The sequence below is a fragment of the Alosa sapidissima genome, chromosome 17 (assembly GCF_018492685.1).
Source record: "Alosa sapidissima isolate fAloSap1 chromosome 17, fAloSap1.pri, whole genome shotgun sequence".
NCBI lineage: Eukaryota > Metazoa > Chordata > Actinopteri > Clupeiformes > Clupeidae > Alosa > Alosa sapidissima.
The window spans coordinates 25,301,262-25,373,350 of record NC_055973.1 but is presented as its reverse complement, the minus strand read 5'-3'; positions in this window follow the sequence as shown (position 1 = coordinate 25,373,350).

Genomic DNA, 72,089 nt, shown 5'->3' with positions numbered 1-72,089 from the left:
ACACATGTCAAATATGGGCTTGGAGAGACATCATTCTACTGATGGATAAAATGCTGAGAGAGAGGGCAGACAGAGGGATGAAAAGAAACAGATAGACAGAGGAAGAGTAGCTTTGTGCTCTTCAGAGAGAGAAGGAAAATGAGCAAGAGAAATGAGACACAAGAGTTACCCAGGCAGGAGGCATGCTGGTGAAACAGGAGGAGTTACCCAGGCAAGAAGCATGCTGCTGAAACAGGAAGTAACTCATCAATATTTCGGAAGAGATGTATATAAGAGATGTACTCGTGGGACCATGAGATATCGCCGACTCTCTGGAGAGATCATAAGCGACCTCTGCCATCTGTGGTGCCCCAGTGTCTGAATACACCTTTGTTCTACTTGCCCTGTTCTATTGCCCTATGGATACACCTTTGTTCTACTTGACCTGTTCTATTGCCCTGTGTAAACACATTTTTTCTAGGCTACTTGCCATGTTCTATTGCCCTGTGTAAACACCTTTGTTCTAGGCTACTTGCCCTGTTCTATTGCCCTGTGAATACACCTTTGTTCTACTTGCCCTTTGAATTAAAATGACATTACGCTCAAGTGCCTTTTGGTGACATTGGTGTTTCTCCTGAGGTGTGTAACCAAACTATGCAGTGGACAGAAGATGTTTCATTTTAAGTCACAACTCACACATCTCTAGTAAGTAAATATGTAAGTAAGTCATTGTTTTGCAAAAAATCTAAAGACCTATGCCAATGTAACAGGGTAATACTTTGGAAGGGCCAAGGGGCCAATCACAGTAGCCTGACTACGCCACCCTGAGGCCTAGTGCATCAGGGAATCTTTAAGAGATTGTACCTCTAAACCGATACAGCTCTTTCAGGTTCGTAATTACACCATGGAGACATGATTCCAGGAAAACAAAGGATTTATTAATACACAAACGGGTGGGGATCTGAGGGTGGCAACTATGGACGTCCACACAAATATTTTACATGCAAGCATTAAGAAAAGCTCACCTATTACACAGCAAAGGCACACTGCAAAGTGATAAGCAATACACAAAACCACACCACACGTATGCTCAGAGTAGCCCCCCTCAGAGCCACCTCCCTACTAAATAAACATAAAAGTTACAAACAGAAGGACAAGACAGGCAACACAAAAACCAAACATAAAATAACCAAAGCAAAACCAAGACAAGACAAGACAGCAGCACGACCCATGTTCCCCATCAGCATGACTGTGCTGCCTAAAACAAAGAACACACCACAATATACATAACATAAAACCACAAATGTTTATGGGGAGACCGCATACCTGACGGTAGCAGACAGTGGCTACACCAGTGGAGTCTCCCTTGCTACTGGCTGTCCCTCTTAAGTAGCACTCCACTGGTGCCAGATTGATCAAATGCCTATGCCCCGCCCCCTTCATTAGTACTTGCAGGTGCTATGGGGAAATAGCAGGCAGAGAAGGTCTACCTGCTAGTGTACACCAACAAACAGATCAACAATGACAACAACTAAATACATGCTCTCTTCATCTATCTCTGGATCCATTTCTGTGAGAGTTGCTGTCAATAATTACAGTTAGGCAACTGCAAAATTAGAATGTGTCTCTCTCCCTGTGTGTGTGTGTGTGTGTGTGTGTGTGTGTGTGTGTGAATGTGTATTCTTTGAGTTTGTGTGTACCCATCAGCCACCAAACTGTCTTCCCAAACAAGCCTGCCGGTTGGTGTAGCCGTGTGGTGGAGAGTTCAGATATTCAGAGCCGCTCCCTCAATCTGGCCCAATGAACCAGCCGGTTGGCCTGCCAGCCACCTCTCTCTGGGTTGCATCAGAGGCTGTGCGGGTCATTGTGGCCGATCGCGGAGCCTGCCGGCGGTGTGTTGCATGTATATTTTATGGGGGTGAGTAACAGAGGCTGTATGGTAATCCAGGTCCTCTCTTCCTTGAGTCTGCTACTGGAAGGGTGCAGTCACTATGAGCTAATGAGGGTAGTGGATGTGGACCAGCCTGGGGGACTAGTGTGGGTATAAGGGCCTGGGGAGAATTGGATGGCCAGAGACAAGGGGCCCTTAACTGGACGAGCGGCCTGAGACCTGACCCCTTGGGAAAGAAAAACAAGACAGACACACTGTTTGTCTTAACAAACAGTGTGTCTGTCACAGCATTCTGTTTGTTTGTTTGTCTATGAATGTGAGACTGTATTTGTTGACGGCAACAAGTCCAGAAGCTCCACTTACTGTGACCTCCACGGATGAAAAGAAGCAGATGGGTGCAAGAAAAGCAAGGTGAATTTTAAAGCAAAATATATACAAATAAAAAGATTGATGAACAGAAGAAATATATATATATATATATATATATATATATATATATATATATATATATATATATACAACAATTGGGTTCTATGGAACTATTTATTTGTTTCTGATTGGCCGAGAGACGTTCCATGAGTTGGAATATCCCTGGACATTTCAACTCAGACTTTGCACAGCTAATAATAAATCACTCCGCGATACAATGCGAAGATTTGACACAATGTTCTCATCCCAGCCCTCCACTATTTTAAGCAATGGGTTACTCCTTAGCAAACCATAACGAAACAGTGCTTCACCACATCTGTGGATTAAGCCACACAGTCAACTCAATGTAAGTAAGATAAACGAGTTTGCTAATTGTTCTCAGCATTGCCAGGATTGTGTATAATATGATTGTCACTTGGAGGACGTTAGCATAGTTAGCTAACCGCTGCTAACTTGCTAGCATCGTCACGTCAGGCTGTGCACAGTAGTGTAACATTTATTCACCATAAAGTAATAAAGTTGAGTGGTTCTGCAATGTAGACTGTGTTTTTTTGCAGTACCATGTCCCTTACATGACATGGCCCAGTGTCCTTGTAACATGCATGCAGCAAACCTAGATATGAATGTGATTTCAGCCCGACTTTCAACATTTCTTTCAAGAAGACACGTAAACCACAAAGACCCGTAACAAGGGATCTGGAATGTTGGTTACCTAGCAACCAAGACTGTCTATTGAAAAGGGAACTATTTTTTGATGCGTAACAACGATGTCGAAATTAACATTTTTAAACAATAACGAGATGTTTTCAGATTATTTCGTTTGTGGTAGAATTGTTGTATAAAAGCAATATAGCACTCGTGATCGTGGGATTGGTCATGGATATTCCCACGGCTGTTGTTGCCTGCGCCGCTCGGCCTCTGGCCTCGTGGCTACGGTCGAACAACACCCGTGGGAATATCCATGACCAACCCCACTCTCACTCGTGCTATATTGCTTATTTATATATATATATATATATATATATATATATATATATATATATATAAAGATTGATGAAAAGAAGTCTCTTGATCAGTGGAGAGGAAGAGAGAGAGACTGGAGTATCAGCATAACCTTTTCAAATGTGGAAATGATACTTGCAGCAGTGTGTGTGTGTGTGTGTGTGTGTGTGTGTGGATGTGGGGTCTCATCTATTCAGCACAACAACAAACACCTCAGAGTACTACACAACAAACACCTCAGTACTATCCAGCGGGCTCTTAAAAGAACAATGACGAGAGAAAATGTTAGCGCAGATAATCTCGGCTGAAAAATCCACTGGAGACTTGGGGAAGAAGTGGGTTTGCTTTTGTATGAGGCTTGATTTTGTCCTGGCGGGAAAGTTGTGTGATTAGCACAATAAAGATGGCGGCGGCGCACAGATTAATTACGGAGGGGTGAAGATGCGGGCAACGCATCCTCTCTGAAATCACAGCATTAGAGAACTGAACAGGTCAAGCGCAAGCAAAATAACAAACAAACAAATAAAGAAACTAAATTAAGAAAATAAAGAAACTAAAACTAAGAAAATAAAGTCACTGATTTTTTACTCTTTTTCTTTGGTGAGCAGTGGTCAATGTGAAATTTATATTGGACATTTCTGAGCTATCTCTTACTTTATAATTAATTAATATAAGCATGTGATTAAAGCAGAGTAGGAAACCAAATAGACGTCCTCCAATCTCTCATTCCTAGCACACACACACACACACACACACACACACACACACTCACACGCACAAACACACTCACACACACAGAGACACGTGCAGACCACTCGTGGTGAGAATGTGAGTTGACAGCTCCTGTCAAGGATAATTAGCTTTCCCAAAGACTGCAGCAATGGCTCATGTAAGGACATACACACACAGACACATACACACACACACACACATACACAATCCAAACATATTAAGTCATAATTTCTTCACTGGTGCGATGGCATATCTGACAAGCTGCTTTCTTTCCATAATGAGAAAATGCCACTGTTATTGCTTCCTAATCAGCCTACATGCTTTCATATGTCAAGCATATAATTTCTATATGCTTGTTTTTTGTAAGCCTATTGAATACTTTATCAGTAGAACCAATGTTTTTGTGAGCTGGATGTAAGTGTTGTTCTAACTTGTCAGCTAAACTGAATACACCATCTTAGTAAAGCATTCTACAGGGAGTCGCTACTCTGGTGTGCATGCGCTTACAGCAAGGCTAGAACATCTGATTGATAGCCAGATCTTTGCCCTGATTGGTTACATGACTTCTTTTATCTCAAAGATGTGAGATTTTTTGTTTTTGTACCGCACTTGCAGATCCTGGACCTCACTCCAAAGGTGACAGTCAGCAGAACTTGTGGAATAAAAAATCTTACAACTTTCACAGTAAAGTATGTTGCAGTGCTGCCCAAAGGCCATTGGCTAAGCCCCTGCAAGCTCTAGGCAACCGTAACACCGGCGACAGTTGCCCAGTGACCTCGGCCCCCTGATGCCACTGGGTGGGTGTCATTGTAAGACAGATGGCATAGCTGGAGACCGAATGCCCGACTGACTGTGGGACTGGAGAAACATTCGGCCACCTGTGTCACCTCTAGCTCTTTTGGCCTGATATGCGATACCTGACCTGCTCCCAGGGGTCAGAGAACAGTCCAACTGGACTGGCATCACCCCACTCTGTGTGTTTGCCACCTGTGCCCAGCATGCCATGGAAACTCGTCTTTCTGAGACACTGTTGGGATCACTGAATATTATCTGTTTATAGAAAATCATGAGAGCATCAACAGCAACTTAAAGGCACCCTTAAGAAGATTTGCTCTCGGGTCCCCCTACAGTTGAGAAGCGCAATAATAAACAAACTAAATATGTGTCTTTTGTGACAAAGTATGCACATCACTCCGATATGATATAGAGGGAATGCACCGACAGCAGTCTGTTTAAAAAGATCTCTGAATTCCTGTACCATAGCAGATCTTTTGCCTTTCGATTTCAGATGGGGGCTAGCAGTTTCCTAACCGACAGTAGAAAGTTACTAGGTCGGTAATCGCTTACAGAGGGTCACTCAGACAATGGCAGAAGTGCCGTTAGTCATTAAGTTATGTGCCATTAAAATGATTTTGGAAAGGTCAAAAAACGATTAAGGATGCCTTTAACTTCAGTTGTAATCTTGACCTTATACTGTAGGTCAAGTATGGCTTCTATACATTTTTTGATTCTGATAAGAAGATAAGTTATGTTTACACTTGCCATGCGTACAAGGATCTGCACAGTGCAAGTCACTTTAGCATCATATCCATCTGCTTCAGCCAGCAACTTGTCTCCTGCAATATTGTGAAAATTATCTTGCTTTTAAAGATAAAATCAAATAAAAAAAAACTGACATGATATTGTTTGCTAGAAAACTCTTTTCTCTCTTGCTCTCTTTCTTTAACTCAACAAACTGTCTAAAAATGGACATTACGCAACAGCTAGCATATTTTAATAGGTCTTTCCCCGCTCCAAAACCCTGGCCCTTCTAAAGAGCCTCACAAGTGGCATTCAATGAACCTACTTTCCCACCTGCAGACTATTATGCCACTAACAACCTGACAGACATGTGCAGCAAACGCTCATGCTATTGTCCTAGAGTGTCCTAGAACATTGAAGATTGCATTCAGTATAATCCCAAATGCAATATAGTCATTAAATGATTATTTCTTTCATTGTATCTGTCCAAGTATCCAGGCGAATAGAAGCAGGGGCTGAACTCTTTAACCAGCCCAAGCCACAGCTCCACAGGGAGCTCACCAGCTCCAATCAGCCTCCAGTATAATATGCCTTTGAATGCCACTTGCCCTGAAGGTCATTCATCTTCCACTGCAAAGATGGAGAGGAGTCGGTGTACTGAGAGAGCACATTCATTCCTTCCTTCTCCTTTGAAGAATATATCCTACAGTCTGCTTTGGGCGTTGCATTATTCCTCAAACAGTATCTGTCCACTAGACCTCATCAGCCTCCGCTTGGAAAGAAAAACAAGAGCCCTCTACTCACTTTGCCCATCCGCGGTTGATGTATAAGTATTTCAAAACAATTTCACCTCGTTTCCAAAGCGCCATACCTCATTATCTGTCTGGGCCGAGCGCGGAGAAAAGCTTTGAGAGATTAGAGGAGACACTGGCAGCTCTGAGCAAATATTAATCTGGTCTCGGCGACCCGGCTCCATTCGCTTCCAGGCGCTGGGGGCTCTTTTCATTTTCTATTTATTTCAACACTGACTTTGGGCCAGAGCGCAGGTATTTCCTAAGCAATGAATCCTAATGTCACTCAGTAGGGGCTCCCGCTTCACACATCAAACATCTGTGTGCTTCTTTCTGATAGACCAACTGAGAAACAGAGAGAGAGAGAGAGACAGATACAAGAAAAGTGCAATGGTAAAATGGAGTGGAAAGGTGAGAAACAAAAACACCACAGACATGAGGACAAATTGAGAGAACGGTAGTGATAGGGGAGTGCTGTCAAAACCAGAATCGGCTGCATGTACAGTAATAGGTAGTAAGTGTGTGTGTGTGAGTGAGTGGGTGTATGTGAGTTTGTGTGTGTGTGTGTGTCAGTGCTAAAGAGAGTAAACCTGTCATGTGGGAGAATGTCAAATAGATGTGGGATCATGCATGACAGTATTGTAAAGTAAAATGCAGTTGTAATCTTTTATTGGCAGATAACACAGATCACTGTATTAAAGTATATTGCATAGAACATTTCACAATATGTGTGTATAGGTTTCAGTGTGTATACATACAGTATGTGTATGTGTTTGTGTGTGTGTAAAAGAGAGAGAGAGAGAGAGTTACTCATAATTGTCTTTGCCTATCTATACGTTCCTCACACAAATACACACCAGATCTCTCTCTCACACACACACATATGCCCACACATACCCAGACAAACACACATACCCACATACACTCACAAACACAGATGAGTTGGCCCACACAGAGCCAGCAGCAAGTCTGTGAGCAGGGGAAGGCAGCTGATGATGGAGTGATTGGCTAATGGGGCTGGCAGTGGCAGTCTCTCTCCCGCATCGTGCTTGCAGGCCAGACAACAGGCACTCACTATCTCTCTTTTTCTCTCTCTCTCTGACACGCTCTCCCTCTTTCTCTCTCTCTCTCCCACCATGCTGGGCATGGACATGCTCATCAGCCGTGACAGACTGCAGCCGTCTCCGCAAACGCAAACAACAACAGCGGCTGCCCAGCTGTTCTCTCTCGCTTGCTCTCACACACACACATATAACCAGACAGGTAGTATTGAACAGACATGGTGTCCCTTACCTCACATCCATCCTTTCCTCCCATGCTTCCCTTCCCCCATCTCTCACAGTTCTGTCTTCCCCCCCCTCTCTCACAGATCTGTGTCTTCCCTTCACCTCTCTCTCACAGATCTGTGTCTTCTGTTCACCCCTGTCTCACAGATCTGTCTTCCCTTCACCCCTCTCTCACAGTTATGCGTCTTCTATTTACCCCTCTCTCACAGTTCTGTCTTCTCTTCACCCCTCTCTCACAGATATGTGTATGTCTGCTAAGAAATGGGTGACAGTAATCACTACCAAAGGCGGCACACTATAGCTGATGAACAAAATATTATTAAGAACTTAAAGTGTTAAAAATGTGTTTACTGTAAATATGCTCTATGATGGCTCTGTTTATCAAAAACAAAGTGCCAAGGTTTACTGGCTTTTGCTGTTGACAGGTGCTTAAACTTTTTCTACTGCCAACTGCATAAAAACGCAGAAGTACAGTACACACAGTTATTAAATGAGATAACTTGGCAATTTGTCAGTATTTGTGTACATTCATCTGGCTTTCCTTTTTGATATAATAGCTGACGGGATTAGTAGTTCCTTCGATAGGAAATTACATTTTTTGTTGTTTTTCTGTTAGTTTTTGTTTTGCACAAAATTAAATGTTGCACAATCACGATTCACACCATATTGTAAGCTGGTGAGCCTAAGGCAAGGCCTAAAACACTTTATATGGATTTTTCCAGACATCAAATGGAGAAGTCAATGGGGAACTTACCTCCAGTGTCTGACCCCAAAGGGAGGTGGGTGGTGACTGTTGAGTTATATAAGGGACTGCTCATTGGTTAGGCTGGTTGACCTGCTCACTTCAGTAAATTTGGCCAAATGTCCCTCAATTTAAATTTTATGTCACCTAAATTCCTTAGCTTTTTTAGGCATTTGTTCCTGTTTGTTCTTCTTCCTACTCCCCCCTCCTCCTCAGCAAAACTATTCACAGTTCTCTAGTTCTTTCTCACAATTCTGCCAGATTATCCTCATCTTCATCACTAGTGTCTGAAGAGTGTTCATGCAGGGATCTCCTCTATCACGTTCATTCTCTCGCTTTTTTACTCATCCTTTGTTGCCATAAAATTAGCTAACTGTGATACCCTGAATGGCAATATATGGTTGTACTGTCATAATGTACATACCTGTACTTGATAACAACTGTTTTTGCAGTGTATATTAGCATATCTTCCTGTTTGAAACTACATTTTCAATATTACACAGAATACCCATTGACCAAATGTTATACCCTAATCTGGCAACGTATCTTGGGGGATACATACATTTCAAAGTTACTAAACTAACTCCACAAACACAGTAAGGCTTTTTCAATATAGACAATAGTAGACAATAGTCATAATCAGTTATATGGGTTAATATGATTAATTTATTGAAAATAACTATGATTTATATGTAATTACTCACCACTTGGTTAGCATGTGTGCTATCACTGGTGGCCATTTTGATTTCTGACCAAGTTAACTACATACTGTAATGACAAACAACCTGAGCTAGAGACTGATAACAGATAGGACTTTTGTTCAATCATAACTTGATTTGGAATTTGTTTTTAAAAAGTGCCCCACACAGGATGTTAAAAAAGTATGTACGTATCTCCTAGTGCACGTTGCCTGTTTAAAGGGGTGATAGAATGATGATATAGGGTATTTTGTGTTGGTCCTTAAGGTCTCTGAATAGGGTGTGTAACATTGGTTGGGCTGAAAATGGCATATGTGCTGTTCTATGTGCCCTAATGCAAACCTGGTTAAAAGCCCGAGAATGCACACAAACAAATGTTTTACAACTTGTACCCTTGTGCAATTTTTGTCAAGATGTCCAGTTAGAAGCTAGCTGAAAAGTTTGTAGCCAGTCGTGGGCAGTTCAGGCTATGCTGTAGTGAAAGGAGTGCTGCTTGCAAGGAAAGTAGCTGCTAGCTGCTACTTGTTTTAGTCAGTAAGTATATTCTCCTGCTGAATAGGTCATTTGATTAGGAGTTACATACATTATTGTAGTGGTAATATGCGATCTTACAACAGGACGTCCAGTTAGCTGGGCAGGACCTCTTGTGCAGTTCGTAGGCTATATGGCTGAAGTGAAAGGAGTAGCCTACTGCTCGCGTCAGTGAAAATATTACGTTTGTGTCAGTAGGTCTAATGTACTCGTGTAACAACTATCCTGCTGATTAAGTCATCTGATTATCGAGATTTTTAACTTTCATGTAGTAATGTATGATCTTACAACGGGATGTCCAGTTAGCTGGGCAGGAGCTCTGTGCAGTTTGTAGCCTATGGCTGAAGTGAAACAAGGTCAACGAAAATATTACTAGTGTCACAACCCGGTCCAGAAGCCTCGTTTCCTAGCCTGTGACTTGATATGCCTTTGCTGCTCAGGCCCGGGTTTTCCTTCTGCCTTGGCTTTTGGTTGACTGACAAGGGAGGCGTCCAATCACCTGTGTTTGCTCTGCTACACCTGCTGCCACTCTCCTCGTCAGCCATGGCTTTTAAGCCATGCCATATTGAACACTATTTGCCAGATGGTCACGTCTTTCAGTGTGGATTCTTGCGTTTTCTCATGTTCTTGCTGGATTTACTGTTTTTTGACCAAGGATTGTTTTTGGACTTTGATTTTGCCTGAACCTTTTTGGAAACCTTTGCTTGGACTTTGCTTGCTCTTTGTTACCGACCTCTGCCTTTTCTGACACGTGAGTCTTGCCTAGCCCCTTTGCTTAACTGCCTGCAGCCTACCTGTGTACCGAACTCTGCCTGTTTTTGCCACTCTGGAGATCTGCTTGAGCCCTGCCTGTACTGCTGCCTGTGCTTTTTTCGCCTACTAAGTTGACTCTGCCTACCAAGTGGTTTTGCCTGGCTGCCTATTTTTGTGTTCTTCAACATTAAAACCTAATTAACCTTTAATCAGCTTCTGAGTCTGCTTTTGGTTCCACAGTCCCTTACCTGGCCTCACCGGCCCTGACAGTACGATCTGGCCATCATGGAACCAGCAGAGATGGAACAGCTGAGGGTCGCTGTGGAGAAGCAAGGTGTGATGCTAGGCACTCATCAGCAGGAGCTCGTTCAGGTGAATCAGAACCTTGTGACATTCCTCGAGATATTCAACACCCTCTCTGGTCAAGTGCAGCAGCTGCTTAACCCTCCTCAGGCTCCAGTGCCACTTAGTCCTGCACCTCCAGCTCCTGGTCCACCTCTCTCTCCGTCCCCTTTCAGAGAACCAAGACTCCCTGCTGCCCAGCCATATGATGGAGATCCAGGTACCAGCCGTTCTTTCCTCTCACAATGTTCTCTCTCTCTTGAACTGCAGTCCCTAGCTTTTCCTACAGAACGCTCCCGTGTAGCTTACGTCATCACCCTCCTTACTGGAAAGGCTCGAGAGTGGGGGACAGCCCCATTGGGATTCCAATGCTCCATGCTGCTCCAGCAACAGGGACTTCACTGAGGAGATGAGAGTTTTTGACCACTCTTTTTCCGGAAGAGAAGCAGCGAGGGAGATCATGGGACTCCGACAAGGCTCACGGTCAGTTTATGATTATGCCATAGACTTCCACACGTTGGCAGCGTCGTGCGGGTGGAATGATCACGCCCTGTTGGATGCTTTTTTAAATTGCTTGTCTGATCCTGTCAAGGATGAACTGGTCTCAAGAGAATTGCCCTCAGATCTCTAGTCTAATGGATTTGGCTGGTCGAATCGATGCCCGCATCAGGCAGAGAGTGAGGGGAAAAGACTCCCGCTCTTCTCCGGTTTCAACCTCCTGCTTCTCCTTCACTCACTGCTCCACCTGTGGAGCCCATGCAGGTTGACCGTGCCCGGATTACAGCAGAGGAGCGTCAACGCCGGCGGGACATGAAGGCATGCTTCTACTGTGGAAAGGTGGGCCATTTTTGTCAGGCATGTCCTTTAAAAGTAAATGCCTACCAGTGAGAGTAGGGGGCCTGGCGGGCACAGTCCAGCATCACTCCCCTATTAAGCGCTCCTATCTTCCAGTCACGCTCATTCATGAGAATCAGTCCCATGTCCTTCACGCCCTCATTGACTCAGGTGCCGATAGGAATTTAATTTGTTCAGCTGCGGTCTACCGTTTTGGCATTCCTGTAGCTGCTCTTGATCAGCCCCTCACTGTCCAGGCCCTTGATGGTAGCTGTTTGAGTTCGATCACCCACAGAATAGTTCCTGTTTTGTTGAGAATTTCAGGAAACCATTCTGAAATAATATTTTTTCATGTTATTGAGGAACCCCATGTCTCTATTGTTCTTGGATTCCCCTGGCTGTCCTTGCATAATCCCCACATTAACTGGTCAGAACACCATCTTGGGATGGAGCCCCTTCTGTCTGTCCTCCTGCCTCAAGTCTGCTTTCGCTCCTGTCTCTCCTACCCCAGCTATTGAGGAGTTCCCTGACCTGTCAAAGGTTCCCCACAAGTACTTGGACCTCAAGCCTGTATTCAGTAAATCACAGGCAGTCTCCCTGCCCCCCCATAGGCCATATGACTGTGCTATTGAGCTCCTTCCAGGCACCTCTCCACCTAAGGGTAGACTCTACTCCCTTTCTCCCTCAGAAAGGGAGGCCATGAGCAAGTACATTTCAGAGTCACTGGCATCATTCGTTCTCTGTTCAGGACACACCCTCCTCAGGAATAATCCTTTCCATTGCCTGGTGGGAGCAGCCTTATTGGACGTTGAGACCCTGGTCCGGGAGGCTCAGGATCAGGAACCAGGACCAGGTAAAGGACCAGCTAACTGCCTGTTTGTACCTTTCTCTATTCGGTCTCAGGTGTTGGAATGGGGGCATAGCTCCAGAAATGCTTGCCATCCTGGGGCTTCTCGAACCCTGGCACTGGTCAGACAGTGCTTCTGGTGGCCGTCCATGAAGAGGGATGTCCAGAGTTTTGTGGCAGCCTGTGACGTCTGCACCAGGAACAAGACCGGTAACAGCCCTCCTGCTGGCCTCCTAAGGCCCCTTCCCATCCCTCACCGTCCCTGGTCACATATTGCCATTGACTTTGTAACAGGGCTCCCTAGTTCTCATGGTAATACATGCATCTTGACTGTGGTGGACCGCTTTTCTAAAGCAGCTCACTTTGTCCCTTTGCCTAAGCTACCCTCCACTAAGCAGACAGCTGAGTTGCTGGCCCTTCATGTGTTCCGTCTGCATGGCCTTCCTGTTGATATTGTATCTGATCGGGGCCCACAGTTCTCTGCTCAATTCTGGAAGGTGTTTTGCAAATTGATTGGTGCTTCTCCCAGCTTGTCTTCAGGTTTTCACCCCCAGACAAATGGACAGACCGAGCGTGCAAACCAGAAGCTGGAAGTAGCTCTCAGGTGCATGACCTCTCAGGACCCTGCCTCTTGGAGCAAGACTCTTCCCTGGGTGGAATATGCACACAACTCTTTGCCCACGTCTGCCACTGGTCTCTCCCCATTCCACTGCTGTTTGGGTTCTCAGCCTCCCCTGTTCCCCACCCAAGAGGAGGAAGTGGCAGTCCATTCAGCCCGGGCTTTTGTACGTCGATGCAAGAAGACTTGGTCTCGGGCCAAGACCCAGCTTTTGCGCTCAGTAGATGCCTTCAAGACACAGGCAGATGGGCATCGTTCAGCAGCCCCGGCGTACAGAGTGGGTCAGAGGGTAATGCTCTCCACTCGTGATCTGCCTCTCAAGTCCACCTGCCGCAAGCTGAATCCCAGGTTTATTGGACCATTTTCCATCTCAAAGGTAATCAGCCCCTGCTCTGTTCGACTTACCTTGCCTCTGACTATGCGGCGTATTAACCCAACATTCCATGTCTCCCAAGTAAAACCCCTTGTGTCAAGCCCCCTATCCCCACCCTCCAGATCTCCTCCTCCCAGGGTTGTTGATGGTGGTGAGGCCTTCTCGGTGAGAAGACTCCTGAAGGTACGTCGTCGAGGCAGGGGCTTCCAGTACATCGTTGACTGGGAGGGTTATGGTCCAGAGGAGCGCAGATGGGTTCCTGCCCGGTTCATCATAGACCGTACCCTGATCACAGAGCTCCACCAACAGCATCCAGAGGCCCTGACTGGGACACCTGGTGGCGTCCGTCGGAAGGGGGGGTACTGTCACAACCCGGTCCAGAAGCCTCGTTTCCTAGCCTGTGACTTGAGATTCCTTTGCTGCTCTGGTCCGGGTTTTCCTTCTGCCTTGGCTTTTGGTTGACTGACAAGGGAGGCGTCCAATCACCTGTGTTTGCTCTGTTACACCTGTTGCCACTCTCCTCGTCAGCCATGGCTTAAAGGGGTGGTTCAGGATTTTGGACATAAGACCTTATTTCCAAGTAAGCAAGTGTGATATTTATCAGTGGAGACCGTTTTCAGCACGTTTAATCCAGTCCTTCTAATTGCAGAGTTCGCAGGTGCTAGGCTAGCGCAAGTCAACAGTATGTGCTAGCCTGCCACTAAAGACAGTCTTACCCACTCCAAAGCACATAAAGGTAAGTTGTTTCCACTTCTGACGTCAAAAACTTATGTGGGTTATATTACAGCTTAGCAACCAAACTATCGTGTTACTCAGCTTCAGTTAGCTATCTTGCTGAGAACATAACCTGTCAGAGATCTCGACAAACATGCATAGTAAATGTAGGTTAACATGACAACACAGGTTTTATCCGAATGACACACAGGAAAATTAAATAGCCTTACCAATGAACTAAATCACACATTCTACTTGCTACTGTAGATACTAGGGGTGGGCGATATATATTGTCTGCGATAATATCGTGATTGTTGTTTTAACGATGTGCAATTTGACATTATCAAGTATTTAAATTACTTATGGGGAAAAAACACTCAATCACCCATTGAAGACTTATACATTCCCAGGAGGTGTATGCGAGAGAAGCCCCTGGCTGCAGCAGAGCAAGTGTCACGTGATCACTAGTGGGTCACAGCGTTGTCCCACGTACGCCTAATGTTTATTTTGTGCAGCGAGAGTAGCCTACTTAGGATTTTATGCGGCTACTTTTGTCAAGTATCTGTTAAAGTAGCACTGATGAGGCAGTCAAGTTTTTTCCTACACGGTATTATATGGAGAGAAAACATTAGCCTTTGAGTATTTTAATAGTCAGTTGTAAACAAAGAACTATTCTCAAGTAACTCTTGTAGCCTACATGGACTGAAGTTCGCTCTAAATATCTACGTTTACGGATTATGCTAACCGTTAGCATCTCTATGGGATTTCTCATATACATTAGCCATAAGCTAACACATTCGTTTATATTCTGTAACTTGGAATGCTAGCCTACATGAGTGCTCTTAAACAAAACATACCGTAGAAGGAAATAACTGATATGTACTCTGTTGGTCTGCTTAGTTTTACAGTGAATCCTATGTAAAGGTTTGAAAGGAACTTCAGCTTCAGACTTTCTCTTGGGAAACTGTTAGGCCTATTCATCTTCTCTAATGTAGCTGGCTAGACCATGTCATTGCCACACAACCAAGTGGGGGCAGAATTGGAAATGTGTCAGAGTGACAATGCATTGGTTTATTTGGTTAAAAAGTCACAGGTTAGGTTATTGGTTATTATTGTAATGATGCTATTCATAAATAATGAGCTGTAAAGTAACGCAGACTTTAACAAAAACAATTTCGACTAATTATCGTTATCGTCAAAATCACAAAAAATAGAGATATTATTTTTTGTCCACATCGCCCACCCCTACTAGATACACGTTAGCATAACTGCTTAGCGACAAAATAATACAGCATGCGATTGTGATGACCTTACGGTCGGGACAGCCCCTCGTTTCAGTAACAACAGCTTAGCAAATCCATCTTTAAACTGTCCAAGGTTTTGAAAACTGCCTTCGGTGAAATGTTTTGCAAATTAATAACGGAGTGTCGAACTTTGCAGGGATCTTCTGGTAGAAAAACATTATCCATGCCCCTCGAACTTTTGAATCCTTGGGAAGACTATGAAAAGTTTCAGCCTGGAACACTGCATTTACGACCGTGGCTCATTTTCGATATCCTTGAAGAACTGTCTGCTTTATAATTCCTGTGGATGTAAACGAGCAGGCAGCTAAACTAGTGTTTGTCTCATCTTCGCTCTCCATTCACGTTCCTGGGCTCAGAGCACCAGTGGGCTGGTCTGTATGTAAATTTTGAGGCGTGACAAATGTACAGGCCAGAGCCAAATAAGGTACCACCTGCGAGTTTGCGTAAACTCGTAGCTTCGTTTGGATTCGCCCGTTTTATGGCGGGAGTTTCGAATTGTGAGATTTGCATAGGAAGGAGGTGTCGATGGGGTTTTGAAGTTCTCTGTATCTCCATTTCACCCACTGAACTATCGCTATTCATCTATGACAAGGTTAACTCGGTTTTTGCATTCTATGACCCCTTTAAGGTGTCTGATCACAGCAGATGTGGGCCGTTTGTGTGTCTACAGTGAAAAAGAGTAAAAAAAAAAAAAAGAGGAGTTAAAGGTAAAGAGGGCTGAAGACGAGTCGAGATGAGCGTTTCAGCACTCCAGACGGTCACAGCTTCACACACACACACACACGAGCCGAGAGGAGATGGAGAGGAGCGTTTCAGTGCTCTAGACGGCCACAGCTGTTCCCACCCTCCGTTTGACCCCTCTTCCTCGAAAAGCCTTTCTGACCTTTCGTCTGGGAAAACTAGGGCACGACTAGGTAAGCATTCCCCTCGGACCGCAGAAACAAAGTAGCAAATATATAAATAACTTTGCAATAAAAGGGTGGATTTTTGTGGCCATGCAGGCATACAGGTATGTAGGTTCTGAATTTCACGATAACGATGAAATGTTTTATTAGTAACATGAACAACTACCAAGTTTTACTCATGACAATTATAGGAATATGTGCCAATGTCAACACTGTGTCTTGTGCTCAGGCAAACTTCAGGCCTTTGCGCAGTGCAAAAACAAATAACAGAGAGAGAAAAGTGAGCACTTTTCTCAGAAATGACTGGCGGTGTTATCAGTCTCCGCCATTAGACTTGCAAATATGTAGACTGAGCTGGGAGGGTGGTTGGTGTGTGTGTGCGTGTGTGTGTGCAGCAAAGCGAGCAGGCGCTCCACGAGTGGCCTCACCGGCAGGTCTTCGCTGAAGGACCCAGGCCGGTTTGAGCCTCAGTTCAGCCGAATAATTGGGCTCCGTTTTTCCGTGTCACCTCAAGCAAATTGCCAAGTAGAAAAGCAGCTGTGTTTTTCTTCTTTCTTGTTATTAATCTCTGGTCTAGGTAGAAATACGTCAGACTGGACTGTTTGAAAGACTAGTTTGTTTAGCTCTGCACACTTTTTTCATGTTTTAGCTCCCCACTTAACCTCCCTTTCCTGGCCAGCTCAGAGATTAATGGGAGGCCAATTAGATTGGCGAGAAGTCTGCACCACCACCTGATTGGACAATAATAAGGAAGGCAACTGGAGACTAGCCATCCTGGGGGAGCGGCCATGGGGCTGCTGAGAAACATAATGAAACAAAGGAAGAAAAAATATAATGGAGCAAAATCTGAAAGGAAGCAAATAATAAAAACACATTTCTTCCAGTCTCCTTTTTAATCACTCTCTCCCACACACACATATTCTCTCCCTCTCTCTCACACACACACACATATTCTCTCTGTCTCTCTCTCACGTATACACATGCACACACACATATTCTCTCTCTTCTCTCTCTCACGCACACACACACATTCTCTCTCTCTCTCACTCTCTTTCCTCTCAAAATTCAGAAGGGGCTGCAGGTGGACTCTCTCAGCTAAAACCTTAATTGGCCATTTAAAGCAATCAGAGCCTTGTTCCCTCATCTCCACCCTCTCCTCTCAGCTCCAGGCCCAGTATCACAACTACGCCAAGAAACGTGACGCGTAAATAGACCATTTGTTAGGGAGGAAATGTCTTGTTTCTCTTGGTGAAGTCAAGAATGGCAGCATTGGCAGAGAAAAGGCTGAGAGATGTACATTGAAGGTAAGCTCTTTTCCATTGTTGACAGTGTGCAAAAGAAATCTTCATGATGCTTGTCTGAGTTGTTGTTCTTTACCACATCACTGTAGCCTACAGCAGTGATTCTTAACTGGTGGGTCGGGACCCAAATGCGGGTCGGCTAACTTTTCTGGGTGGGTCACGGAGTTTGCAGTTAAAAAATGTTTTTATTCGTATGTCAGTCATTATCATGGACATAGACAATGTTTATGTGACAGGTCGTGTTAGACATCATTTTAGCGGTAAACACAAGTGTAAACTATATCCTGATTCCTGGGTTCGTCTACAAGTGGATTCCTCACTTTATAAAGACACAAGAAGGAAATGGATATGCTCAAGAACAGTTCTGTTTTAATTCCGACTCAGTTTACACGTGTCTTCTTCCACACAGCCTGCCACTCCCTAGTACCCTATCAAATGATGTAAACATTTAATCACAGCCATGAATTTCCCAATTTACTGTTTTCATTATTGTTTCCAAATTATTCCTTAACATATTAATTATTTAAAATATTCAGGAATTGTCAGTAATTACTCCAGCTTACACAAGTATGACCCTGAATATTTGAAGCAAGATATGTATTCACTAAGGACAAAATGGGGCAGAAACACCAGTGTGTGATGTGCAGTGAATTGCTGGCGCATGAGAGCATGAAACTATCACAACTAAAATGCCACATGTCAAATACAAACTTGTCAAGTACTTTGAAAGGTGACATCAGGAGTTGAAGACTTCACAAATGTAATGCCAAACATCGGCATGTTCCAAACAAGTAGGCCTAGACACGTGTCTTACCATGTAGCTCACCATATCCGTTGGCTTGAGCGCTAAACAAATATATGGGTCGCCACTTAATGAAATGGGAAATAAACACATGTGTGTTTGAATGCACGCACGCACGCACACACACACACATACACAGGTACACATGTACACACACACACACATGCTTTAACACACACACACAAACACACAGAGAGACACAGCTTTTCTTGAGCTTGTCTGAATGGAACTCTCTGTGGACCCATTAGGCAGCGTAGCTGCACACCAGTCCGTGGCAGAGTCAGGAATTTAGTCGCCCTGAATGGATTAACATTCCGATTCCTCCAAATGTCCCACAGGGCAAAGCGATGATGAGAGGATTTACAAGGACTAGGGCTGGGTAAAACTGTGAGGGGAAAGGTCTCCTAATTCTCCTCTCCTAATTTGGACTGTTCACTGCGCTGTTGAGGCTGTAAAAACAAGATGACGTTAGACTTTTGCTCAACTTTTGAGTTTTGGCATGTCGTGCTGACACGGTATGTCATGAAAAACACGAAAAAAAACACGAAACATGAAAACTTTAATGGGACGTGAGGAAACTATGACAACTGGCATCAGGCGCGCCTGCATGTGTATGTCCGTACGCACTGTGCGTACCATCAGGCTACTCAACAATGAGTGTGTGCATAATGTGTATTCACACCAAATTGGCTCACTACACCTTCCCAACTATGCACAGTATCCCATTAGCTGCATACCATCAGGCTATTTACAATTTTCTATTACGTAACAAAAGTAACGCGCACACATTTTGTTTGAGCAGGAGACAGAATACGCACGCAACTAGGCTACTTGTTTTTTTTTTTTTTTTTACTCGGCTATCTATATATGGTTATCGGCACACAATGTTGAGCTAATTCACTAACTCAATACTCATCATGGATATCACAAGTTTAAACAACGAAAACAGAAAGTATGGAGGCAGCAAAGCTAGAGGAGTTATTCCAGATGGGCAGGAACAAGGTAGGCAAATGGTGTGCTTGTCAGAACGTTAGACTGCATTACAGCTGTTTAAAGCCAGATGTCACGGTACACTAGAACAAAACAAGGTAACTTTAGCCTGTATTGGGCTGTATCATGTTGTCCAAATGAATAGGTCATTGTAGACGTTGTTGTTGTATTTTTGCATGTGGATGTTGTTAAGCTATGTAGCCTACTTTTTTGCTGACCAAAGCACGGGGCTAAAACTGGGAAACAGACAAATATTGTCCACGCGTGTTTTTTTTTTTGCGGGGGGTGTGTGCGTACCATAGCATTAATTCCTACAGGCGCCCCTGACTGGCATGAGCATGAGTGTACACCTCCAGGCATTTGTGTTTAAATGGACTGTAGGCTAATTGGATAAGTAATTATGTCTCTCAGATGAGTTATGGTTTTTCAACCTCCCATTTCATTTGTTATTTCTGGCTAGTCATAACTGACACTATGGAGGAAGTGCTCATGAAACAAAAGAAGGTTTTTGCCCTTGGCTTTTGTTGACCATCTGCAAAAGGAAGTTCTATGAAAGGAACCAGCAGCAATTAAACAGAATTACTAAAACCTAAATAAAACAAAAAACTCAAAAGTCTCTCCAAGCCTTTGCATATTGCCTGTTAAAGGTTACAAACCAAGTGATTCTGTAAAAAACATGCTGTTAAGTATTTGTGCTCTAACAGGAATCTTGAAATTAACCATAGATATATTTAAGCTCTTTAAGATCCTTACTCTATGAATAAATACCATCGGGATTGCAGTAGTGTAGATTACATGACTTTGCTCTTAAAACACTTGACTATCAATGGCACTCGAACGTCTGCAGATGAATCAATACATCTACCTCCCTGATGACAGGGATGACAGAAATCACAATGACAGCCATCCAAGTGCTCACAGGGGGTTTCATCAACTTGTGTCAAGTAGTCCACTATTAAAAGGTCTAGTCAGTTAACTTGTAGAAAGAATGATTAAAGGCTAAACGGGCCACACATTCCTATGTACTGTATGGTTATACCCCCAAATTATTATCACTTGCATACAGGGTAGGAATTTCACGACGGCCATGGCCGTCATTGCCTCTTGCGTTGGCCGTGAGGCCCTATATTCTTTTAATATTCTGTTTTGCGTCCTACTAATAGCGATTTCTATTTAGCCTGTGTGGCCTGTGAAAATAATCTCAGCATTCACAGCGCAAATTAATTGAGTATTTTACGCAGTGGAGAAAGTGACAGCGCAAGAAAGTGCGTCCAAATTCCATTCATCTCAGTTGAACTACACAGACATCACAAGTATCACATGAAAGAGCTTTTCTCAGCTTTTAAACAATGTTACCCGATAATTGCTGAGTTGAACGGTTCGCGAGAAAAGTAAATAATATAATTCAATTTAATCATACATTCTACTGAAGGTTTTGCATCCCATGATCTCCCAACCCATTCATCTCGGTGGAATACCTCACGAACCCTTCTTTTAACACACGACAAATCATGTATCAGAATAAACAGAAGACCTTACCGGAAATGCATGGATTCCAGTTTCTTCCAGTAGCAGCAACTACTGAAGATACTGTCTGTATAAATCGTCTTGTAAGTAAACTACCAGTGCTTTTTCAAAGTTCTCAATGTCTCGTTTTAAATGTCAGGGCCCTCAGAGGTCTACCAATGAAGTGTGGAGATACATTGAGCCTCGTAAATGGTGTAAAACAGTGATTTATTTGCATGGCTGGCCCGATGCCGAAGCACCACCATTGGAAAAGCTGTTGGTAGCATCGGCTAACTAGCGCCAGATTTTGGAGTGCAGGGGACAAGCCGAGATGGGCTATGCGACATACGTTCACACTCGGTATCATGTTTCAACACACTTTAGGTCAATATCACACCGGAATTCTCCTTTAAGTTTTACAAAATAAATGTTACAAATATCGCCTAGATATTGGTAAATCAGAGGACAGCTGACTGAGTTCGTGAAAGTAGCCTTAGCCTAATGATCACAAAATGCTAAGCATGCATCTAGGCTATTTGAGTTTCTTAAAGCTGAGCTGTGGTTAAATTGTTCAATACATGATTTTATAACAGGCCAAATATAAAATAAATGTTATATATAGCCTATATATCTGTAAATATAAGCTGATCAGATGATTTACAGTTCTATGTAATATGTCATGTTTCATGTTTTTGTAATGTTTCATACAGTGATGCAGGTCTATACTGCAGTTTATAGGCTAAATAAAACTTTGATCATTTGTATAGCCTACTACTGTATAGTTAACTTCGGCCTTGGTGCCCTGACATGTGGCCTTTGTGCCCCCCACCAAATATGCCCAACTGAAGGCCAAGTGGCCTTGCCCCCAGAATGGTGAAATTCCAAACTTGCTTGCATATTATATATATATATATATATATATATTATATATATTTGGTTGCTTTTGGCTTCATCTCAGTGTGTGTGGGAACCAGTACATGCTTCTTCTAAACATACTAACAACAGAGAATATGCTGTTCTTTGTGATTATGCAACTGGATATGCAGCTCTGATCAGCATGGGGTTCACTTAATGAGGCCTGTGATGCCAATTTGATAGCAATTTGTCTGTATGTACTAGATACTTTCACTTTGAAAACATTGGACATTGTTGTGTGTTCTTGCACCTTATTTAGTGAGTGTTTGTGAGCTCAGATGTGCAGTAAGCTACCTTCAATAATATAACAATACTGTACTTGCAGTCGCACACAAGTATATCCATGTGACAAAACATAATGCAAAATTGAACAATACAAAATAATTACACTGTGTGTACAGTATATATTCAAGTAATATATTTTTGTATACAACCTTCCAACTGGAATGATTTGCAGTCATTTTAATTATTCATTTTTATGTAACCATTTTGTGTTTTCAGTTAATGCTAGTAGTTGTCTAAAATGTTTATGTAATTTCCTGAGAAATCTGATAATTAAATCACTTGTTTGTGTGTGTGTGTGTGCCAGCCTGCTGATATGTTATCCCCTAGTCGAAAGGTAGTAGGAAAATAAATCCAGTTGTATTAACAAGCAGTGTATAACACAGTAATATATCATATATAACATGGTATCATTAATATAATATTACTTATTAACACCTTCAATAATACCTGTGAGGTACTTTAATGGTCAAATCTTCAATACACATGACAACCAATTTGGATATGGTGAATAAAACCGAAGTGAATGACTTCAATGTCTCATCACCTCAGTCAGAGGCTGCAGGAATTAATGCTATGGTACGCACACCCATCCCTACCCCCCCCGGCAAAAAGAAAATTCAATTCAGACAATATTTGTCCGTTTACCGGTTTACATAGCATAGCAACATTCACATGCAATAATACAACAACAACAACGTCTTCAATGACCTATTCATTTGGACAATTTGATACAGCCCTATACAGGCTAAAATTACCTTTAGTTTTGTTCTAGCTTACCGTGACATCTGGCTTTAAACAGCTGTCTAATGCAGTCTAACGTTCTGACAAGCAATTGCCTACCTTGTTCTTGCCCATCTGGAATAACTCCTAGCTTTGCTGCATCCATCCTTTCTGTTTTCGTTGTTTAAACTTGTGATATCCATGATGAGTATTGAGTTAGTGAATTAGCTCAACATTGTGTGCTGATAATATATAGCCGAGTAAAAGAAAACAAGTAGCCTAGTTGCGTGCCTGCGTTCGTATTCTCTCTCTCCTGCTCAAACAAAATGTGTGCGCATTAATTTTGATAACGTGTTCACTAACTTCAATAGAAAATTGTAAATTGTAGCCTGATGGCATGCAGCTAATGGGATACTGTCCATAGTTAGGAAGGTATGGTGGGCCAAAACACACACACAAAGGAAATTTTCTCTTGTTGAGTAGCCTGATGGTACGCACAGTGCGTACGGACGTACACCTGCAGGCGCACCTGACCTCAGTCACCCCAATTGTATTTCATGACTCTATGCAGAATTGCTGTGTTGTTTCAATAGCTCCCCTTCCCCTCTGTATGCATGTGTAAGCGTGTGTGTGTGTGTGCATGCATACACACCTTACACAATTCCAACACTCAACATAAAACCTTTGACTTTCAATTGCAGAGCAGGTTTAGATTTAGATTTTTCACAGTCTATCACATCTGTGCAGCTGTCCCAGGCTTAGCACTGCTGTTCATATCTTGTAGATAAGACTTCGCCTGCATGAGCAGGATTGTATTCAAATAGGAGTCAGAGTGGTCCCTGGTCTAAGTAAGCACTCACGATCACGGCAGGGATCAGGCTCATTCACCAGCCAAGAGAGAGGGGGGGGAAGAAGGGTGCGGTCGGGATAGGTGAGATGAGGTCAAAGAGAATGAGAGAGAAGGAAACAGAAAGATATGCAGAAGTGTAAAAGTCTGGCTTCAGACAGAAAACGTCCTACCATGTATTGTTTCTACCTGAGGAGTTGTACTTATTCAGCTGATTTAGTGAATGTTTGGAGCAAATATGTGGCAGGATTTTTACTTTCTGAAGCCGGACTTTTACAACTCTGAAGATATGGCCAGACAAACAAAGGACAGAAAGTAACGGCATACTCACACTGGGCAGGGTTCACCTGTGCCGTGCCGGGGGTACAATTCTCTCCCAGCACTCACACTGCATACTATCAAACTGTACCCAGGCACGGTTGAGCTGCTGTGCTCTAGAATCTTCGCAAACAGTAGGTGCGATCGTAAGCACAACCGCACCGTGCCCGAGTCCACCTCCACAAGCGGACAGTACGTAGCGATCACACTGGTCAAACGAACCAGACTTTGGGGGTCAAACATATTCAGGTACGGTATGGATTGCATAGTGTGAGTTCGCCCTAAGAGAAGACGGGGAGAAATAAGGACAAGAAAAGAAGAGTATGAAAACACCTCTTGTTTACACTAGTGCTGTACACATAAGCTACCACTATTCAAACAGCAACACATACAAGCCAACATTACACAATCTAAACACAAAGATGTTCACAGGTTTAAGTACGAGCATGCACATGCAGTCCAGTTGATCTGTTTACTATGTACAGTATAGGTGCATATAAGGCCTTAAGGCCCTGTTTGTTTGCAGTGCTTCAATTGCCAATGCCACAGAGTCAGAGATCACTGTTTGCTCTCCATGTGTCCGTGGCTGCACGATCAGTAACACTGGCTTTGCCTTAATTCAAAGTGCGCCTGTTGTGCTTGCAAATAAGTTGGGCCACCTTGATTGAAAGAGACTTGTTTATTTTACACCTCACTGACCAACTAAAAAAAAACAATAACACACAGTCTCTCAGAGATATCAATATCCTCCTCATCATCTCTTCGCACCAGGACCAAGTCCTGGGACTCGGTGCCTCCTCAGTAATTATCCAATGAAAACAGCTGGGGATGCTGGACAGGTTGGAGTCAGGTAAAAAACTAATTTCTCTGTTCTGTGAGAAAATCTAAAAAAAAATGGACTAATGGAGACATTAATATGAATTCAAATATTGAATATGTCACATGGTGTGATACCCCCATGCTTGAAAAATGTTCAGCCCATAGCATTATGCTGTCTCTAACTTACTTTGGACTGGATCAGGTCAAAATATATCTGCCACGTCCTGAAATCAGCCCAGCAGAAGAGGAATAACCCTCCTTTCCTGCTCCTGCTGCACAACTTTTCTTTTCTGTTTACTTCAGCCATTCTTTCTTTTACTGTGTCTTAAATTAGTTAGTTGGAAAATCCACTGGAGAAATTCAACAGCCGGCAGCAGCACTCTGTTTTCCTTGTGTTTGTGCTCTTTTAGTGGGTTTTCTCGAGGAGCTTCCCTTTCTGCTGATGTAGTTATTATCAAACTAATCTCCAACTGTGACCGAATTGGAGCCTCACGTCCACAGTGACAGATGCGTGTTTTATCTCAAACATACTCCGGGCATCTGGAGAACTCACACTGCGGCATCACTGCAGAAAGCCTAATGAAGAAGAGGAGGCTTATCATAGTGGACAGCTGGTAGTCACATTATTGTGTTTTAAATAAGAAAGCAAAAGAGTCTTACTCGAGTGCAGCAGGAGCAATCTAAACATATTCACCACCAGCCGTCAACACCCAGCCTTAGCTCACACTCTGAAAGTTTCCCACACTGCACTTACCTAGTATCAGCAGTTCTGTGATATTTTAGAGGATGCTGAGCTTCCCCTGTAGTCTTAGAGCAATCGCCTCTGCAGCAGTTATAAGCAGGGGTGTAGTGATAAAATAAGAGGTGGGTAAATTATGAATTCTGTTATCATGGTAAGGTGGACTGTGCCATGCGATATCGGAACATGTCTGATGACAGTGGAGGTTATTGTCCAATGTTTATATCAATACCAGTGGTATTGCATGGTTCCTAGAGTGTTGAAGAGTGTACATATTGTGAATGTGGATAATACAGTGTGCTTTTTAATGTTAAAAGTTGCAATTGGTGAATAGACTCTTTTGAGAGGTGGATAAACTCTAATATGAGGTGGATAAACTGCATTTATTTGCGTTTATCCTCCACTACACCTCTGGTTATAAGGGTGGTGTGAAAGGAATCAATTCCAAAACAATGTGAGGGTTCAATGAACATTCAGCTTCCCAAAGAGCATAGATGCACTAGCATGGCACGATGAGGACTTGGAACCTAAGGGGCGTAAGGGGCATTTCACCAACTTTACAGGAGGGCCAAAACAACAATTGTGTTCAGTGTTAAATCCTTTGGTTTTTCACTAATAACATTTTGACAGCAGAAAGAGCTGATCAAGAGCTTTCATTTGATGTATCTCAATTTCGCCAAAAATGTCACGTACTCACCCATCTGGTTTCCACCCTCACACGTTTTTACGTATGATCAAAATTTGTCTGAAGGACACAGTAAAGGGAGTACTGTATGAACATTCATCACCTGACACAGGTACACAATAATTACTCCAAATGCCCAGCACTAAATCTTTCACACTTTCCAGGAGGAAAAGTGACCCATCTCTTGTCCTCTGTCTTCCCCTTTCCTCTGTTCAACTGCATGCTTCTCTCACGTTGTCTCTGATAACAGATCTCACTAGTTCAGCTTTACTGCAGGTTAAAAGAGGACTCTTTCCCGTGAGGGAAATTTGGTCTCTGCATTTAACCCAATCGGTGAATTAGTGAAACACAAACAGCACACAGTGAACACACAGTGAGGTGAAGCACACACTAATCCCGGCGCAGTGAGCTGCCTGCTTCAACGGCGGAGTTCGGGGAGCAGTGAGGGGTTAGGTGCCTTGCTCAAGGGCACTTCAGCATATGCACTCGTAATAAGAAATCTGCACTCATGCTTGTTAAGTAAAAAGCTTTATTTTGACAATAATCCAAGTAATAAACTGATTAAAAATGGTAGGTTTGTGTTATCCGCAACATAAATGAGACAGAACAGCCGAAGGGCTCGAATCTGGGGGGGGGGGGTTTAATACAAAAATAGAATTTACAGTAACTAATAATAAATAATTGTCAGTTCAAAGTCCGAGTTAATGGCATCCGTGAGAAGCAGGGACCGTGCAGCTCAGTCGGCGAGAGCAGGAACAAAGGCGTGGGTTGGACCATCTAGCTCAAGCATCCTCTTCACCTGTGCACAGGTATGTTTTATAGGCCCACAGCCAGATCTCAGGACATGGGTTGGCCCAGAGATAATTAGCAGGGGCACGCTCTGAACGAAGTTTGTGGCCATAGCTACCAACAGGGGGAGCCAAGCCAGAGTTACTATCGGGTGACCACCAAGTACAGGGTATGCGTAACACTCCCACCCCAAAATGGTGGCTTGTCACCATAAGCGTAGCTCTGTAATTAACATTAGCCTTACAGCAACGGTATGCCATAAATGAGCTTAGACTATTAGAAGAACTAAGAAATAGTAAAGCTGTACTGAGGTCATGGGCAGGAACACAGTACAACAAAAATGGGCTTTTTCCCCACTAGGTTAGCCAAAGACAACTATTTCAATGTCAGTTTCCATATAAACACTTACCATTATCACTATTACCAACTTAAGACAGAGAAAAAAAACACATCACACACACATACACGAGCAGGTACACTAACATGTACACGCACAAACATCCAAACCAATAGGCTTTTTATTTAACCACATTTTTAGGCTACAGGCCACACTGCCTGCGAGACAAGTTACCAGTAACAACGAAAACTATCAGATCCATTAAGTGAGAAAATCACGAATCCTAGAGCTAGGAAAATAAATTGTATAGCAATTACTTTAAACACCCTATCTATCGTCTATCAGTGCTGAACTAAACTCAGTGCTGAGTTAAACTAAGTGATTGCTTAAGGTGTAACAAAACAGTGTTTGAAATTTTAAATTTAAGATTGGCGCTGTTAATTATTACACCTAGATAACGCATCGGCCAATACATTATCTTTCCCGCGCATATCGAGTTATACATGCGGTTGAGGAACTTAAGTGGGTCGTGGTCAGTGTAGACCAAGATGGGATGAGGTGATCCACCCAAGTAAACTTTGAAATGTTGGATGGCCAAAACGAGGGACAACATCTCCTTTTCGATAGTGGAATATCTACGTTGGGCCATGGTGAACTTTTTAGAGAAGTACGAGACGGGGTGATCTATGTCATCAGCACCACGTTGCAAAAGGACAGCTCCGGCTCCAAAATCGCTCGCGTCCACGGACAAACTGAAAGGCCTACTATAATCGGGGGCAGCGAGAACAGGACTGGAGAGCAAGAGACTTTTAACATTTTCGAATGCTTTCTGACACGTCTCAGACCACACAAACTCAACTTTGGGACTAAGCAGGTCCGTGAGTGGGGCCACAACGGAGGAAAAGTTAACGCAAAAATCACGATAGTAGCCAACCATTCCGAGGAAACGCCGTAGCTCGTGACGGTTAACAGGAACTGGATAGTCTTGGACGGCTGCTACCTTGGCTGTTACGGGGAACACATGGCCACCACCAACCACCCGACCCAAGTATGTGACGGTTGCCTTGCCGAATTCGCACTTGGCCAGATTGAGGGTGGGGTTCGCTTTGGACAGGCGACGGAAAAGCTCTCTAAGCTGTAGCAGATGATTAGTCCATGAATCACTGTATAGAATCAGATCATCCAAATATGCCCCACATCCTGTCATTCCTTTAATTATGATGTTAACTAGCCTCTGGAAACAGGCAGGCGCGTTGCGCATTCCAAAGGCCATGACAGTATATTGCAGAAATGAGTCGGGGGTGACAAAGGCAGAAATCTTTTTGGCTCGTTCCGTAAGCTGGACCTACCAGTAACCTTTCAGGAGATCCAGCTTAGTCACGAACTTCGCCGAGCCAACACGGTCAACACAGTCATCCATTCGGGGCAGTGGATAACTGTCCGGAATGGTGGCTGCATTAACATGCCTATAGTCCGTGCAAAAACGGTATGACTGATCACTTTTAAGGACTAATAAACATGGAGAACTCCACGGACTTGAACTATGTTCAGCGATGTTGTTGGAGAGCATATATTCAATCTCCTTTTTGAAAATTGCATGTTTTAGGGGATGCTGCTTAATTGGAGAAGCCGTACCAACATCGATATCATGCTGTAATACCGAGGTGATGGTCGGGCCATCTCCTGTAAGCTCGGGGAAATCATGAATCAAAGCAACAATGTCGACTCTTTCCGTGTCTGATAAGTGTGGCAACTGACTCTCTAAAACAGCCAACATCTCAGGATTTTTTAAGCGACCCTCGATTATTGAACGTGAGGGGGCCGCGACGCTGTCTTCATTCGCGGTCAGCGCAGCTAAAAGGGTAGCAGAATCGTTAGGCTGGTCGATTGAGTGACGAGCAAAATATGGCTTTAGCATATTAACATGGCATACCCGTGTGTGCTGCCGCCTGTCGGGAGTGGAAATGACATAATTGAGATCGGACAGCTTTTCTTTAACAGTGCACGGCCCACTGTACCTGGCCTGGAAGACAGCACCAGGCACAGGGAGCAGTACAAGTACTTTTTCGCCAGGCACGAACGGACATGCTCGGGCCTTGTGATCATACCAGGTTTTCATTTTAGCCTGCGCACTTAGGAGGTTTTGTCGGGCAAGTTCACGAGCCCTTTGTAGTCTGGAACGAAAATCACTCACAAATTGCACAACACTACGAGAGCTAGGTGCACTCAACCACTGTTCCTTTAGGACCGTTAACGGAGTGCGCATGTTGTGAGAACACCAGTTCAGCAGGGCTGAATCCAAGAGACTCCTGCACCACCTCTCGTGATGCAAAAAGTAGCCAAGGCACAGCATCCTCCCAGCCCCCCCCCCCCTCCACTTCAAGGCAATAGGCACGCAACATCGTTTTGAACGACTGGTGATGGCATTCTAAAGCGCCTTGGGACTCCGGGTGGAACGCGCTGGAGGTACAGTGCTGAACATGAAGTGACTTCATGACCTGGGAAAACATTTTTGCTGTGAAATTACTTCCCTTGTCACTCTGAATTATCCTAGGTAATCCAACAAACGAGAAGAACTTTAATAAAGCCCTAGTCACGGATCGTGTTGTAATTTTCCTCAGAGAAATAGCCTCCGGAAATCGTGTGGCAGTACACATAACAGTGAGTAGGTATATATAGCCGCTCCGCGACCGCGGTAGCGGGCCCACACAATCAATGATGACATGTTCAAAGGGGTCGCCGATAGCAGGTATTGGTTGTAATGGTGCTGGTGTAATCGTCTGATTCGGTTTGCCACCCACCTGACAGACATGGCATGATTTGCAATACCTGGCAACGTCACGTTTCAAACCTGGGCAGAAAAAGTGCTGGAGTATGCGATTATAGGTTTTTGTGACGCCCATATGACCAGCGAGACCATCATGCGCAACACTGAGTATCTTTGACCGGTACTCAGATGGAATCACTATTTAATAAACATTGCCCCACTCTTCACCACTGCGCGGTCTCCACATTCTCATTAGAACACCGTCCCTGATTAAAAATGTGCACGGTGCGGACGCATTGTTAGGATCGGATAATGCAACCTGAAAACAAGCAGCAAGAGTGGAATCAGATTTTTGTGACATTATAAATTTTTCACCTGACAATGAAAAATCAGCAATCTCATTCTTAACAGGTTTGACTTCAGGAATAGCCCGTTGCAGTGGCTCGAAAAGTCTCTCACACCTTTCAGGCTGGACTACAAAGCTATCACTGAGGTCAATGTCAATAGGAGCATTAGACTTTTTACTTTGCGCACGCGTGACGACGTTAGCGGGGAACACGTCAGGGAACTTTTGCGCACACTCATCCACGCCCTCTGGCACAGGTGGTGCAGGAATCACTTCTGGCAGTACATCACCTTGACTCCAGACTTTCGGGCCTGCTATATCGTTGCCTAGTATGAAGTTCACAGAGGGAATGGGAAACAAGGACCTTAGCCCAACAACCACGTCGCCACAGAACAGATCAGATTTTAGGCATACGCGATGCAGAGGCACTTCAATGTAACCCATCTCAATCCCTTGCACAAGAACACTACTGCCTGTAGCTGTCTTCACAGACAATGGTAAGAGGTCCTGCAAAATGAAGCTTTGGGCTGCGCCAGTATCACGTAAAATGCGCACAGGCACAGAATGACCACCAGGGACTGACACGACTCCATCAGTTATGAAAGGCTCATAGATAGACGGAGCCTTTGCGAGCACAGGGTCAACCGGCATGATAGGGCAAACACTATGTCCTGACGTGGTGGCTAGGCCAACAGCTTTTTCCTGCTTCCTTTTCAGATACATTCAGACTTGAGATGTCCAGAGTTTTTGCAATAGCGACAGAATCTTTCCTCCGCGTTAACTGAAACACTTGGACTAACCGGTGGACTGGGTGCTGTAGTGAATGATACGGTAGATTGACTTTAAAAACTACTCCGGTCTTTGTGCACTCGATGAGTCAATGCGTACTGATCGGCCAGACAGGCTGCTTGGGAGATGGTCTCCGCTTTCTGCTCAGCAACATAAGTAGACACGTTATCAGGCAGACAATTACGAAAGTCTTCAACCAGAATTAACTCTCTAAGCTTTTCCTGTGAATCAACACCTTCTGACTGGCACCATCGATCAAATAAAGTCACTTTCTCACCAGCAAACTCAACATATGTCTGTCTATCCAGTTTCTTGTAATGTCGGAACTTTTGTCTATATGCCTCTGGGACTAACTGATAAGCATTCAATATTGCGGCCTTCACCTTATCATAGTCAGATCTATCATCAAAAGGAAGAACAGAGTAAACTTCCTGTGCTTTACCTTTTAAAACACATTGCAGCAAAAGCGTCCAATATCGCTTAGGCCACTCTGAAGTAGTTGCAACTCGTTCAAAATGAGGAAAGTATTTTTCCACCTCCCTCCCGGTGAAGTCAGGAACCATTTTAACATACCGGATGACCTGAAAATCATTGTCTCGCTGTGGTACAGCTTGGCGCTGCCTTAATGTCTCAAGTTCCAATCGCTTCAATTCTAGTGAATTTCTAAGCTCCTCTTGACGAGCTGAAACACGCAACTTCTCATGCTCATTCTCTAGCTCCTTTTCACCGAAGTGAGTTCTTGCAAGCGAATCTGGAGTTCAAGCTCCTTAGTGCTACTCTGTGGTGGCTTCGCTTCAGCCGCACTTTAGGGCAAGATAGTCTGCGCGACAAGACCTTTGATTAAAGCAGTTAAAGTGGTGTCTTTTAAACGCTTTTCAGTATTAGAAATATACACTTGGTATTTCTCGGACAACTCTAATAGCTGATTTTTCGAGCACTGAAATAGTATCTCTACGGACGGCGCAGCAATAAAGTCATCTGTCAATGACATTTTTGACAAGAGAGTGAGGACCTGGAGGAGAATGTGGATCTGGAAGAGATTGAGAGCGAGGAAGAGAAGGACGAGTCGAGTCTTGGTGTGGAGAGAATGGAGGAAGAGAAGGAGGATTCGAGTGTTAGTGTGGGGAGGACAATGGCGGAGTCGAACGTTGGTGTGGGGAGGACAATGGCGGAGTCGAGTGTTGGTGTGGGGAGGACAACAGCGGAGTCGAGCTTTGGTGTGGGTAGTGTTGTCACGATAACAAAATTATGACTTCGATACGATACCTGCAATAAATATCTCAATGCTCGATACTGAAACGATACCACGGCAGAATCCTAAAATATCTGGAAAAGAAAGGATGCAGACCTCCTACAAGTGTATTAGTCATTTTTGTTGAATTTGGTGCACTTTTGTAGTATGCAGGTCAATTCTGGCTTCTAAACTTCCTACATAATTATTATTTTTTATTGTCAGTAAAATAGTAATTTGTGTGTGATTAAGTCCTTTATTGTTTGTTATAGTTCATTTACATTGTGTTGTGTTTTGGCAATTAAGTACCTTTAAATAGCCAAAGTAGGCTAGATCAAGGTCAGTGTTGGAATTACTGCATGCAAATCACTAAATGCTATACAGAGGGGCCTATAATCTTTAGGCCATCTGATGTAGGCTACCCTAGGCCTTCCCGTCTTTATGGGATTTCTTTGACAGTTGCAAAGGGTACCAGTGTACAAGTATGACGTTCCAACCAGGTCTTCGTCAAATAAGCCTACACCATTAGGCTACCTGTTGCAATATATCTGTGTACATTACGTATATTTCTTTAACATTATTTGCTACCACGTAACAATAAGCCACTGTTATTATTAAGACTCAACACGCTTCAGTGCATTATATGCTGTGGGCTTTAATTAGCGCATTTCGGGTAGCCTATCCTACATCTGGACATTATCATTACCAGTAGTACTGATCGAATATTAAAGAAGCCCTATGCAACAATTTTAGCAAAAATTACCAATTAGCAATTATGCAGGTTGAGAGTCGTTCTGATGGTTCTACAACACTTTCTGGGTTGTTTGGTGGGTGCTTCGTCTCCCCCTATCGCTTCTCCGCGGAAAAAAAGAATATGCAACTTTCTGAACCCGGGGAGGACAACGGCAGAGTCGAGCGTTGGTGTGGAGAGGACAACGGCAGAGTCGAGTTTTAATGGGGGGAGGACAACGGCAGAATCGAGTGTTGGTGTGGGGAGGATGGAGGAAGAGAAGGAAAAGGGGAGTGTGATAGATAGATAAGATAGATAGATACTTTATTGATCCCCAGGGGAAATTCAAGGTCTCAGTAGCATACAGACAACACACACACATTCACTAACAGCAGAAAAAGTAATTAAAAGTATATTGATGACAACAAAAGTATATGGATGACAACGAAGAGGTCAGAGAAGTAGGAGTCAAGTGTTGGTGTGGAGACGACGCGGAGTCGAATGTGGGCAATGAGACAACGAAGATGACAGTGGAGGATTTAAGAGTGGTCATGGAGAGGGTGAGGGTTAAGATTAGGCAAGGGTTAAGGTGAGAGTTAGGGTGAGGGTTAGGATTAGGTGCAGCGCTGCCTGGAAGACGATGTTGGGGGCATACAACACCATCGAGCCTGCTTGCACACTTGCAGACAATCTTGGCAATCTTCAGTGCTGAATCATCTCACCATATTTTGCAGCTCTGAGAATCATTCAGTGCTGAATCATCTCACCATATTCCTCTGCTCTGAAAATCATTTAGTGCTGAATCATCTCTATATATTCCTCAGGCCACTGTTGTTTGCTGTTGTGTTCTGGCCTAGATTCAGTTTTCAAGAAATTCCTCTGCCCCATGTTATAGATTTCTGTATTTTTGGGATTGCATTTTTCAGTGTGTTGTTGTTGTGTGTTGTGAGTGTGCGTTCGTGTTGGCCTGCAAAAGCCCCTGGCCTGTTATTATTGGGAGCCTGCTGAACTCTGTGGTCTCCTTTGTGATCCACAGAGGCTCAGGAACTCAGTATTGCGTGTGCTTCTGCTTCTCTATCTGTACGGGCACATGCAAGGAAGATTTATTCTCATCTATCATTTGCATTTGGGTCCTAATGCTGCCTTCCAGACAACTCGTTAAGTCAGAAATTTCCGGGTAGGAATTTCCCAGTTTAATCCAGACAAACTAGGAAGTGAAGAATGAATTCTGACCTACTACTGAATTAAAGTACAAAGGAACACCATTCTTAGTCAGAGTTCCTACCTCTAAACTTGGTGGTCGGTCGATATTTCCCAAATTTAAAGTTGACTTCAAAGGACTTTGAACTTTGACTTTTGAGTTGTTTGTAAGGCAACATCATAGGCTACCATTTCCTCCCTGGCAAAATGTGTGAGCATATGCTTTTTTTGTAACATACTGTTAACACAGCTGATAGCCTACTGGCATGGTTATAAACAACTATGTAGCGATAAAGTAAATTTATGTTTTTTGTTATGCTAATTTTACTATTTTTTTTCTGTCTCTAGTAAAAACAAACTGCCCGAAGAATGAGATTCAGGGCTCAAATTATTAATTATTTTTGTCTTTAAGGGGGTCTCTCTATCTCATAAAAAATTGGCACACCCCGCGCATAGCCTGACAAGGTGGTACAATTAAATAGCAAGTGGCGCTTTTGCGCAGTATATGCGCACAGTAGGCCTAGGTTTTACCTTGACACACGCACACAACAGACAGAGATTTTTCATAGAAATTGATTCCTTTTAATTAATTTCAACATATTATTGATTGTAATAGTCCATATTTCATTTCAATTTCACAATACAAAGAAATAGACTAAACAATTTAGTCTGTGCCATTCTCAATTTCACAACGTAACTCATTTGAACCAGACCACCATCTCAGATAGGCTATCCTTAGTGTCAAACACAATAATGTATGTAGTATAACTTATACACAGGGAAAATGCACTGAATGAACAGGCAATGAACAGGCAGAAATTAATAAAGCCATTGCAGCCAAACTATGTAGTATTATAGGCTAATGTACACATATAACAACACCTAGGTGTTCAGTTGTCTCGTGTGTTGAACCGTGGAAAATTAATAGACGAACAATTTTGGAATTTGCACTGAGATGTTGTCGGGTAGCCATTGAATATTCCGCCATCAGAGATTGCTAACAGGTGTTTCAAAATATCTGGGAACTTTCCAGAGCTCGGAAAGTTCCCAGATATACAACCGACGTTCAGTTGCCTTGTGCGCGCCGGTCTCTTCGTGACCGTCTACCTACCATGCATTTAACTTAATATAACTACCAAGATAACATGACGTGCATTTGTATGTGATGTAGGCTACTTCACCACGGATAGGCCTAATGTGTGAATTGCCAAGAACACAGTGATCTAAGATGCACTAAACAAGTCTAAAGGATAGCCTAACGCAAACTTGCCGAGACACAGCTTACAGATTCGACGGTGGTCTCGATCTGTTTCGACCTCACTCTGACCGTCACTACGGTCTAAAAAAGGAATGATCGTCCTTCGTTCTGCCTATCACCGAGACCATATGTCAACAAAGTCATGCCCATGACCTCCGGAAGCAGAACGACTCGAGCTTGTAAATAGCGGAGATTGCTCCCGGTTCAGCCTCTCACCTTGATCGCCTCATCTGAGACCTGTGACCTTTCACTGCTTTCTTGCTTTGACTGTGTTTGTTAGTCTGCATGTGGCAGTAACCTGTGTTTTTTTCGGGAAAATTCGTTTAACTTTGTTTAACTTGTGAACGCCTTTCCTGAGTTCACCCCATACCGCATGGCGGAGGGGCTAGTGTGAGCCTGCTGCCTGCGTTCGCGCATTGCTGCGGGCCGCCGTTTCAGTGTTATTTTCCTTTTGTGTGTGCCAGGTTTCCGGGTTGTTTTTTGTTAACTACTGTGTACCTTATCTGGCTGTTCGCGGCTAGTTGGGCTTGGTGTGAGCCTGCTGGGTGCGTTCGCGCACCGGCGTGGGCCACCGTTATTATTTCTGTTCACTGCTCTGGCAGCCGGAACCTGTGTGGGCCTGATCAGCGCGTATGTGCTCGGCGCTAATGTTACTGTGTGCTTCTTGTTAGCTTTATTGTTGTGTGCTAGGCTACTTGCAAAGGTAAGTTTAGCTGTTTGTGTCTGCTAGGTGCAGTCTTGCACGAGGTGCGGGCTGCTGTGTGTCTTTTTTCCAGTTGTCCACTGGTGTATGTTGGCGCGTGCGTTCGCGCACTGGTGGCCGCCTTCTTTGTATATCTGTTGTGTACCCCGTCGCTGCTGTCCGCAGCTAGCTGGGCCAGTGTGAGCCTGCTAAGCGTGTCCGCACGCTGCTTCAGGCCACCCGTGTACTGGTATTACACCACTGCTGTATCTCTATAGGACCGCTACGCCCGCCCTATGAGGGCCCATTCCGTGTTTTGGAGGCAGGAGACAAACATTTTGTGGTGGACATGGGCGGCAAACCGGAGCGACTCTCCATTGACCGCCTCAAACCGGCTCACTTGGATGTGGCCGGGCCCGTTGACCTGGCCCAGCCCCCACGACGCGGACGGCCTCCAGCTCTGCCCCCACCCCCTACTCCCCTCTCTCCCAAGCCTCCCACACGCCATGCCCCACACCCGTGTCATGACGGGACACCTGCCGCAGTTGGGTCTCATCGACCTCCGGTACAGCACAGCCGTTGTGGACGGTTAATACGCCCACCTCCCCCATTGACTGTTGATTGTACTTCTGATATGGTGAATTCTGGGGGGACGTGTGTAGTGAATGTGACCGGCATAATTCACCTTTGTTATTAAGTGTGGTTCTACACACCGTTTATATTAAACACAGCACTTTGTTCTGTCTGTAGTTACTTCATGTAAGTATAACTGTTCAGGGATCGTGGTCCCTTTAAATGTTATGAATGTGTGATAACGTGTAGCCCCATGCCTGTTTTGTTGCTGGACAGCGCCATTTTAGTTTTCAGTGTTTTTCCTATGAAAATAAACGACACACGCATTTGTGTGCTCAACGTGAGAAATTGTCTCTTGCGATTTACTGCAATTTCCACAACACAAACATTTAAATAGCAAAATTATATCACAGCGTTTTATTCAATGCACTGATACATACAATGGGATTGGCTCTCCACGTTAGTAGTACAGCATTCAGTAATTGAGTCAACAGTCACTGGGAACAGTCATACCGAGTAGCTCTCACGGTCACACCGCAACCGTGCTTCCACAAGAACTCTTACGGCTCTTCTTTTCTTCTTCTTCTGTTTCTTGGTAGATGACTATCTTTGTAGTATACCGCCACCAACTGTACAGGAGCCTCTTAAAGCAACACCAAAGAGTTTTTTGTACCTTAAAATAATGTTTCCAAAATCGTTTCAGTGGTTCATCAACTTTGTAACAGGGTGAACGGCACTTCTGCATTCGCTTCACAGCCCTCTATCGGCTATAACCGCACTATGTAAGTTTGCCAGATCGGGTAGCGGATCTGTAGTTCGATGGAATGAGACATAAGAAACTACAAATTTGACTTGCATCTGATGTCGCAATACATCGTACTTTCATAAATCGTGCAACATATTCTACCTTGTCTGTGGACATCGTTATTTGCAAAGCCGGTGCTGGATAAACAAATGGCATGCATGCTACAGAGGGAAAGTTCTTTGGTGTTGCTTTAAGGTTCAGTCGTGCGCTCAAGGTAGCCCATTTCTTGATTGATTCTACCACCACTCCAGTGGAGGCGCTAATGAGCTAGATTAGCCTACTACTACTACACACAGTAGCAGAAGAAGACCAGCTACAGACAACGGAGCATACGCCGATCGCGCGCTCAAGCACACTGAAGCGCCGCCGGCAGCCCGGCACGAATGAGTGGTTGAAAACAGGAGTGAGTCGGTTTATTGACGTATGGCACTCGATTCTCCCAGTTCAGTGGCACGAATCGGGTTATTTAACCGGCTCTTCGGTCAGTTTGTCAACACTAGTACTGACTTCATATCTGACACCAGACACTGCCAGTTAGCTCACTGGACACAGTGTCTGTGGGTGAGAGCAAGGTCATTGAAACTGCCATGCGTTAAATCAGAACAGCTGGCTCTGGCAGTCATCCTGCTGTTGGACAAAAATAGCAGAAAACACCCGTGACAGCAAGGGGGGTGCTGAGGGTGCTGCAGCACCCCCTGCTGGCAGGAGATAGATTTTTAAGATGTTATATATATATATAAATTTAAATAATTACTAATTCGCTTTCTGACATTATTTTTGTATGTGAAATGATGAGTCAAATAGCAAAAAGGGTTATGGATTGGTTCGAATATAGGCTACTAAAAATTAACAGTTATAGAGATCAATGTGAATGCAATGTGCGATCAAGTGTGTAGGCCTACGGTTGATATAGGCCTACATATTCTATGCGATTTACACGTTCAAAAAAGCAGGGATAAGCTGAAAGAAACTCTAATATAGTGTGTGGAGACGACACACTTTAGGCTATTCAGGAATTATTTGCGAGATCATTGCAGCCTGATTATTAGCCTAAAGCCAAACATCTCTGGTGTGGTTTTGACGATCAGAAAAGTAATTTTCCTTAGCTATACTGAAATAGGCTAATGATGTCAAGTGCGCTTCTGTGGGGTTAGGGTGGGTGCAGTGGAGTCGGAGTGCTGTCGCGGAACATTGGAATTTGTGGCTGCCCAGGACGTTTCTAAAACTTATCTCTATCACCCGCACACCGCACTCAAATTATGTATTTAGCAGTCAAAATCCGAAACATGTCCAGAAGGGGAGAAATCGTCGGACATCCATTATTTTTGTTATTCAGCACCCCTGGTCAAAAACAGGTTTCCGCGTGCCTGCGTGACAGACTGAAATCAATCAATTGGCATGTGCCTTGTCCAGAATATATGGCCCCGCCCACCTAGATCATTTTTCAGAGAGATCTAGTCTGGAACACCATAGTTCATAACCATTTCCCACAGACAAGAAACATGTCAGGCCAATCAGTGACGAGAGGGGAAGACAAAACCAAAAATTTCTGTGATAAACAGTAGCAGTAACACCTGCAAACATCAAAAAATGCATTTGGAAAATGCAGAAATGTATTTACAGCTTAGGTCGACCCACATACATTGTTACCTGACTGTTGATGTGTTTTATTGTCAGTTTGTACACTGAATATATTATGAAAAGTTGGTACTTTTAACCGTGGTTTTAAACATTCCCCCTCTCCCCCACAACGCGGGGCGTGACGTCATAAGGGTGAGTCCTTGAGTTTGCTTATCAGAGATACAATCGATGTAACGGAGGCAGACTGAGCTAGCGTGCTAGTTGCCCGTGTAAATCCTCGAAGCCCTAACCTTAAGAACGCTTCTAACCGCTGAGTTGGAAGCCTGGTCTTTTTGCTCAGTGGTTAGTGCGTTCGTCTCCCATGCCGGTGTGTGTGTCAAGGTGGCGGGTTCGAGGCCAGTGAGCGGCGAACGAACCGCGCTTGTGACATAGACGCCACAGCAAACATTACGGATATGTAAAGTATTGTGTTTGTACGAGTTGTCACAACTCACAGTAAACCGGGCACAGGGGCCACCTGTTTCCCATTAAAAATAAAAAAAAGTTGTATGTGTCTGGGTGAAGTTTGTAGCGACGAGAAGGGCAGAGCAAAGACGTTGCTCACATGCACAAAAAACATGGCGGACATTTGTTTTTTCTTCAGCAGAAAGTGAAGAATTCTGAAAGGATTCAGCACTGATATCTGTTCAAATTAAGGTTTAGATTGAAAAGTTTTTATTTTCATAATCTTTGTTCAGTGAACACATACACCCGTCGGTTTGTTAGTTAACAGAAATTTTGTGAATATAATGCTCAGGCTATTGCTATTTCTATAAGTTTACCTGCAAACACCCATCTAGTTGTGGAAGTAGATAGTGCATATGGGAGACCTGGGTTCAATTCCCGCAAGATGGGTTTTGGCAGAGTGAGTGTGCATGTGTACTCAACGTCTCTGGAGAGAAGGCGCACAATTTGAACAAGAAATTGGTTCTCAAACTGAAGTTTTAATTGCAACAATTAGTTCATGCACCAGGATGTAAATAGCACACATTACTACAGTATATACACCAGGGTACGAATAGCATCCACTTCTAGGCCTATTGTTAAAGAGTGTTTTTCATCTAAAGGTTTGACATGCACTAGACTAGGCATAGGCTACGTGCTCTCCCCAATCTATGCACAGACTAGGCATAAGTGCTCTCCCCAATCCCAGACTTTCACATTGCATGTTTGTTTGTAATGGATGCAAAACAGCCAGCTATGCTGAATGTCTATGGAGGGACGAATGAAGCTGTCCTCCCGAACAGGCAATCCCATGTATTCTAAGTAAATGCACACATATCTATGTTTATAGCCTACTATATTTTATGCAGGTGAGACATGGAATAGCAGTTTTAGAAAAATGAGAGTGACGGCCTGTGGGTCATGAAGGGCAGTTATTTGGATGTGCGGTGGCCTATACCCGCGTAAACACAGAGTGAAATAACATGTTGTTTTATAGAAACATTATATCATTGGAAACATAATTATTCTAGCTATATATGGCATAGTGTATGGTATTTCCATAACCGCGAGACACGCTTCACGATGACGGCAATGAGTTGTTAACAGACAAGACGCAATCTATCTGAATCTATCAGCAATCTAGCATTAAAATAACACATATTTGAAGTAGGCCTATTATTTATGTCACATATTGTGTGTTAGTGTAGGCTACATAGCTTAAACTGTAGGCTATGTTCAAACTGTATTTCGAGTTTAATGTCGGCATGTCGAGATTAAAGTATTTCAACTTTATTCTCGAAATGTCGAGTTTAATGTCAACATGGCGACTTTAAAGTGGTATCCATACACCTGCAAGGTTAAACAGCAGCTGCAAGGATAAACATGTTTCCTTTTTTTGCTTCATTATTCCACTTTAATTAATGTAATTAATCTATAGCAATCTGCCTCTCAGAATGAACTTCTATATAATGAGACTAATAAAAAATGCATGAAAATGAAAACTGTGCCAATGAAAAAAAAATGGTGTTTCATTGCAGCTGGTGTGTAAGACCACACAGGGCACATCAGGGGGGAACTGTGTGTGTGGGTGGGTGGGTGAGTGGGTGAATTACTTTAGACTGTTTTACAGCCTTTGTTACACCTTGTCACTTAGTTAACACCAAAGCAACAGCAATGAAAAACATAGAAATAAAAAATAGCAGTATTTATAAGTTTGAGTAATGGAGACTACTTTCTTCCAGAACTCTTTTAGCCCCGGTTCCTGGAGGAGAACTCTAGTAATCTGTACAGTACTGTCCTGATGCTGCCAAGGCCCGCCGTGTGGGGATGGAACAATAATCCTCAATGCGGTCCAGAACAAATGATCCTCAGCAGAGCATGTGTAAAGGCCTTTCTTCCCACCATGCTCTTATCAGTAATTAATTCAGTGTTTCTAATTACCTATTCTTTTGCTCCTCCGAGTAGGGATAATTATTTTTCCTCTTACAATTTCCTTTTTCTGAAATGATGGGTTGAGATTAAAAAAAGTGAAAAGGCTAGGAGCATTGTAGACTCTGGAAATGGAGGGGGAGAGAGAGAGAAAGAGAGAGATATATTGCATGTTTGAGTGTCTGGAGTCAGTGCCTGTCTCATCTGCTCTTTATTGAAGTTATTCTGGTGGAACGGTGGAACACAAGGGCCCCACAGTCATGACTGGACTGAAGTTTCAAACTATCTGTTGACACTCTGTCAACTACAAATCCCACCTACACAAATATGAATAGATATTTCTACTGGCATGCTTCCTGTTGACATGAATGAACATTTTACGGTAAGGGTACATAAATTATCATGAATTCATGCATTAATTAATTCATCATTAATTAGTTCATTCCTTTATATCTTATGAATCATCAGGAATTTACATGAGTTCATAGTCTCTCATTTATGACCTCATGCATGAACAACACATCAACTAAGACATTAGGTAGGATGGGTACATCATTATGATTTATGATTTTTTAAGAATAATCATCATAATTACACAAATTTAATGTTAATTGCTCATGAGCACATAATGTTTGTGGCCCCTCAACTAAAGTGTTGAATAATTACACTTGTTTAGAGAACTGCATAGTTGTACCAACACAGTTGATATATGTACTATTTAGTGAATTAGACATTGTTCCAAGACATTGAAGACACAACATACTTGTCATATGTACATGTAAGTAATTGGTACACTTAATAGGTTTATTCCACTGTATCAAAGAGTGACAAGGTTGTAGCAGCACAGCTGTTACATGTACACTGAAGACAATGAGGCCTTGACTGGAGCTAAGAATGGTTTGTATATCAAATCTATCATAACCAGATTTACCCCATTCAGCAGGTCTCAGGTCAGCTCTTTGCCTCTGATGAAAATATAGGCAAATTGGCAAAGTTTTGTAAAAGCACTCAGTATTACAATGTAACAACTATATGTAGGTACCCACAAATACATAATGCAAGTACAATGATAGTACCTGATAGTACATGTTGTTACACAGGTTGTACCACTGTACCTAATTAGGTAGGTACACTGTAACAGCGACACATTAAAATAAAGTGTTATCAGGTAGGGTAATAAAGTGAACAGAAAAAAAAAAATATATATTACCAGTACAAGCATAAAATTACAGAGTGTCTATTTACACGCCTGGTACGAATAGCCTTGGCCACACAGCTGAGCTATTCACTCCCTGTGACATAACAACAAAAAGACGTTGCTCACATGCACAAAAAACATGGCGGACATTCGTTTTTCGTCAGCACTATTACTATGTACACCAGGGTATGAATAGCATTCACTTCTAACTATACATTGATGCAAACAGCATACCTTATTCAGAGTGTCTATTACACAGCTGAGCTATTCACACCCTATGACGTAACAACAAAAACATGCTTGTTTTATTTAGGTTTTTTTTTATTACATTGTGTGATCAATATGCCAGAGTAAATGCACAGGGGTGCAAATAGCATACACTGATATTTGTACCAGACGGGTATTAATAGAACACATTGCTGTGTGCACCGGGGTATGAATAGCATACATTGATATTTGTACCAGACGGGGGTACAAATAGAATTCACTTCTAATTGCACCAGGGTACGAATAGCATACACTGCTAATTGTACCAGGGGTGCAAATAGCCCTACCCATATAAATACTATTGTCTATGGAATAAAAATGTTCATTTAACATACAAAAAGGTTAACAGCAACAGAACAATGAACTATACAAATTCTGAACAAATACTAAAAGACAGATACAAATATTAACAAGTTTGTGTTTGCATAGCCATTAAAAAGTTTGTGTTGAGATATGTAAAACATTTGTGTTTGCATAGTCTGTAAAAGACATTCTGAGTGTAGGTTGGCATGGTATGGTAGGGGCAGATAGTGGAGTCTCATGCCCAATAGTCAATTTCTTCCTGCCACCTCAGTGAGGAGTTGAGCTACAGTATATGGCCTGGGGAATAAAGCATCTCCTCAGCCACTCCTGTGAGCATGACAGCAACAGCAGTCTGCCACTGAACCTGTTCCTCTATCTGGTGAATGTGTTGTGTAAGTGGTGGCGGCCATTGTTCATGATCGACAGCAACTTGCTTAGGGTCTCCACTACTGATGTTCTGGACTCCAGCTCAGTGCCAACAACAGAGCTAGCTTTCCTCACCAGCCTGCCCAGTCGTCCAGCGTCCCTCTTCTTAAAGGGACACCAGGCAAGGCAAGCCTGAGTGCTTTTTCTCTACGAAGCTCCCCCTAGCGTCATTACGTGTCGATACGTGTGCGAGCCCTCGCTCGGTCTGAAGCTCTTTTCCTTTCTTTGCATCTTCCGTCAAGGGTTTTCGCTGCTTATTCGCCGGCTCTGCCATTATACATACGTTTGCAACAATCGCTAGCTGATCCTACTTCTCTCGATGTCTGAGACTTTGTGAGATATTCGGGATTGAATTGCGGGATATTCTTCCTTCAGGCAGTAGGGGTGGGCGAGAGAGTCTTCATTCACCCTATAATGAGTCATTTAACCATAAACCGACTTACGAAGATGATTAATTAACTCGAAAACGTTGCCTGGTGTCCCTTAAATGCTGCCTCCCCTGCACACCACAGCATAGAAGAGAACACTGACAATGACAGACTGGTAAAACATCAGGAAGAGTTTGCTGTATATGTTAAAATACCCTCAGGTAGCAATCAACAACAATTTAAAGGCATCCTTTGGAAGTTTTTACAAGTTTTGGTAAACTAACTTGCGAGAGAGAGAATGGTGGCATAGTCGTACCTTATCCATCTGTGGAGAACCAGCCACAATTATGCCATAGTCTATACCGGTATTAATTTATGTAATATTACCTTGCCAGTCGACATGGCTCTTTAGAGATTATCTTTGCCGGTTCCTATCCTTCAGCTTGTAAACAAATCCACATGCACTGTGTCAAGGGTAAAGGGCACACGACATGAGTGGTATTTACAATGGCTGTGTAAAACAAAAAAACTTTACAGCTGTACGGGGAGCCCATTAGGAAAAACAAAACTGCATTGGATGCTTTTAAATTCCATTGTGATATTGCTTTCAATGACCTCTTTCTGGTCTATTTGTGTATATGTATCTCCTGTGGGCACTTAACAGTCCTCAGGAGTACTTTGCATCCAGGAGATCAGATGCATGGGTTGTTTTGGTGTGAGATATATTGGTCTGAAGTTCCATGACTATGGGCCCTATCTTGGCCATCTGAAATGTCTGGTTAGAGGCGCAAAGTTTAAAGACATTTAAGGCATGTCTAGCCTTTCGGTATGTTGACAGTCAACAACGCATCTGAAGGAATCTGCTTGCACGATCCACCTAGTAGGCTACTTGCTTTACTGAAACCTGTGTGTGACCAGCAGAGTATGGCCTACATGCATTCTGCACTTGCCTATTATTTGAACACATAGGCAAAGTGAAACTAACTTCATGTTGTTCGAATGACTGAATAAAAATCCTAAGGATATTTATCCTGCAGAGGAGTTGTTTGGGAGCTGCTTACATTTCATGACAGTGTGTCTTCAGCTGTGGTTTGTATGCACCTTTCACCAGGGTTTTTCTTGGTCAGTGGCGTAATGATTTTTAGAGGGTGTAAGTTAGCAATTTTTGGATGTGCCAGACCACACCTTATGTCGTTAATTGCCACACACCTGGGCACAAGGTTTAATAAAAGTGGAGCACATTGCGAAAAATCCATCACTGACTGGGTGCACGATATGAATTTTTTTGTGAAAGAATTTGCGCCACGTTGCGCTGGGTGCACAATAGGGCCGTGTCTTTGTCCATGAGTGGGTTAAACCTGTGAGACATGAGTAGGTGTCTGTCCTTTAGTGCTTAGAGTGATGTGATAATAATGTTTTTTGGCGGGGGAAAAAATCTGCCTTTTAGAATCAACCAGGGAGTTTTGCTATAGAGAATCATCATGCATGCATGACAGTTTTGCATGCTTCTCTTACGAGACCTGTACAAACATTTACTCTGTGCACATTCACTTAGAGGAACCCGAGTTGAAAGACTTGGTGTCCTCATCGAACATTACTGTAATTATGTGTTCCACAGTTAATACATAATGTAAAGCTCCAGAGCCCTGTCTTCACAGAGCCATGGGTGACAAGAGAATACGATCTGCTTTCACTGTGGAGTTTGTTCTTCTTTTAACAGAAGTCTACCCTGGCTTGCCTTTGAAATGAGAGGACTACATTAGAGTAAATGCAGAATGTTCACATCAAAGGCAGTGTCCCAGTTTTGTAGCATGCTCTATTAAAATGGTCTATATTGTTAATATCATATTCTTAGTATTTCCTTCTTGGCAAGGTTTTTAAATTCCTCCATTGCATCTCTTGTACTATTTAGTACCGGTACAGTACTTATTTAACATTGATACGAGCCATAAGACTGGTTAAATGGAGAAGAACAAATACTTACTCTTTATATATCACAAACCTCTAGCAACACAAATAGCAACACAGATACAAAAACCCACATTTGTATTTTCTATAACTATTTTTGTTGTGAATTAGCTGGAAATATGGAATTGAGCTGGATGGACACCAAACTACCGACACACAGACTCAGGAGGTTGTGCATGATGGTTTTCCGGTTTCCATTAAGACATGTGACCATGTGACTTCTCAGCATCCACAGCGGTGACTGGGGGCTATAGAAAGCTATTTCTACCCTGTTCCTAATTAAAACAGTATTTAGAAAAATACTGTTCCTAATTAAAACAGTATTTAGAAAAATACTGTTTTAATTAGGAACAGGGTGCACATGTGATGAAAGGATTTCCAAGAAGTGTTTTCTAATGAGCTATGAGAAGACCCTCTCCACTGAGTATGTACCTTAGCCTTCGAAAGAGCGAGAAAGAAAAAAAAACAAGAAGCCGCAAGGAAATAGCTTTAATAATATTGTGTAAAGTCTATTCGGATGGGATTACTGTTATCTGTGGACGCTTGGGAAATTTGTGCATCGCAGATGTTTTAGTGATAATAATTCCATCCAGACTGAGTTCCTCACACTCGACCTCAGAGAAAATTACACAGCAAATTACCTCATGCTTTTCGCCCAACTCTGGGGGTGTTTTGATCATTTGAATGCCTCCCAGAGAGACATGTGTGATTATCAAACACTGATTTCGGAAATACATTTTGCACATTCTCTCTAGGACCTTCTTTTCTTTGCAAGAAAAACATCTTGCCCTCCAAAGTTATTTGGACTAATATTTGCTCCACAAGATATGCATTGAAAGAGAGACATCCTTTGTAAACCTCAGGTGTCCATGGAACACATATTCCCTTTGATCCCGAATGGCTTAAATGAAAGTAGTAAACGCTTTGTAAATTGAAAACCTCTCTGACCTGTAAGGAGAAAAGTTTCTGAAAGATTTGCGTAAAAAAAGGTGAAAGAAAAAGGTGCATTCATACCAAAGAAAGTGTAGATATTCATCAAGAAATGTCCAGACTTCATATATGCATGCACATGAATGAACATGTGTGTGTGAACTCTGTGACGCCATCTTCCCCTCCTGTCTCTGCTTGTGTTCCAGCCTTCTCTCCCTTCATATTTCCTCTGCTGGCTTGATAATCAGATTGCTCTCTGGCTCTGATTGATCTAGTTCTCTGCCCACTGCATGCCCTCTCCTCAGGTGCTGGTCTCTGTTAAACTTTTCCCCGCCCGTAGTGTCCTCCTCTCTCTCTCTGCTGCCCGGCCTCTCTTTGGACCCCTCCTCTCTGCTTTGTTTACATCTTGATAGTGTGGTAAACTCTTATTCTCGGCATCCTGTTTAGGACAACTCAGTGAAAAGAAACATTTAAATTAATAGTAATATATCACATGTAATATATTAGGACACATAAGAATAGTTTGGCTCCAAAACACTATCCTCCATTTTAATGCATTTTCATAAATCATTTTTTAAATGATTATTTTGTTTTTGGAACTCTAAATGGGTAATTGCTGTTTACTCAATCAAAACAACACAACCGCACTTTTAATGATATTACCTGAAAAACACAATTAAATAACATGACTTGTTCCACAAAAATGGATTTATAGCGTTTTGGAAAAGAGCTCTTCATATGCTCGGCTATATCGTTTTCAAGACAGTCTAGCCTGTCAGCCTTTATATTAGGTAAACATACTTTGTGCTGCATCCATGCCACCTGAAGCATGCTGGTAGAAATATCTATTCAAAAGCACTGTTGATCTGTGCATGCCATGACCAACTTTTGATTCTTTGATTTGGAAAGCAAGTTCATAATTTTGGGCTGCTATTACAAAATATTAGAATTTCAGTCCAAAGTTGGATAACATGTAGAATTTTGCTGCAATTTCAAAACCCTCCTGTACAGAGGAATGCTTCATATCCTCATGTTTGGTCAGATCTGCTGTTTATTTCTATTTATGGTTTGCTATATTTTGACCAAGGTGTTTGTGAGATATACCACCAAGAGTAATTGGTCTGGAGATGGACAAAGTGCTGTGTGCACAATGGAAATATTATTAAATGTCATGTATATCCAACGTTAATTTTCTCGCGAAAAAGGGGCCAGAGTTTCTGTTATGGTGGCCACGGCCACCCCGGGCCACCCCTTGGTGGCACCCCTGAATTTGAGCACAGTTCTAGAATTATGACCATGGGGCAGACTTCTTTACGACCATACAGGCGTCTTTTAGCGCGGATTGCAATCCTTAGTGAAGCTGCCAGGGTTATGCGATAAATATATGGAGGAATGTGAACATTGCATGACACATTAAACTCAACGAGAATCGCTACCATCATCCAAAAGTTGATGTCAACAGACATCAGAAAGCCTACAGAAAATATAGATAGTTAATGTGACAATCACTTACTGACAAACTATTTTTTGTGGAGGATACAGTACTTCAGGTAGTTCCCCACCTGCCCCTGAAACTCCTTGGTCCTTCACTGAGATTTCTGTCAGATTGACTTTCAAGGTCTTGGTCCTCAAAAGTTTTTTTAAAAAAGAAGAGAGACACCTAAACATTTAAGGGCATCTCTGATGTAATGTGGTTTAAAAGGGTTCAGAGGTAGAAGTCATGGAAATAAAACTCTCATGGCCAGAGTATCCACAGGATTTAATAAATAAGCTGTCCATGACTCGTCATTGTGAGGTCCGGTATGAGTGGCCCTTAATTTCACCCAAAATAGATTGCCTTCTATCCACAAAGGTGCCCTTAGTGATTCAGTCATCAGTTTAAACTTTGGCTTCTTCCTATGTAGAATGAAAAAAAGAATAATAATAAAAACTAGAATATTTCTACTATTTTTTTATTTTATTTTTCTTTCGTGAAATATTCAAGGCCATGCTTACAAAAATGTTTGCACTTTGTTAGCCCACACTGTCAAACAGGACTTTGATTCAGAGTGCTTTACCTGTGTCACAAAAGTGCCATTTGAGAACCCCTCCCCTTCCTCTCCTGCCCCCTCTCTCCCTCCCTTTCTCTCTCCCTCCCTCCCGCCCCCTCTTTCCCTCTATCTTTTCCTCCCTGTGCGTGTCAAATAAAGAGAGGGAGGAAGTAAAAGTAAAGTAAATTGTTTACATCCTCTGTGGGAGATGGGAAAGGATAAATTGTTTGCTTGATTCCGCTAGAAACCCAACTCTGTCTCAGTGGTACCGGCATCGGTATATGAATGGCTGAATGTGAGCGTGTTGTAAAAAAAAGTGCTATACAAATGCAGTCCATTTGCCATTTTCTATTTAATGTTGTTTTTTGTGTTTGGATATACACGGGATAGGTTTGTTATATTCCTAGTTCTATAGGTAGGGTATTTCTCACAAGCCTATTTAACATCAAAAAACAAAATCCCTGACAAAGCAATCTTGGTGAGCAAAACATATCACCAACAGAACAGCCTGCAAGAGCATTTCACTAGGCTTATGAAGCAGACACATTCCGTCAACGTTGTTTTGTTGTATGGAATGTGGTTCTTCTTGGTTACTGAGCAAGATGAGAATAAATAATACATACAGAATATGTGCCTTTCAGAGAGCTGGTGGCAGAATATATATGATACGTGTGTCCTTAAGGTTAGTAGCAATAAATGAAAAATACCACAGACCCACATAAAGACCTTCTAAACGTAGGGGATTTTAGCAAATAATGAAAAGCCATGGGTATTGTGAAGAATGTGACCTCTCATCACTGCCATGATAAAGTTGCAGTTTGAGGCTTTGAGTTTGAGGCTTGCGCCTATGCCAGCCGACTGTACACTCTTAAATCGGATGTGTTGTCCCTATCTGGACACAGAGATGCGTGAAAAACAACAAAAGTTGTGCTGTTTTCAACAAATTCATTTTAAGAGTGTATTTTCTGACAGTATTTGCAACAAATGTGGGAACCACCCCTAGAGAGAGAGGCATCCCTGTCTGACAGTTATCTCAGATAATGAAGTGTGGGGGTGGTAGCCAGGATTAGGCTATCACACACCAAATCTAGGTTGATACAAACAGTAGTTTGGTGACAGGAACACATTCTTGCTGTTATTAATTGGCAATCCTCTGCAGTCTGGAAGGGAAAATCAATACACCCTCACTATTTGAGCCATTATGAGAAAAATTACATGGGCAATTCCACACAAAACTTTCACGTCCATAACGGCAACTAAATACCATGGCATTGTGTTGCCATTATGGGTGTGACAGTTTTGCGCGTTATTGCCCACATATAAAATCCAGAATCAAACAACGACCACATTAATATTATTTTATTCTAGGCCTATATTTCTTAAAACATAGGCCTATGGATCTCGAATTTGTGGATATGTCACCTTATTCATTCTCAGTTTATGCTGCACTACCAAACTATACAACCGTATGCCTCTCATTCAGAAATGTCTGTCTACAGTCAAACACCATGTACACATGGTATGTAATCACCTGACTACGGTCATCCCAATTGCAAATCTCCCTCAGCACCCAGGATATGTTGAGGGTCCTCCTCCCATGGCGAAGGACTGGATTTCTCTCTTATCTTATGGTGATAGGAAGGTAATCTATAATCAATTCTGATGGATTCCTTGGTATGTTCCTGCCGTCCATAATCCTATGAGTGTGGATCTTAAAATGAAACACCTTTCTCTTTGGGAGGGTTTTAATCTCAGTCTCAGTGGGGATTTTATCACAGGCATTCAAATCATGTCTTAAGTCTTGAGCTCAGAAGGATTCACCCTCTCCACACTTTACCTTTCTCATAATTGCATTTTTTTGTCTTGCGTGTGTGTGTGTGTGTGTGTGTGTGTGTGTGTGTGTGTGTGTGTGTGTCTGTGAGTGAGTGAGTGTGTGAGAGAGAAATAGAGAGAAAGAGAAACATGCCATACTCATTTTCAATTTGACAGTAAAAATCATATTTTTATTTTTGTTCCAGTGTTGTCAATCTCTCCATGCTCTATGCAATGCATAATACACTGATGCCTGATTCCACAGTTGCCTTTGAATGTAGACTTAGAATGTAGAAATTTACCAAAAAAAAAAAAAAACAGAAAAAAAATGTTTGCTTTACATTTCACATACATTAAAACTAAAATATAGCTGCAAGCAGCAATGTGGGGGCCAAGCAGTGCGCTATAGCAGGAATGGCGTTGCCATGGCATGAGCAAGCTCTCACAGCAAGTTTGATGGCAATTGGATAAAGAACGGCTGAGAAATAAGCTCATTTACTTTGTTACAGCGCCCCTAGAGGCCAAATTACACCAATGTCCTTGTGCGTTCTTACAGTCAGCTCCCATGTCCGTCTACCAAGTTTGGACTTCATACACCAAAGTGTTGCTGAGATGTGAGCTCACTTTCTTTATTGCAATACCCCTAGAGGCCAAATGAGACCACTTTCCTTGCATGTCCTCACAATCAGCTAATATGTCCATGTATGAAGTTTGGACTTCATACAATGAAGTGTTGCTGAGATATGAGCCCACTTCCTGTATTACAGCGCCCCCTATAGAGGCCAAATGATGCCAATTTCCTACTGTGTCCTCACAATCAGATACCAAGTCCCTGTACCAAGTTTGGACTTTGTACACCAAAGCGTTGCTGAGATACAAGCTCACTTCCTGTATTACAGCGCCCCCTATAGAGGCCACATGATGCCAATTTCGTAGTGCGTCCTCACAATAAGATACCAAGTCCATGTACCAAGTTTGGACTTCATATATTAAAGCGTAGCCGAGATGTTAGCCCACTTCCTGTTTGGCGGCATCGTCGCCATATTTGATTGGCTGTCACATGCAAACAAAAAAAAAGTATCGTTTGTGCGGCTCGGGCAGAAGATCATCTCCTCCAAGTTCCGTGAAAATCGGATGAAGTTTGTGAACGCTGAAACTTTTCGTAGAGTTTGGACTAAATCCAATATGGCGGAGGTCCAATATAGCGGAAAATGATGTAATAGGAGTCATTGAACTCAGGTCGGTCCAGGGATTCCAACGGTGCCTGATTTGTGAAAATCGGACGCACCGTTCAATGGTCACATGCGTGAATGCAATCCAGGTTCGACCCATTGGTGGCGCTAGAGTGTTGGGCATAGAGTTCTGTAAATTGGTGAGAGTGATCATAGCACTGTCCTTAATCAGTGCGCCGAATTTCATAACTTTAGACCCAGCGGTTCAATTTTCGGCCAAATTTTGACCCGTTGGTGGCGCTAGACGGCTGGGTTTAGAGATCCGAAAATGAGCGCGAGTGGTCAGTGGTCAGTGGAGTGTCCCGAAACTTTCTGCCAAAAAATCAGCACTTTTTAGCCAGGCGTTCTATGGGCTGCCATAGACTCCAATGGCAGAGAAATAATAATAGGAAAAGCTTCGCAGCTTCGCTGCTTGGCCCCCAATAATGATGACAATACAATTCTGAGTATCTATTACTACCTGGACTGAGCAAGAGTGACCCAGATTTTACGTAATGTGGGATTTCCTTCTCAAACACTCCTTTTGTCTTTGGGAGCCTCTTTACAATATAATTAATCAGAGACAAAATACTTATTTGAATAGGAATGCTTGCTCATTAATATCCAGTGTTGTCTCTATCATTCAGTGTTTTTGCACGCCATGTGAGTGTCTGCTTTTGAAGTGAATTTGAACATTTCTTTTGATAGTCTGGACTGATCACATAGGAAAATAGACACACTGAGCCAAAATGTGTTACAATTACAAGAATGACATTCTATACAGTAGTGTCGGATTTAGGATGTTTTGCAAGGTCTTCACATTTATTGTGAACAATGAGTCACTTACCACTGCAATTTAGCGCGGAGAGGAGCCTCAGGCCATAAACTGATTTAGTGATTTGTTTATTTTTTGAGCACATTTGAGTTCATTTATTTTAAGGCCAAATACCCACCTTGGCAATTAAGCTATATCTGTGTAGCTCAGCTTCCCTTAATCTCAACAACTCTTAATGAGACTTAATGGGAATCATACATTAATGAATCAAGTCAACACAGTAATAGATCACTTCCCATGCACATTTTCTTTTTCAAAAGCTATGGGCATTATTAAGGAATAATCACTAATTATACATATTAATCAGTATGCAGTCATACTTGCCAGTGTTAAAGAATGACAAATGGCCAATAATTCCATAACAAAAACGCTTGGGTGTTCTCTCTAAAACCATGTCAATAAAGTTTAGTCATTTACAATTTCAACACCAATAACATGCTGCTCTCCCAGTAGAACATCCAGTGTGTGTGTGTGTGTGTGTGTGCGCGTGTGCGTGCGTGTGTGCATGTATGTGTGTTTGTGTGCCACATGTCCCTAATTCTTTACCACGTGCTGTGACTAGCAGATATTTTGAGTATTTGTATGTCACCATGTACTGGTCAGTGACCGTGTGTAAATTATATCTCAATCGTGTTAGTGCTTCTCAAGATTAAGAGTGCCATGCAAGCATCCTGGAGCCAGGGGATTTGTGTGTGTGCGTGTGTGTGTGTGTGAGAGAGAGCATGTGTCTATGTGCATCTGATTGTTTGAGTGTGTGTGCATGTATATGTGTGTGTGTGTGTGTGTGTGGGTGGGTATGTGTCTATGTGTGGGTGTATGTGTGTGAGGGGGGTCTATGTGTGTGTGTGTGTGTGTGTGTGTGTGTGTGTATGTGTGTGTGTTTGGGTGTGTCTGTGTGTGTATGTGTCTGTGTGTGATGTAGGAAACTGTCTAAAGAGAAGCAGAGAAGCTTAATCTCAGCCGTGGCATCTCTCAGGTGATGAGGGTGCACATTTCTAATCTCTTGCCAGAGCCGTGAAGACGGCAGGTGAAGTCACAGTGGCTGAGCAGAGACAGACACACAGTATCCAGACAGGACAAGTATTACCAAACACAAACCTGTCTTGCTAGAATATGGAGCAGATCTTGTGCCACCTCAAAATGCAGGCACAACGTTTTGGGGTGAAGGGAAAAATCGTCACAATACATTACTTTGTTCCAGCAGAGAAAAGGATTGACCAACAATTTGTTGGTGCCAGCATCAAGGGCTTGCAGTTGTAAGTTCTTGAATTTCCCCTTGGGGATCAATAAAGTATCTATCTATCTATCTATCAGTTTGCCGCTGATCTGATCATAAACGGTCACCGCAATGAAGAGGAATGACAGAAGAATTTGTTGGTATTTCTTGTGGATTGGGTTTTGTCTGGTTATGTTCCTGATTAGATCATAAACAAACACAGCAGCAAAGAGGATTCTCTGAAGAATTTGTTGGTGTCCACATCAACGGCTTGTCTGGTTATATTGCTGATTGGATCATAAAAATGGTCACAGCTCAAAGAGGATATACTGAAAAAAATGTTGGTATTTGTGGGTGCTTTGTCTGGTTCTGTTGTTGATCAGATCATAAATGGCTACAGCAGGGTCAGGAATGACTGAAGAATATGTTGCTAGAGAACCCGTCATGTGTATAGAGAGGGGTGGGTCTAGGACGCCAGATATTACTGTTGAGCTTTCTGGAGGTGTCATAGGCCTAACTCAACAAAACACAGACGAAGGAAGGTGCCTGCTTAATAACCCCAGTGAAATACTCACATAGGCTGCTCTGTTGGTGAATTATGGTGAATTATGTTTTCGTTGGTTTGGTTCTTTGGTTGGGCATTCAGGCTACTGGTAGTGCATGTGGTAGAGTGAAGAAGGGCGTTACAGATCCTGGGTATAAAATGTGGCGTGTTTGCGACTGCGGCCAGCCAACTACGCTGCATCGTATGTTTTACTGTATGTTAGACTTGGATGTTGATTAGACACAGTGTGAAATCCTGTACCTCCTGCATATGGAATTTAACAATTATCCTGTGTATATCTGAAAACTGAACCACACATTATTTATTTTTCACTACATTCATAATCAGTAAATCAAAACATATGGCATAACGCTCATTCATTGATAGAACACGAGTCCGTTTTGTGAGAAACATTAAGGCACAAGCAGAACAGCCACCCACACAAACTTTGTTAAAGGGCGCTGCTGGAAAACCCTGAGAATTCTGCGCTGTGGTCTACCAGGCCGGTCGGATGGGCTCCCGGGGGGAAAGGGAACACACAAACTGTCAAACTAACAGGGCTGAGGAAGTTCCTCTGCGTGTCAATTATCTGCATTTTTCAGCTCTGCACGTTATCATGTGACTGAATAAAGAGCTTTTTATGTGCATTCCACAGCAGGCTGTGATGTGGAGATGGCGCTGGTTTGGTGTAGACATGGTAATTGGATGTTTTCTGCGACTGGGATGAAAGTCAGATTAGGTGTGAAGTAGGAAGTGGGTGAGTGTGTGGAATCACAAGACACACAGACACACACCAACACCGACACACACACACACTCACACACACACACTCATGCACACATGTTTGCCTCCTTTTCTATCAGCTCCAGCGGAGGGAAGCTGTCACATGTCACAACTTTGTTGAAGACAAAGTGAGGTTTGGAGCCAATCGTAGATCCAGAGGAGATTACAGAAATACACCATGGCATGATCTTTATATGTGACGTCGATAGTAGTCAGATATGACAACTATCTCCACTTATAATGTGCTACTTCCAGTAATTTGGGCACTTTGCAATTTCATAAAAATATGATATTTTCCCCCTCCTGGTCACATCCACAGATCCATGTTGAAATTAAAATTCAGAATGAACAAATCATAGGAAATCTGCTGCACCGTTCTCCATATGAAAGCCATGGCGATCAGGTCATGAGGGTTTTCCATGTGTCTCTTCTGCCTATGCCATACGTAGACAGCTTATGCAAGTTGCTTTATCTGACGGTGAAAGCAGGGTCAGACAGGGTTACCACACAGAAGCAATGGCAATATGTGCCTACTGACAATGTGTAGACTCGTATGAATACACATACCACAAACAGAGTAACAAGGAATAACATTCTCTGTCAAAAGCTGCAGGCCGTGGCACAGTTGCCTTGACCCCCCAATTGTCCTCCAGGTGACTGCTGCTCCCTTTCACATGAAGATTCATTCAAGGAAATCATCTACAGTAAACACAGTTTTCTGTAACAGACCATTTTTTCATCCCTTACATCCTCCTGATTCTCTCTTCCTCTTGTGGGGGCTTGCTCTGCAAGTAAAGCCATGCATAATATTTAGTGAAATCATGACCTTGGGAAAAGTGCAAGTTTTATATAATTTCCTCGTGTCTTATCGTGTTAGGACACTGGCCTGCTTTGGACGAGGAATGCAGGAGGTCAAGACTGAGAAAAAAAAGAGATGTTTGGCTTCATCTATACAACTAACGTTGGCAGTTATCATGTTTTGTTAACACTGAAGAGCCTACATGCAGCAGCTAATGGGTCTTTGTGGTTGCTAAAAGGTTCTAAAAGGTTACAGACATTTTTAAAGCAATTTGCTGCTGACCTGCACCGTGAACCCCCAGTTTGAGGAGCATCAATAAATGATGAGCAAGTGCAAACTGGTGTTAATAACTGTAAAAGCTGAGCAGCCAGGATCAAACACACATTAACATGCATTTTGGTATTAACTACATAACATGGCATTAACTACATGTAACATGAATAGACATTAAGTAAGGGATAACGGCCGCCAAGGTGTCCTGTTTTTCGGAATTAATGGACGAGGGTGAGAGGCAAAGAACTCCCCGACACGCAGCGGAGTCTCCTCGGCCCGAGTCCATTAATTCCGTATAACAGGACACCTTGAAGGCCGTTATCCCGCTTATCACCAGGTTGCCACTATAGGCAATAGTCATGCCTTTGTAGCACGCAAAGGAAACAAGCATTTCCGTTTAAAAAGAAGCCGACTTGTTCAGTTTGTTGTACAACTTTCTTTGGCCCTAACAGTGATAGCATTGGACAGTTAGCTTGTTACAGTGCATGAAAATGCACTGTTCTGTTATTCGAAGTCTTCTTCTTCTTCTTCTTCTTCTTATTCTTCCCACCAAATTTCTGCGTCTAATTCAGCTTTAACCGTTTAACGTAGAAACTTCGTTCAAACTTTGTAACGTAGGTCTTGAAAAGGACACGTGGGGAATGTATTTTTCACTTTTGTAAACTTTATACTTTTTGAGATATTAATAAAAAACAAGCTTATTTTTCCCCATAGACTTTGTATTAGCACTATGACATCACAATGGACTAATTAACTTGATTTGCACCTGTATCAACTTCCAGCTGCTTAATTAGGACCCATCAAAGGGCCAGTTAAACTGATTGCACCTGTATCAACTGCTTTCTGCACAAGGATATAAGGCACATTCCATTCAACTTTCTATCCATTCATCCTCTTCAAACAATTCACTCATCCACCCATTAAACTATACATCAACATCCATTAAACAATCTGCCTATCAACATCCATTCAACTTTCTGTCTATCAACATCCATTACACTATCTACATTCAACTTTTAAACTATATACTCTGTCTCAGGCTTTAAGCATACAATCTGGCTCTCTTAAGACTACTATTTCCTCTGCCCACAACTGTTTCAAAATACATGTCCTCACTACAATAATTCACTATTAAATAATTTAACTATTTAAACTACTCAACTATTTAACTGTTCAGCCATTTCAACTGTCAGTTGTTATCAACTATGACTCCTGCCAACTGTTTCCAAATAAAAGTTTGTTTGGCATTTTATGTTAATATACAGTATGTTTATATTTTCATGCACTGGTAATTTCCTCGAAATTACATTTTCTAGTTTACAGTTGATTCCATTGTTGCGAAGCCTGCTTCCAGGCTCAACCGTCATCCTACTATTGTTGTTATAGATACCATTCATAAGCATTGATATGGAAATGTGATTAAACTTTTTTTTTTTACCAGATCTACTTCATAGGTGAATAGCCACCCCACCAGCCAATCAGAAAATAATATTTTTTCTCTCTGGGTGTAATATCACCTTTGATTACCATAAATGAAGACATGTTTTCACTTCTGTTGTTGGTGGAAATTATAATAATTGAAATACATAAACAAGAATTGTAAGTGGAAGAAGTAGAAGAAAAAACAAATAATAAGAAGAATGTTATTACTTACACGTTTTGTGATTTTAGGAAAAATCCATATTGTACTGTGATGAGACACTCAACAGATCATATGTTGTCATAATGCATAGTGTATCATTCGTAGTGATGTGTAGCTTTCGTTTGAAAACACATTGGTCCCACTGACCAAAAGTAAAAAAAAAAAAAAAAAATCCAAAAAACAAGCACCAACAATCCCTCTCTGGTTCAAGCAGCTTACTCCATCATACCAGCCTTGGACCTGTCTCCGTAAAGCTGCATGAGAGATCTGGAGGATGCTGACTGTCCTCTCTCCCACCTGCCCCAAGCCTCATATCACTCGTGGCATAGGTGGTGAAATATAGGCCAGCATTGAACCCATTTATTGCTGAAGCCCAGGGGTGCCTCGGCATTATTGATTGGTGTGGCGATATAGATAGAAGGCCCCTGAAGGCCAGCGAGCAGTGCTGCAGGTGAGTTATTGGGGTCTTCCTCATGTCCCAGGGACTAGGACCATAGTTCATCCACAGAGGAAGATCTGGCAGCCTTGGGGGGGGGGGGGGATGTTAAAGCATCAGGGGGGGTTAAAGCATCAGCTGTGGGTCTGTCCATCCTCCAGCCTGGGTAAAGACATTTGGGATGTTGGGATATGCATACATGCATGTGGAAGGCCAAATTGCCTCTGTGTTTGAAATGGATAATTGATCATAATTTGAGAAGCATCATTGTTTTGAGAAAAAAATGTAACTGGTCTGACAGATGCCACAATACATGAATGCGTTGGACCATACCACAAATGCTTAATCTCTATTGAGCCTTTTTACAGCCCAACAACAAAGTGAATGCAGCATTGTTTTCATTTGAGAGGAATACACGCGGCAGCCACATAATTTCTATGTGGACCAGCTCCAGAGTGTTATTATGACCGGGATCTCTGGCAGCGTAAACAGCAGGCAGAGTTCACCGGCGTGTGGAAGCACCTGAAGTTGTTTTGACAGTCTACCCGGAGAGATAGCCCCTTCCCTGCATGCCTTCCCTCGTCATATTGAGCACTGAAATAAAAAGAGGACGCCAGCAACAAACTTAGAATTGCTTGAGATGGAGCTGCGCCATATCCACAGTTCTCTCTAGAGCTGGGTGACCTTTACGGGACCTATCAGTCAGAGCAGACCAATTAACATATTGTGCTCAGGCAAGCTATTCTCTCAGTCTCACGCCATCGCCCGCTCTCACTCCCGCTCTGCTTCTCCTAGGTCAGTACTAGAAAGACCGGAGTCGCACAAATTAGAGGAGTGAGCTGGAAGGCTCAATTATGGAAAAGGTTTTGTGTGGTGTGTGTGGAATGCTGTACCTTAAACACAATTCATAGTCCACCTTCATGTGAGGCCAACAGAGAAGAGGATAACAACACACAGTTAAGGCTTCTGAAACACACAGTAGTTATTCCTTTCCTGGACTTTCTCATATCTAAGAGTTATCGTGTTATGCTTTCACTTCTAATACAGTATTCAATGTAATGTCTTATAATATTTAACAAAATGTTCTCTGAATTGAGACAGTCTATTTACTTATGTATTTGTTCATGATTCTTTTGCAAATTTCCCTGTCGGCGTGAGTGAATATGAAGTGTGAAGTATGAGAATTTTTTCAGGTCTTCCCACAGTGGCCAATCAACAAACAAAGCTAATTAACATTTCATAACAACAACAACACACATACAAACAGAGAAATAAACACACACACACACACACACACACACACACACATTTCAGGGGCTGGATGCTTCGGAGCATTCGTGCTACCTAGCACTGGTCTTCTGTGACCGCATAGACCGGACCTGGCTGGACCAACGTTTTTTTAAATGGGACGGTCTAGCCCAAAAGAACGGCTCTGTTACGTCATGAGCCCAAGTTAGGCCCACTGATCTTTCAAATTCATGTTCGTGAAAAGCATCCTTTCAGATCAACATGTTACATTTAATGTATAGGCTACAAAAATATGAACTAGGCTAACTGAGAGCAATCATCCATCCATTAGAATTATAAAAAAGATATGCAATTATGCAAGTAGACACTTATCCTAAGAATAACATTCATGCTACAGTGCAGAGGAAATGTTATCAAGGAATTACTTGCGGCGTCTGTCAATATTAGTTTATTATAAAACTAGCCAAAAATGTGATAGGAGGATACATGCCCATATAGCCTTTGCCTGCCTCATCCATCTCCAATTTTAAATAATTTGTTCACCCATCGGCTAACAAGCAATCACACTGTCGCATTACTTTTCAAGAGATGGCAATTTCAAGGGGAGTTGGATAGCATTCATTTGAGTAGCTTGAGGCAGCGTAAATCCTTTCCCTGATTGCTGACATAGGCTAATTTCAAACACTTAGGAGGGAATATCAACAGGAGTTAAGGTAGCCTGGCTATATTAGGACAGCAGGATAACGTAGCCTATAGCAAGACAGCTGTGATCAGTTGAGTTAACTTATGGTCAGTGGTGTAGTGGGGATTTTTAAAGTGGGGGGACGCTATTTTAATGACATCATTGTAAAAACTGGCACATCAGTGCGTAAGGCCAAGGCCAAATTGTTACCAGCTTTCGTGAACATTAAACCAAATTCAAAAAAAAAAATTAAATGACTTGGATTAGCTGCAAAATGTAATGTCTTCACCCAAACTACACTTTTCTACCAAAGTCTATGAATATCGTCTGTAGCTTTTCATTTTGTAGTAGGATAAACAGACAAACCATAATGTAGAGTAGCCTATGTAATCTAGCGTAGTCTAATCTCCTTGACGTATAACATGCCACAGCATGGCTTCATTCATTTTCTAGCCACTTTCTAGCTACTTTCGGGTAACACGGAACGACGAGCTGCATCATTTTTTAATGTATTTTACGCACAGTGGAGTGCTACAGCATGATGGTCATTCTTGTAACAAATTTTATGGCAAAGAGGCCTAATTGGGGACATTTGCGTGATGCGTTGTTATCACTGGTAACAACACTTGTTATATTAAATAATGCATATTAAAATGCTCAAAACAATGCCCCAAAAAGTGGGGGGCCACTACACCCCTGCTTATGGTGACTGTACCTAATGGTCGTTTGCAGACGTATCCGATTGAATGCATCCTTATTGCACTTCATCTTACTTGTTAACTGACGTGGCTTGTAGCCCGATAGGTTTTTCCAACTGCAACGTTGACAAATATCTTTGCGGTTCAGCTGATGAGCATCCATTTAGCAGAGGCTTTCATCTCTTGCTGTGCTGTGCTGTGTTGTTGTAGGCCTTCTGTTTGAACAGATTTAGGCTATTTAAAAAGTGCTTCTAAATTTAGGTTTGATACGGAAATCGGCTACATAGCTTAAAGCAATGGTTTGGAGTAATTTCACTCTAGTGCCCTTTGCACCATGACCCCGAGCCAAACACCCTCCCAGAACCTGTTTACCCCTTGGTCAAACCCTGGTCGAGTAGCGCTGTCAGAAACCAATGACTTTCTGCAAGCGTGATGGAAGCAACTTAGTATCTCGTAAATTACCCCACTAATAATGCCCTGAATCATACGAAACTTCTACAGTAGTACAACTATGTTCTTTACTTTACTTTAAAACGAGGCATTGAAAAGTTTGTAAGTACACCAGGAGTTTATTTAAATAACACTGGCCTGATGGATGCTACTATCTGCCACTATCTACCGCTGCGTCAACGTTACTTCCGTGATTTGGGAAAAGCCCATAAAAGTCCTGGCAGGAAGCATGCATAGGGATGTAGATCCAGGAATGCACTAATATTTTGTTCGTAGTACCAGTTTGCAACAATTATTAGTTAACACTAAGTTGTAAAACTTCGGAAAAAAAATATTAAAAACTGGATATACCAAAAAAATTTGATGTAATCGCTTCCTGCCAGGACTTTTAGCATCCATAAAAGTCCTGGCAGGAAGCGATTACATCAAAGTTTACATGTTTGTAGCTGTGTGTATACATGTTTGCATGTTCTCTGTACACAGTGGAATTGATATTAAACTCTCAGACTGTAGTTGGTGCTTTGTGTGCTTATTCAAAGGATGGTTGTGTGAACTGTAAAAATTAGTGCTATATGAACATGGTGGGCAGTAACAGAGCAGACATACTTCTGACATGATTATATAGTTTGTGTAGTTCTCTTATGCCACCATCCCCATTTTGTACTGTATACCATATGCCATACATACAGATGTAAAATAAATCATACTGCCATAAGCATATAACAGGCTTCACAGTTGTTTTTAGTCATGCGGGCTTTTTCATCCATGTTTTGCAGTATTCAATACAGACTTTTGAAAATGTAGAAAAATAAAATTCTAATTAAAGTCCTTCTATCAACTGTAGCCACCCAGATTGTATATCTGAAGAAACTGCTATTTACACGAGTGTCACTTTAGATTAGAGGCAATGAAATGTCAGGCACAAACACACCTCATTCTATTCACATATTTCATTCTGTTGGAAAAGTGTATCCTTTGACATCTTGTAAAAGCACAGCACATTCTGCTTACACATGACTGAAAATGTACTTTTGGTGCCACATTTCCAATCAGAGGGGAGCTTTCCATTCAGCCTTAGGTCAATGCTATGACATCCTTGCTTCCTCACACAATATGTGTTCGCTTCCCTTGGAGACTGGCTGTAAACACTCTCAAGTGCAGTCTTGCCATTCAAGTCGGAGGAAGGGAGGGAGTTGAGTTTGATTGATTGGAGTGTTTCTCAGTCGCTAAAAGCTCTCGTCAGCATTGTTCATCAGTTGGCCACTCTCTGTCAGCATTGTTCATCAGTTCCTCTGTTTCGCTCAGAACCACCGCTGTGTCAGTGTCTGTCAGACAAGCAAGGTGAGGTGATTGGTGGTTTGTGACTGTCTCTGTGAGATAATATGTGGTTTACAATTAGCCTGGCTGTCATCAGATCATTTGTGAATCGAGATATTGGTCTAGGCACTCTCAGTACACTTTTGCCAAGGGGTTTAACCAAGAGTAAAATTAAATTTAGTTGTACATTAAACTCTTACCGAATTCTGAAATGCATTTGTTTAGTCAGTTTCAAGAATGGCCGAAGGGTAATACTAATGCGCTGGCATTGGTTCTGTACAAAGTGGTGCCAACCATCTACCTCTGTCCATCACTGTATAAACACTGTGTGCTGGTCTGGAACAGCCAAGAATAACAGATTGTGAGCTATCTCCTTATCCTGTGCAACCTGTTGTGTCAGCAGCTATGCAGCATTTTCAACACAGCACAGAATACTTAGGATGTCACATAACAGAGTTCAAAATATAATATGTTGACAGAGTCTAACAGATGAGCTGGAAGGTTCCTCCAAAATTAATGAGACAATAAAAATATCAAAGTACCATATTTCATTACACAGTAGTGCTCTAGATCACTAAAATGTAAAATGTACAAGATGTCCTCCAAAAAAAACAAAAAAAACTACAACCTGCAAAGGATCACAGGCAGCCAGGCTTGTCGAGGCTCCACTTGAGTGCAGTTTGTTTTAAGTATTTATGCCCTTTTTAGCAGTAGTACATTTCTCTAAAGAGTTTGAGTGTATTTGGAATGCATGACATGAAGTCAAACTTGCACCCACTGACTTGAATAGTTGGCATAGAAACACTCAAAAGCAGACAGCACATATATACAGGAAGTAAATATCTTTCTGTGTCTATCAGGGAAAAATCTCTAGAGACTGCAGAATTGAGATTGATTCAACACATAGGGAAATACAGTATGTTGAACAATTTTAGCAAAGTGGAATACATTGCATAATGCCATAACACCAATTGCAAAGAGACACTGATGCCTTTTTTTAAGTGCCTGTGTGTGCCTGGCACACAATAAAACTTCACGCCAGGCTACAATGAACTGACTTTTAATTGAGGACCACAACCAACACAACAGGCAGTCATACAGCACTCTGCAACTCTCTTTTCCAAAATAAATGTCACTTTTCACAAATAAGATTTCTGTATTAAAAGTCCCCTTTCACTTTTTTGCATTAAAAGTAACCTAAAAAAAATCCTTTCTACAAATGGATAAGTATAAGTATAATATAAGTATATATACTCTTTTGATCCCGTGAGGGAAATTCGGTCTCTGCATTTATCCCAATCCGTGAATTTGTGAAATACACTCTGAACACACAGTGAGGTGAAGCACACACTAATCCCGGCGCAGTGAGCTGCCTGCAACAACAGCGGCGCTCGGGGAGCAGTGAGGGGTTAGGTGCTTTGCTCAAGGGTACTTCAGCCGTGGCCTACTGGTCGGGGTTCGAACCAGCAACCCTCCGGTTACAAGTCTGAATCGCTAACCAGCAGGCCACGGCTGCCCCACAGAGTACAAGAGTGTGCTGTATCCAGATCATTGTTAGAAGCTATCTTGGTTTTCTGCAAATCAAAGGTCATTCAAATTGTGTTAAGGATGTTCATGCCTCTCATAAGTTGTTCTACTTTGACTTATACTAACTATATCCTACAGGTTGCAGGTGGCAATGCATATATCATGAAAAGGGCTGGAATAAGGTCCTTTTCTGAATTGCACATTACAACGAGTCAACAACTATTATGAAAAAACTGGTCAACTAGTAAGATCAGTAGTCGTGAAAGTCATGACATCAGAAGTCAAGATATAGCATGTGTTCAGTACACCTGAAAATCATGACCAAAAATATCACGCTTCTGAGCAGTTTGTTTATCACATACCCTTTCACAAGGGCAAAGCCTACAGTATATGTCCAAAGGGATGCATAGAACCTTTATGCTGCCTTCTCCATTTTTACTGTTGATTACAGGGAAACCGTTTAAATCTTTTGCTAGCCAAAAGACATTGGTCCTTTGGTCTGCTATGTCCACTTCCATAGATTTCAGTCCCGGGCTGAGACATGGCATCACTATAATTGGTACACCCTTGGGAACTGAATCATAGACCTAGGATAAGGCAAAAGTGCATGCTTAATGTTACCACCAGACAAAAATATCTAGGGGAACTGGCATACTAACCATTGTCATTCTATTAAAAACATCCTCATCTTATTAAGTTTTCTTTTTAAATTACATTTTTCATCCTTCAGTTCCTCCTCTAGATGAGTTACCGGCTTAATTTTCCTCAAGTGTCCTAAAATGTCAGTCTGACAGCACTGCAATACCTCTGTAATCCTTAAGGGCTTGTTCCACAGATATTCGTAAGCTATAAAATGAAGGACCACTTGAGTCAAGTGGATTCCAAATGAATGAATTACTTCAATTTACTCTTTTATTCTCACTAAAATGAATTAAACGGAGAGCAAAAAAAAATAGAGATTAGTCATGATTAACTGATGTAAGTAATTCTCCCATGCTTCCTTAGTATAATGGGGTCATTAACCATAGCACAATGCATCTTAATCTGTCCCAAAGGTAGAAGCCATATAGGAATACATTTCACTGGTTTATCTCCACTCTGGAGACACTACTCCCAGCATGGCAACAACATAAAACATATTTAATAGTTTTTTTAGGATTTGAAGAGGACAGCTTGAGTTCAATAAAACATAAGAGAAAAAGAGGATGGGAACATCTGTTTTAGGTGGATTTGTGTTATTGTCAGTGGCCTCACCGATAAGCTTTTTTTCTCGTTGTTCGAGACTCTCAGATTTCAGGTTGTCTTTTGTTTTATAGCACAGCCTGAAAGGTATTTATGAAGTTAATAAGGATAAGCCGTAAACCCTTTAGTAGCTCTAATCTCCCATTTTTGTTTTAGAATTAGAATCCCGCTTCCTTCCACTTTTATAATCTGTTTTTAACACACAGCTATAGTGTAATCTTTTGAATGCTTTAAATTCATCAGTGGATTGACTCAGCGCAGAGTCAGGTCAATCAAAATGGAATCACGCAAATTCAGACTCTTTCCAGGTGATCATGTCAAAATGCAGTGAGGTTATGTAGCACATCCTGACATGGTCCACTGGATGGATCTTTGAGATTAGCCACAGAACAGAGCCTTCCAGATGAGTGGCCGAAAGGTCGGCATGCATGACTACATGCAGGTCTGGCATGCCGACATCCTCACTGTCAGAGGTGATGCAAACTCTCTCTGATAGACGTAATTTCACCACACATCACCTGGCGACACTCACACCAGCACACACACACACATACACACACACACACCATTACTCCACGTCGGCTCACATTCACATTGTCCACCTGCCACCTGTCAGACCTTCACCCTGCCAGCCTATGGGTAATAGATCTCTGCTCACCAAGGAAAAGAGTCAAGTAGTGAGTAACAGGATGGTGTCTTGGGCTTTCAGAAGACTTCAGAAGTGCTGAAGGTAGAGAAATACAGACAAAACCAAGGAGACAAAGACAGAAAAAAAGTGGCTAAAAATAAAGTTAGTTAGTAAAGTAGTATAGTTACATTTTGGAGAAAAGTTTGTACTTGCAAGTTAAGTATTGTGCAAGAGGGAGTCAGTCCAGTTGTTTCCATTAGGAAACCCCGGTTACTATGTTTCTCTGACAGTTATCTGTGAAATGTCTAAATTTCACTGATGGAACATTGAACGTCAGCAGTTTCCAGCTGTGTGCCCCGATAGGCATCACACAGTTTCAGTTCTTCACTGCTGCACAGAGCATACCGAGTGCATATTGAGATAAAACATACACAATATTAAGAGTATATCAGCCAGTCAGAGATTATCATTATGGCTCCAGAGAGAAACTGTAAGTTCATGAAAAGAAAAAAGTTAAATAAAAAGAGGAAACTTGCACACCATGTGCTATGTGAATTGTTAGAGCAGCATGTGGGGAAATGAAGGGGTCATCAAACAGGCCACAGAGGGTACAAATCATCTTGAATCCTCTCTTCCCAGGCCGTCTCTTTCTCACTCTGTTTTTTCTACTTCCTTTTTATTCCTCTCCACCTCTTCACTCATTTCCAATTCTCCTCTTCTCCTCTGCTTTCCACTCCAAACCTTCTCTTTGGCTTCTCTTACTGTCACATCTCTCTCATCTCTCTCCTGTCATGACCCTGTTTTTTTTTTCTTTTTTAAAGTATCCTCCCCGCGGTCCTTTACTCCCTACCTGCAGTGAGACTTCTGGAGATCCTCTGATAGCTAAGTGAGTTCTCCATATGCTCCAGGCTTCACTTCACAAAATATATTTTTGTAACTCACCTCCATAGGCACATAGCCAGGGGTTAAAGTGTGTGTGTGTGTGTGTGTGTGTGGGGGGGGGGGGGGGGGTAGCGCGATGATATTGTTAAAATAAATGGTAAGTTAATTTTTCTCGTGTACAGTGGTGACCAAGAAGCTAGCAATTCTTGTCCAAAAAGTATTGCTATACCACGATGCTCAATATGTTGTCCAGCGGTGAGTCATTTTTCTCCTTTGCACCGACACTGGATTTTAGGGTTCCCCCACCTGCCAAATCCCACTTTAACCACTGCACATAGCCATGTAGAGGTTTGAGAGCAGAGTCACACTGAGGTGTTGGAGAGAAGAGAGCTAGACTAGTTTTAATTCTTAAGGGTTAAGATGTGTTGTTGATCATGAAAGACATAGACCTTCACTGTTTTGAAGGCACATTCAGTACAACTTCTATAGTGCTAACTACATTAGTTATGACACCATAGTGATAGGCTTTAATGAACAGTAATGACCAAATAAGATGTGTTAAATCGTCATCTGGACATGTACAAGTTTAACAACAATCTTGCCATTTTAAAGTACAATGTGATGTAAAGTACAAAGTATTATGTGATGTTTTTCCAAAGTGAGAGGAAATGTGACTTTTCTCAGTACATTACTGTACATGATTTACTTGAACACACCAACAGTTACTCTTTTATCTCCATTCAGAGTGGCATACTTAATATCCCATTTTATCTAAATGGATCTTGTCTGCTTTTTCTTTTTATTGTCTGTTTTCTCTCTCTCTACATCCTTCACCGGTCTTTCAGCTTATGCATCTGTAGCCTGTCTTTGTTTCAGTCCAGCTGTATTGCTTGTCCTGCGAAACCCTCGCATGTAATTTTGTGTCTCTTTGTCACCCTCTTGGTTTTTCACTGCCCTGTGCAGTACATTTCTGCCTTCCAGGGAACGGCTTCTGATTTACTGTTTGTCCATGTAGTCCGGTCTGGTAAATGTCCAAGGTTGCTTGTGGTCTCAGGAGGGATTCAGAAGCACCAGGTGTTGGGTGTTACTCGTTCCACCATGTCCTACCTGTGGAGTCTCAAGTCATGAAGTTGTAGTTGGGCATCATGTGCTAACTTAGCCTAGAAATCTAGACGCACCCTAACGGCAGCCGGGCTAGTCTAGCAACTCTCCGTTGGCTCGTGAGCTGGAACAATTAAATTTCGACAGGGCCAATCACATCGTGTATACAGACGTTAGGCGGGCATAACATAATGATTGATGGCAGAGTTGCAAGGGTTCGGCTTGAATTTCCTGCTACTTGAAAACAAAGAAGATGGATGTTGCTGTTGGCGAACAGCGTCACACGAGTTAAGCTTTTTTTAAGTTGGCAAAAATTTGAACTAGCCAACTAGCTTCGCTGGTGGGAAAACGCATGGGACTCATGAGTTGTAGCGCTGTCCTATTGGGTGCAGAGGGAATTTGAAAGACAACTGATTATCCCGCCCCTCGGACTGAGCACTGCCAACGGTGAGTGCCCAGACCCTACATTTTAATGTGAGTGTGGCTCGTCAGGCTAGTGGTAATTAGCTTGAGGTGATGATGTAACAAGGCCTTCCTTCTCTTTTTCTATTTCAGAATTAACTTCTTCTCTCTAGAATTAACAGAACTTGTGACAAAAAGAGGCCAGGGTTTTGTGTGTGTGTGTGTGTGTGTCTGTGTGTGTGTGTGTGTGTGTGTGTGTGTGTGTGAGAGAGAGAGAGAGTATTTTGAGGTTGACAGAGTGCAGCCTTGAGATGGCAACACAGAGAGTGCTGTTATTATCCACAGTTATTTTGCTGATGGTCCCAACAAAGAGGTGGACCATGTCTATGAATCTGAATGTCACTCACAAGGACACAAGGGTACCAACTTGAATCAAGACAAGATTCTTCTTCTGATCCAAGTGCTATCAAGGGTTCTTTTTCATCTGCACTGATGGCCAAGGATGATGTATTTCCGTACAGCAGGCTCTAAGTCTCTTGAGACTTGTGAGGGTTTTCTTTGCTAATGAAGTTATGGCTCGGAATTTTGCATCTGCTTTTAATAGACACTTTATTCCCTCAAGCCCTTTCTCCACAGCTTGCTCACTCAGTAAATGGTTCAGTTTATTCTTAAACACCCTCTAAGTATTTCTTATGAGCAAATCTCTGAAACAAACAAGCTCTCCCTTTTAACATAAAATAAGTTTTGCTTATGCATGTGGTGTATGTGTGTGTCTGTGCAGTGGCGCAAAAAGTGGGCATGCGCTATATGCGGCGCATAGGGGCGCAGAACCATGGGGGCGCCAAAGCGATGGTAAAAATAATAATGATAATAATAATAATAATAATAATAATAATAATAATAATAATAATAATAATATATTTGGTGTATTCTATATGTAGCTACTGTTGTACATTTCTAAATCATTTCTGCATTTCCTCAATGTTATATAACATTTTAGAGGACTAACAGGCTAGAGTAGGCGCCCTATCTTATAAGATTCTATCATAGAATTTTGACATAGAAGAGGGAGTGGGGGCGCCGTGAGCGCTGAGTGAGCAGGTACGAGTAGTGAGTTTTCGTCTATGGAAAAAGATGGATAAAGCAAAAAAGCTGTCGGGGGCTAAAATAGAAAAAGAAAGGGAAAATGAGATGACATGTCAAGGGATGCGACAGTAGTTAAATAAGTGGATGGTGAAAAGCAACAGGTAGGATTTAAAGTGTGACGTGGAAGCACATGTTTCATGTTCATGTTATTCATGTTACCAGACTAACTAGCGTTTGCTAAGCCTATGCCGATTGAAACAGCCTATTCCATTCAGATAGCTAGGTGGCTACCATGCTCATACTGCACTTTTAATGGCAAACTGCAAACAGAAATGTCACACTAGCAACAACTCATTACATGATTCCATTTCCTAACAATTGTAATAACTTAATATTGTGCTGTCAATGTGGCGCAAACAAAGGCTAGAGTTGAATCAGCCTTATCCTTTGTGAGCAACAGCTGGCAAAAGGACGTTATGAGAACCGTTTAGACTCTCTTAAAGTGACAATGCGACATTTAACAATGCTTCAAGTTCAAATCGGCAGAATTTCTTAAAAAATAATAATATGTAATACATTATTGGCTTTTTGTTTTACTTTAGTTTGTTGTTGCATACCCCTCAAAAAAAGGGTAGCTGCGCCCCTGTTTATGTGTGTGCTTTCGTGTGTGTGTGTGTATGTGTGTGTGTGTTTTATCAACAATACACCTCTCTTGTCCCTAGAGTGAGCAATCAACCTTGTCTCATTTTTTGTAATCATCCATCTGCCTTCAGAAACACCACACCGTGCCAAGCTCACAAAATCCCCTGAACAGAGAACTATAACTGCTTTGTTAATATCTGAGTATGAAAAGGAAATTAGCATTGTTATGGAAGTCTATGGAGCATGTGTCCCTTGCAGTGCCAGCGGGATAATAGCCTCCACTCCCTAAGAAGATTTCAGCCTGGAGAGTGATATCGGCACCACCGCGGAGAGAAAGGAGACGGCGGCGATGGGATTAAAATGCTCATGGCATTATGCCAAGATCTGCTCAACTTCTGATACTGGACATAATGCAATTTACATATGAATGAAAAATGTCTCAGAGATTATGTCAGCATAATCTCTGACTATCTAGTGACAGTGTCAGCCAGCTCACCTGTGTGCGTGTGTGTGTGTGTGTGTGTGTGTGAGAGAGAGAGAGAGAGTGTGTGTGTGTCTCTCTCTCCCTCTGTGTGTGTGGTGTGAGTGTGACAGAGAGAGTGTGTGTGTCTCTCTCTCTCTCTCTCTCTCTGTGTGAGTGTGAGAGAGAGAGAGATTGCGTGTCTCTCTGTGTGTGTGTGTGACTGTACACATGCCCTTATATAAGATATGTTCCTGGGACAGAGACAAGTGTCTCAGGTGCGTTCCCTGGTTACAGGTGCATTCGCTGAGTGTAAAGAATGGCCACATTTTGGCTTTGCGGAGGAGAGAGAAAGTGATGCAGCACAACACCCTCACATTTAATGGCACCGCTGGCAAAGTGCGGTGAAAAGATTTATACAGTACAGTATATGTATATAAACATCATTTGTTGAAGTTTCTTACTCTCACAATGAAAACAATGAAAAGAGTCCAACCTTGAAGGGAAGAATATTTATTTTAGGGAAAAAAGAGAAAGTAAGGAGATTTCAAAGGGAAGAACTCCATGCATGCCTAGTGATATACATGGTGGAGGCCCTGTGGTGTTCTGGACCCATTTTTAGGGGGAGAAAGCTTGAGACAAAATACCTGGGCTTTTAAATTGAAACTTGCCTATATCGGCCAAGACACTAAACCCAGGTCATGATTGGACCACCCAACAGGTCAATGATCCCAAACACACATCCAAATAAACACAAAGAGGTATACTGAACACAAAAAGTAGTCTTCTGTCATGATTATCTGTCTACTAATCTCATGTCTATAGAAACCCAGTGGGGTGAGCTATTGGGGGGAGGAGAAAGGGAGAGATTCTGTGAAGAGGAATGGTGTCAAATCCCCTGCTTTGTATTCCCGACCCAAACCTTATGGGATGTCATAGAAGAAGGATAAGAGCAGTTATATT